This window comes from Sander vitreus, chromosome 3 (assembly GCF_031162955.1).
Source record: "Sander vitreus isolate 19-12246 chromosome 3, sanVit1, whole genome shotgun sequence".
Taxonomy (NCBI): Eukaryota; Metazoa; Chordata; class Actinopteri; order Perciformes; family Percidae; genus Sander; species Sander vitreus.
Genome location: NC_135857.1, coordinates 14352007 through 14412954, shown reverse-complemented (window position 1 = coordinate 14412954; position 60948 = coordinate 14352007). Strand labels below are relative to the sequence as shown.

General features: G+C 42.1%; 3 protein-coding genes across 4 annotated transcripts; 1 reads left to right on the top strand and 2 right to left on the bottom strand.

The window, feature by feature from the left end:
- Positions 1–2403: 2403 nt before the first annotated feature.
- strn4 (striatin, calmodulin binding protein 4) lies at positions 2404–22779 on the bottom strand. 2 transcript variants are annotated; one of them, XM_078246160.1, is made up of 19 exons: positions 22122–22779; positions 14453–14556; positions 14222–14298; positions 14018–14096; positions 13680–13865; positions 12751–12813; positions 12178–12355; positions 10864–11020; positions 10204–10299; positions 9734–9852; positions 9458–9633; positions 9224–9271; positions 9006–9127; positions 8732–8899; positions 8501–8641; positions 6619–6717; positions 6410–6496; positions 5339–5527; positions 2404–2703 (listed from the first exon to the last, which is right to left on the bottom strand). In XM_078246160.1, the coding sequence occupies exons 1-18, from the start codon at positions 22416–22418 to the stop codon at positions 5358–5360; spliced, it is 2367 nt and encodes a 788-aa protein (XP_078102286.1). In that variant the 5' UTR covers positions 22419–22779; the 3' UTR covers positions 2404–2703; positions 5339–5357. The 2 variants fall into 2 exon arrangements, with proteins under 2 accessions (XP_078102286.1, XP_078102287.1); XM_078246161.1 differs by lacking the exon at positions 12751–12813 and having other exon boundaries at positions 22122–22768.
- Positions 22780–23678: 899 nt separating this feature from the next.
- On the top strand, positions 23679–26857 carry fkrp (fukutin related protein). The gene is made up of 2 exons (XM_078246164.1): positions 23679–24086; positions 24304–26857. Exon 2 carries the CDS (start codon positions 24422–24424, stop codon positions 26018–26020), a length of 1599 nt encoding a protein of 532 aa, XP_078102290.1. The 5' UTR covers positions 23679–24086; positions 24304–24421; the 3' UTR covers positions 26021–26857.
- Positions 26858–28169: 1312 nt separating this feature from the next.
- slc1a5 (solute carrier family 1 member 5) lies at positions 28170–38265 on the bottom strand. Its single transcript, XM_078246163.1, has 8 exons — positions 37547–38265; positions 33308–33350; positions 33125–33193; positions 32677–32843; positions 32261–32494; positions 31914–32108; positions 31570–31704; positions 28170–31358 (listed from the first exon to the last, which is right to left on the bottom strand). Exons 1-8 carry the CDS (start codon positions 38074–38076, stop codon positions 31121–31123), a joined length of 1611 nt encoding a protein of 536 aa, XP_078102289.1. The 5' UTR covers positions 38077–38265; the 3' UTR covers positions 28170–31120.
- Positions 38266–60948: the final 22683 nt, after the last annotated feature.

The window sequence follows — 60948 nt, the reverse complement described above, 5'->3', positions numbered from 1 at the left end:
TTTTTTTTCTTTTACAAGTTATACATTGTCATTATCAGTCACAAGCAAGTTCTATGCCTAGCAAGGAAGAATGATTCACTTATGATACTACAGTATTCTTACATCTTAATAATCATAATCAAAGAAAAGAAATGCAAGAAAGAAAACATGGAATGATGGACATTTACAGCATCTCTAGTCATCATTTACAACCTCTGTTTTGATTTCTTCTTTTCTTTTTTGATGTGTCATACTGATTTGTCTTAAGTCTCAGAGAGGGGCCATCTCTTAGTCTCACTATCGCATTACTGAGCCACAGCAGGTTCCACCCTTGTAGTATTTACTCCAGATTGTAGAAGAAATACCTGCGAAAAACATTATTTCTGCACCCTGTCTGTAACCACTCCTCACCAGAAGCATCCACTATTAGATGTAGTGCAAAGTGGAGCCAAATAGTAGTTAAATGTGATAACAGGACATTATGTCCAGCAGCAGTACAATAATGTATTTGCACCCAGATCTTGTCTAATGTCAGACAACAGTCCACCACCCCGCTTCAGTAAACTATGACTGCTAGTGTCGCCAGTGTTTAGGAAAGGAGCATTTACCTCTAGGCTACTTTGAACCTTTAGATCTGACCTCTGACCCCGAGTGTGACCCTGTAATCTTGAAGAGGTGGAGGGTGCCCTTTAACCAACTGATTTAAAACCAGATTTTATCTTCTCAAGGCAATAAAATGAAATTACCGGTCAAGTCATTTGAAGTCAGGTCAGCTGTTAAGTGACCTAAAGCAAACAAACATGTCCTGCACATAACAGTAGAAATGCAGGACACAGACAGAGATAGATGTGAGGTGTCTCAGAGGAACAATGTTTCCACCTACGCCAAATTCACTGGGTTACGTTCAAAATAGCAGAACCATAACAAGACAGATTAGGTGCTGAGTCATGCTACGGCTATCAACCGACACCTACAGATCTTAAATCAGTCCTTTCTTTTTTCTTAAATGACAAAAGTGGCTGAATTTAAAATTACTTTCTTCTTTCTCCCTATGGGGCCATTTTCTCCCAGCATGCCTCTTGAAAAAGAGGAAACCAGCTTCACCCATCTTCTGCCCTATGGGTAATGTGCTACTGTGCAACTGATGCACGTCAAAAACAAGACGAGGGAACCTCGCCTCAACACACAAGTGAAGGTAATGTCAAGCTTCTTTTCTTTTTTTTTTTCTTCTTCTTCTTTTTTTTTTTTTTGAAAGCCTGAATAAATAACAAGCCAGAACTGAGCACCGCCTACAAACTGGCACCGACTTGAAAATGAAATGAAAAAGACGATCCGAACAGCTCTGATCTGAGGATGGGTTTTCAGTCCTTCCTTCAGTGGTCCTCACTGTAATATAATTATCATCAGCTCTGTACACTCCTCAAGCCTGAAACGATCAATGCTGACATTACAGTGACCGTTCATTCTGAAATGTGACCACAGTTAATAAAATGATTTTGACGGTGAAATGTCATTTAAAAATCAGATTCACTCTATAGCCCGATGATTGAGAAACACAGTCTCTCTTTCTCACACGTACACACACAAAACAGGTCCCTGATTCTGACTCAAGACTGACAAGGTCTTTCATAGCACCGTGATTTAACTAGTGCATACACAAACACACACACCTACCCATCTGTACAGTAAAAAGCACCAAATGACACAAACCGAGTGTCATTTGTTGAGAGCACACAGACTGTCCTCGCTACCAGACTTTGACTGCACTCTCATATCCATCTTTAGCTAATTCATTTGGGGTGAAAGCATCAGTGTCCAGAGTTTAAACTGTACATCTGTAGAAATAGACCATGATTGTGGAAATATGTGAATTTATCTTGTACAGCAGAGAGACATTTTATCTCACACACAACTAGAGGCAGAATCACAGGGACGCTATAATTCTCAGACATTCAATGAGACTTGGCCATAAAGTTGAAATTAAAGCTATTTGTTCAACACTGGTTAGCAACTGTCTAATGCCTCCTCACACACACACACACACACACACACACACACACAACTAAGTTCAACAACCTAGAATACGACACCACACACACGCTACCTGGAGTCTTTGGAATGTAATACATTGATTCCCAATGAAGAGGTTGGTCAGGTGTTTTCTGCAGACACTGGGAAAGATAACTGTTATTAGTCATGCCTACCATACTTATGTTAGCCACAAGCAATTTGTAAAAAAAAAAGAAAGAAAAAGGATCTCAAATGAAATGCGGTGGTGCATTATGTGTGCTGTGCAGTGAGAGAGTTTCCTCGTTGGTTTCCCTGGGAAATGTGAGTAGTGTGTCAGCAGTTCAAGCACACACACACACACACACACACACACACACACACACACGGTGGTTTGTAATAAGCACTGGTAGAATGAAGAAAAAAAAAGAAGCAAAACAGAATATTGTAGTGTAGAAAAGTGTTACTCCAAACATGATTAGTCGAAAAAGGAGCAGAAAGGGTTTTTTGTTTTTATAAAAAAGCAGTGTGATTAGTATTACAAGAAGTCACTGAGGCATCAGAGAACAGTGAGGAACTAAGGGGAGTTGACGTCCTGTGGCGATGACCCAGCCAGTGGGGTGCAGGACAAGTGTGTGTGTGTGTGTGTGTGTGTGTAAGCAGGTGAAATGTGTCCACTGTTGTCTTCAGTCTCTTTTTGCCCAGTTGTTTTTGACTCTAAAAAGGCAAAAAAGAAGGTAAACAAAGTTAGACCAACAGCCGCTCAGAACTGCTCATGAAACTGACATGAAAGGCAAAACATATTGGGTCCCATTTTAATTTGAAAAACCTACCCAATTTGGTAATTTAGAGTTGTAAAAAAATCATACGAGATAAAATAAGTCACACAACAAAACAAAAATTAAATTATATTTGAAGGAGAATGTAATGTTTTATAGTGGGGGGAGAAATAAATTGGACATTTCAGCCAGAGAGGATTCAACAAAGAACCATCCAAGGGATAACATGTAAAGTGTAAACACCTATTTCCAACATGGTACCTGATGTCATAGATAATCTGAAGCCATGGATTCAATAATCTAAAATTATTTTAAAAAGGGGCTATGTGTTGAGGTCCACTGTAGATTTACTTAGAAACGAAGGATATCCATATACAGTGGGGCAAAAAAGTATTTAGTCAGCCACCAATTGTGCAAGTTCTCCCACTTAAAAAGATGAGAGAGGCCTGTCATTTCCATCATTGGTACACTTCAACTATGAGAGACAAAATGAGAAAACAAAAATCCGGAAAATCACATTTTTAATGAATTTATTTGCAAATTCCTCGGGAAAATAAGTATTTGGTCACCTACAAACAAGCAAGATTTCTGGCTCTCACAGACCTGTAACTTCTTTTTTAAGAGGCTCCTCTGTCCTCCACTTGTTACCTGTATTAATGGCACCTGTTTGAACTTGTTATCAGTATAAAAGACACCTGTCCACAACCTCAAACAGTCACACTCCAAACTCCACTATGGCCAAGACCAAAGAGCTGTACCAAAGGACACTAGAAACAAAATTGTAGACCTGCACCAGGCTGGGAAGACTGAATCTGCAATAGGTAAGCAGCTTGGTGTGAAGAAATCAACTGTGGGAGAAATTATAAGAAAATGGAAGACATACAAGACCACTAATAATCTCCCTCGATCCGGGGCTCCACACAAGATCTCACCCTGTGGGGTCAAAATGATCACAAGAACGGTGAGCAAAAATCCCAGAACCACACGGGAGGACCTAGTGAATGACCTGCAGAGAGCTGGGACCAAAGTAACAAAGGCTACCATCAGTAACACACTACGCCGCCAGGGACTCAAATCCTGCAGTGCCAGACGTGTCCCCCTGCTTAAGCCAGTACATGTCCAGGCCCGTCTGGAGTTTGCTAGAGAGCATTTGGATGATCCAGAAGAGGATTGGGAGAATGTTATATGGTCAGATGAAACCAAAATAGAACTTTTTTGGTAAAAACTCGACTCGTCGTGTTTGGAGGGGAAAGAATGCTGAGCTGCATCCAAAGAACACCATACCTACTGTGAAGCATGGGGGTAGAAACATCATGCTTTGGTGCTGTTTTTCTGCAAAGGGACCAGGACGACTGATCCGTGTAAAGGAAAGAATGAATGGGGCCATGTATCGTGAGATGTTGAGTGAAAACCTCCTTGCATCAGCAAGGGCATTGAAGATGAAACGTGGCTGGGTCTTTCAGCATGACAATGATCCCAAACACACCGCCCGGGCAACGAAGGAGTGGCTTCGTAAGAAGCATTTCAAGGCCCTGGAGTGGCCTAGCCAGTCTCCAGATCTCAACCCCATAAAAAATCTTTGGAGGGAGTTGAAAGTCTGTGTTTCCCAGCGACAGCCCCAAAACATCACTGCTCTAGAGGAGATCTGCATGGAGGAATGGGCCAAAATACCAGCAACAGTGTGTGAAAACCTTGTGAAGACTTACAGAAAATGTTGTCATTGCCAACAAAGGGTATATAACAAAGTATTGAGATTAACTTTTGTTATTGACCAAATACTTATTTTCCACCATAATTTGCAAAATAAATTCATTAAAAATCCTACAATGTGATTTTCTGGATTTGTTTTCCTCATTTTGTCTCTCATAGTTGAAGTGTACCTATGATGAAAATTACAGGCCTCTCTCATCTTTTTAACTGGGAGAACTTGCACAATTGGTGGCTGACGAAATACTTTTTTGCCCCACTGTATGTTATGACATTCAAGAGACTTGACTTAAAGGATCAAAAAAAATTAAGATTAAACCTTTTTACCCATAGAATGATTAAAGGTGTACTCCAGCAACCAATTTAGTATTGCACTTATTACAAAGATTGGGTACTTGCAAGAGACAGATTTTAAAAATGAATGGACAAATCTTGACTGTGAAGGCCCATGCACACCTTCAATATCTTATAAACAGGTGCGGAGGAGGAAATGTTCATAGGTGAGAGAAAGGAAAATTCCTGCACACTGTCCTATTCACTTGCAATAAAACAGCTGTTTTACCTTATGAAGGTCTAAGGACCGAAATGTTGTAACAATTAAAGTTTATTGCAGTAAAGCAAATAGGACAGTCTGGGTAATTTTATTTTCTCTCAAAAGAAAATGGACAAAAAAGAAGCAGCAGAGGCCGAGATATCCCGACTTTAAGTTCCTAGTTTTAAAATTACCCAAATACAACTAAATAGTCTTTCATTAAAGCCCTCACTGCCTGTTAAATGTCCTGCTATCAAACTCCACACCCCTAGTTTGTAATACAGGCTTTCTGGCAATGATATGAACAAAAATACCCCCCCCACCCCAATCTCACCAGAATGGCAACAGTGCTTTCAGACAAAGATCTTGGCAAGTGCATCTGAGCCAGCGCTGGCGATGAAGGGCTGTGAAGAGTGGAAGGCCACGTCATGAATGGCTTCGTCGTGCTTCTTCCTGTGAGCCGTGATCTCCTGCACGCACGTCCTGTTGTCCAGCATCCACAGGCGCACCGAGCAGTCGTGGCCTGAAGGCGAGCAGAGGGCGTGTGGAAACAAAGACAATAATGTTATGATGGGCAAAGATCACTGTGGAGTGCAATGTGAATGAATCCTTTATATTGTTTTATAACTAACAGACTTAATGCACAGCTTCATCTGCAATGGATTATAGTGTCATTTTAGCCAAGACTGCAGACTGCAAAGAGGCTTTCTGATTGTTTTTATTTCATCTAAACATACATTTGATGCTGTATAGTAGATAGTATATATATAGTAAAAAAAAAAATGTGTGTACAGAATGGACGCAACATTAAAAGGAACTGGCATTAAAATCCCTCTCTGGCTACGATGATTACTGTTATATGAAGACGTGGAGTGGGAATAAGATCATAGTTTACAGTACTTTGAAAATGATATTAGAGATGAGCCGATACGGATACCAGTATCGGCTCCGATACTGCCTAAAGCGCTGGTATCGGTAAGTACTGGAGTTTATACATCGATCCGACACCACGTAATAAAGCCCTAAAGAAAATCTACGTTAAAGTAGTTTATTTATGTTCTTTTTCCGTTATAACTGACTGTCAAACTGCATAATAAAAGAAAGTTCTGTGGCATTCATGTTTCAGAAAGAGTTTAACCTGAGCCAGACCGACAACAAAGTCAAAATAATAGCACATCCATACAGGGATACTAGTATACAGTTGTTAAAACATAATAAAATATATGACACACTGATATCGGATCAGTACTCGGTATCGGCCGATACGCAAGTTCAGGTATTAGAATCGGAAAGCAAAAAATTATATCGGGCCATCTCTAAATGATATAGATTGTCTTTATTTCAGAGGAAGCCCGATTCTAAGACGTTCCCCTAATTAAGGACACACAAGCTGAGTGGTACTCACTGCCAGAGATGAGGTAAGTGCCTTTAGGGTCTGTAGTGAGACAGGTGACAGCGTCCAGGTGAGCCACCATCGAGTGGACAACTTTACCTGTACAAACACACAAAGCAAGCTTATAATGACGCATTTACATTCCAGGAAAAAAAAAAAGTCAGTCGACAGAGTAAAAATAAACAAATGACCAGTACATATAAAAGACTTCCTGCAGATACCTGTCTTGTTGTCTAGGAAGCGGATGGTGCGGTTCTCATGTGCAGTGATGGAGACGGGCTCAGATGGGTGACTGACCACACGGTTGATCAGCTCACTGCCTGCAAAGGAAGACAAACAACTACATTTGAAGCTCACTTTTTTTTCTCTACTCATCTAACCAAGTATTTTTAACTTATGTCAGGCGGGTAATATTACTTGTTACTTAATCTATATCGATGACGGTTTAATTACAGGATAGTACAGTGCCACCGGAAGTTCCGCCAGATGTCCCTCACTATCCGCTTTCTTTGTGTTAACTTTAAACTCCTGTCCGATGGAGCAACATTAACCAAACCTCTGAGCAACGTTACATGCTGAAAAAGGGCAAGCTTTGAGGAAAAATTGGATCGTGCAACAAGACAGGCCTGCTTGGTTCGTTCAGGAAAAAGATTGTAAAGATTGACAAAGAATGTTTACGGCATTTACTCTCTAACTGGGACGTTTTGGGAACTATTGGCGGGGATTTGCTATGGACAAAAATACACCTGGCGATACACTGGTAAGAGCAAATTACGTTAGCTCCAGCTAATTTATATAGCTCACTTTACTGTAATGTGTGAACAGTTAAAGGTCCCATGGCATGAAAATTTCACTTTATGAGGTTTTTTAACATTAATATGAGTTCCCCCAGCCTGCCTATGGTCTCCCAGTGGCTAGAAATGGCGATAGGTGTTAACCAAGCCCTGGGTATCCTGCTCTGCCTTTGAGAAAATGAAAACTCAGATGGGCCGATCTGGAATCTGCTCCTTATGATGTCATAAGGAGCAAGGTTACCTCCCCTTTCTCTGCTTTGCCCGCCCAAAGAATTTGGCCCGCCCATGAGAAAGAGAGAGACATCATGGCTTGCAAACAAGCAAAGTGGCAGTTGGTCAAGCCCCCCCCTCTCTCCTCAATAGCATTTACAGCTACAGACACAGAAATGGCACATACTAAGGAAAGCTCATTGTGGGACTGGCTCTAATGGCTGTAATTCTGCACCAAGGCTGAATTTCGGAGACTTCAGATACAGTATTAGGGGACCACTAAGGCCTATATAAAAGAGACTTCAGATACAGTATTAGGGGACCACTAAGGCCTATATAAAAGAGACTTCAGATACAGTATTAGGGGACCACTAAGGCCTATATAAAAGAGACTTCAGATACAGTATCAGGGGACCACTAAGGCCTATATAAAAGCATCCAAAAAGCAGCATGTCATAGGACCTTTAACTTCATTTAATATTGTGTGGGGTTTTCTTTTGCGGGGTGCAAATGTTCCACCTAAACAAACAAGTTACTGTACTTCCTGAGAACATTTTGAAGAGCCGGAGCTGCGTCCGGAGCGATTGTGATTGGTTTAAAGAAATGCAAACAACTCCTGACCATTTTTTTTCCTCCTATCCAGGAGTGTATGCTCCAGTTGCCAGACCTTCCTTGGCAGCGCTGTGGCGATAGGTCTGGCAATGCGTTATTTTTTTTCACATGGATGTTAGTTACCTTCCGCTTTCTTTGTGTTGTAATTTTAAACTCCTGTCAATTAATGAGGACTATGGTTAACTGCTCCTTATATCTGTCCAATCTCAGTTTTCTGTTGCACAACTAAAACAACTTTTGAACGTACGTATGTTCCACCAAAACAACTTCCTTCCCAAAGCTATTTTTCAGCGGCACCGTTGCTCTGTACGGCACTTAGCGCCGCCCATGGCGATTGTGATTGGTTTAAAGAAATGCCAATAAAGCAGAGCACGTTTTCCTCCCATCCCGGAATGCTGCGTGGACTAGCCAGACCCTCCTCGCGCTGTGGAGATAGGTCTGGCAATGCGAGACTACTCATTACTACAAACTATGGTCCAGAACATACCATCCTTGGTCTGTGTCTCTAGCGCAGTGATGCTCTGCTCTGTGTTGAGGTCGTAGAGCAGCGTCTCACCGGCGTCAAATGACACCACCACCTGGTTGGGGTCAGTGGCCACAAAGGCTACCGAGGTGGGTGTTCCGTGTTCTGGGAGAAGAAAGGAGATAGTGAAGTTGTGAGAAATGGACGCAATACAAAGCTCAAACGCACATCTACACGCTCAACACAGACGCCTACCTTTCTCCTTATTGAAGACTGACAGGCAGGGAGCGGAGTTCTGAGGGTCCCAGACGCGAATGGTGCCATCGGCTGAGCACGAGGCAAGACGATGGTGAACTGCAGAGTAAGTTAGACCCCATACGCTGTCATCGTGGCCGGCTAGTACACTGCTCTCGATGCCAGGATCTGGATGGACAAACGCACATATAAAAAAAAAAAAAATTAAAAAAAGGAACACGTTTGGAACACAAATTGGAATATTACTATTACTCTGCAGTTGAGAATGACTGACCATAGTTATCGTATGGATCCACATTTAGGTCTGGCATCTTCCAACATCTGACAGTTCCATCTAGACCCCCGCTGTAGCAGGATTCTCCGTCCTCGCCCATGGTCAGAGATAGAACAGCTCCACTGGAGAGAAAGACCGAGGCATCAGTGGTTGCACTGCATCTGTGCATGTCAGTGACATGTTTTGTGCACAAGGTGTGAATGTGCATCTCAACTCACCTGTGTGCTCTAAATGTGTAGATGGGCTCAACATCCAACGCTGCGTTCCTGTGGAGGGACACGCTCTTATTAATTTGCTTCTTAGTTTTATTTCTTTGCTGCGTTTGATTTTACATTTGTCCGTTATCCGTCCTCTTGCTGCCTTTGGAGTGAGTTATAAAGTATGAAAAGTGCTATATCAATACATTTCTTCTCAATTTCCTTTTACTCCCTGTGGATCTAAAAGGTTCTTACTTTTTAGAGTGCATGGCCTTGTTGAGGTTCCACAGTTTTAGTGTTCCGTCCTCAGAGGCTGTGAGCAGCACCGCTTGGCTGGGGTGAAAGGTCAAAGCGCGGATGGCATCGAAGTGGCTGCGTAGTGTGAAACGAGGGTTCCATGTCTTCTTGAACTCATCTCTGTTATCCTGCATCTGACGGGACAGACATTTAAAAAGGGTCAACGATCAAAGTGTGCACATTACGTGTACGCTGGATTACATGCCATGTATTGACCAGAACACGTGTAATTACATCCATGGAGAGATCGTTGTCATTGGCAACGGTGAGATCAGCCAGTTCACCCAGGTTCATGTCCCCTCCTCCAACGGCATCCATAATGAAGACGTCAGAGGAGAAACCCAGGGCGCCACCTGCAGGTTTGGAGGTAAAAAAATAAAAAAAAAATTACCGCAAAACATCATGGCACTATAAATAAAGGCTGAGATGAAGAGAATGATTTTTAGGTCTCTCTGGCAAGAGTCCTGCACTCCATGTATCTTGTTTCCTTACTCCCACACTGTGTACCAGAGGATATAATTATATGTGTAGGAGCAGTTTTGTAAGTTTACCCCTACGCAGGCTTTAAAATTGAACAAAACTGAGACAAGACCGCATCTACATTTGTGGGTCAATGTCTAAGCTACAATCATGCGTGTGGGATTGATAGTAGAGGATGGTACATATTTTTTTTCAACGGGGCGTATTCGGTGGGGGAGTCTTACCTTCCCCGGAGCGAGCCTGTCCCGATACAGAGGGGGGCGGGGTGGGTTTAGAGGGGAAGTCCGACATCATGCCTTGTAACTTGTTCCTGCGGTTCTCTGAACCCGGCATGAGGAGAGAGACACAAAACATCCAGTCATGCAGAGAGGCGAGGGAAGGATGGACAGGCCAGCAAACGGACAGATGAGAGACAGACGAATGTAAACAGAGGCAAAAATATATACTTGATTCTTTAAATACAAAACATACAATTTTAAAGATTCTTTTTGAGAGAGGATGCAATCAAGTAAGAGCACAGGGTAACAGTGTAAATATGACTCAACGAATGAAATGTGGACATATAAAAAGAGAAGGCAGCATGCGGGATAACCTTTAAAAATGACCCCGCGCCACATAAAATACATCTACAGACAGAGATGACAGCGACACAACTCTAAAGAGTCACAGACTGGCAGCTCGTGAAACAGGACAGAGAGACAGGTGGTTGGGAAAAGAGGTTGGTTTTATTGACAAGAAGAGATGCCAAGACACAATGAGAAGTAAAAGATAAAAAGGTGAGCGGGGAGGGGAGGAGGGGGGGGGGTGGCGAAAAAGACCGCTACACTGGTGGCAGTGATTCTGACAGTGCTGGTGCTGATGATGTTGCTATGGCAACAGCGTACCTAACTCCCGTCCGTCCCCCGAGATCCGGGCCTCTCCCGCCCCCTCCCCCTCCTCCCCCGAGCCCAGGAAGTCAAATTCACTGAGGGCATCTTCCGAGTCGTCTTCGTCCTCCTCGTCCTCCGGGTCCAGGTCTGTGGTCATGGGCTCCGCACCCATCTGGACATGAGGCCAGAAAAGAGAAGAGAAGGTCGATTATGGGATTAGTCAATGAATAAATAAAGTTGTTGCCGTTTATAGTTTGTGTTCTCACTTTTCCTCGTCTTCCTGATTTCATTTCTTTTTTTGTGATTAACAATTTTTATTTACTTTTTTAAAAACAACAACAAGACAACAACAAGAACACCCCCCCCCCCCCATCGTCATCACCACCAACCTAGACAAAAATCCAGAAAAGATGACACAGTAAACTACAATATTCAAGACCATACAACAAAGTAATGACAAAATAGACCATAAACTGAAAACCAAATAAACATATGTATAAATGGAAACAACATAAGCAACATATACACGTCTCTCGCCAGCACAAATGCTTCTTAGGAGCCTTCCAGAAAGCTTAAGTACTTTCCTCTTTTTTCCTGTGAAGACATCCAATCTGGCGAACCGTTTGTATGACATCTTTTCAAACGCTGCCACCCAAGCCATCTCACAAACCCACTCTTGGATTGACGGTACCCCTTCATTCTTGCATCCTCTTAGAATAGTCTGTCTGGCTATCATTAAACTAGTCTGGACCCAGCTTCTTATGTGCTTATCTATCCCGTTTTAGGATTGGCCCGTCTCCCAGAAAAAATAATCTTAGGCTAAATGGAACCTGGCTTCCTGAAATCCGACATAGGTTATCATGTATCACCGTCCAAAATTCCTGGACCATAGGACGTGAAGTAATTGGCCGTCCTCTGTCTTACATTTCCAACGATTTGGTGTGCCCTTCAGACAAATTCTAAACAATCTGAGGGAGTCCAATAGAAGTGATGCATAATCTTGAACTGAATGAGGCGCACCCTCACATCGCGTGACATGGTTTTAATATTCCTACAGATTCTATCCCACTCTTCATCATCCAGTGTAATACTCAGCGATCCCTTTCCCATGTTTCCTTGAGGGCCGTCCAGGCTCAATCCCCCGGTTCTGCATAAGCATAGAATATTACCCAGAAACCTCATGACCTTTCCCATATTTCATCAACACCTTATCTAAACATTCTGGTGCCTTCGGGGTTGAAGAACTGGATCCAAAAATCCCCACTAACAGATGGCGAAGTTGCAAATATCTGAAAAATCTTAATTTCACTTTCTAATCATTGATTATACCTTTACACGAGACTTCTTGCTCTTGCGCGGTCCATCGATGCAGTCAGTGGCCATGCCTTGGAAGTCATCGTCCTCGTCACTGTCGTCTTCGTCATCATCCTCACAGCCATGCAGGAAGGGGATCTTATCAAGCACCGAGCCGCCCAGACTTTCCTTAGAGCTTTCCTTGCCCGCGTTCCTACAAATGCACACATAATTATTCTCCATTCTGAGTTCAAAAAGATTTTTAGGACAATTCCTTGCAGAGGAAGGCAGGATGACCTCAATTATAATTATATAATACCATATTATAAAAGGTTTGGCCACAGCAGTCTACATTACAGCATCTTTTTTATGATATGTATTTTATAATTATAATAAAGTTTAATGAGTGCAACAACTATGAGTTTCATGTGGGTTTTTTTAAAGCTTTCCTATACCAACATTCAATTTTATTTCTATCCTAAAATATTCAAACTTTTTTATCTTTACATGGCAAAATATGTATCTGCCTGTACATATGTTTTTTTGTTTTTTTTCAATAACAGGTAAACAAACTTAATAGGTCTGTTTTTTTGTTTTTTATAATCTTACCATGTTCTCATGATGGAGGATGCCCTCCGTTTTAGACATCTTTTCTGCATCTTGTTCTGTTGGCTTTTGAGATTAGGATGTGCTATTGTTTCACTGTCTTCACATTTCTGCTACAGACAAATGCTACTCACAAAGCAGCTTTATGATACAATGATGAAGTGTCTAATGTTAACACTGCAGTAAGTAAGAACTCCTACTTATTATCTCAGCTACGCTTTAGTCACCTGCACATTTTTTCTCTGGTAAAGTTTTAGTTTCTAAGCATAGCACCGTTTAGAACGATATTGCACTCTGCAGACTCTGCTTTGTGTAAAGGTCGAGACACACCAAGCCGATAAACGGCCGTCGGACAGTCTGGCGAGGTCAGTGACTCGAGTCCGTTCGTCGTGTTCCGTGCCGTCGTCCGTCGGCCTTCATTTTGGCCGATTTGACTCGGATGTGGAATCGGAAGGCGGGCACTGCCGGCAGTCGGACTCAAATGACCAATCTGATTGGTGGAGTGCTAGCCCTTGACTATTACGTCTCGCGCACGCGCAGAACGTACGCTCAAGTCGGCATCGCTTCAGTGTGTTCCGAGGCACTTTTTGGACCTCGGGGAGCCGAATGATCAGTCCGACTGCCTTTTCTGCCGACGGGCGGCCGTCGGCTTGGTGTGTCTCGGGCTTAAGAGGTCTTTGTCAGATGATCTTAAGCGGAGAACCCACTCTGTACAGTGGGGTGTGCGCACTACCTTTAGCACTGAAATGCCCCATATCGGCATGGCATGTAAATAAGGCCATGTCTATAAAGGGGTGGTGCAAGACTGAAAGCCTATGGTGTCAATATATGCCAACAGAAGTTTGACAACAACTGACAAACTAAAACAAAGAAAATGTCAATCTTTGTTTCACTCATATGAAGTGCCATGATTTCGACCACCACCGTCTCACCTCTTGATTTGTTCCTCTATCTGTCTGACCAACAACGACTCTCCACCTGCCCGGGGCTCAGGCTCAGGACAGGTTTCACTGGGCGGAGGCCCGTTAGCCTCGGGGCTGCTCCGCCCGAGCAACGAGCGCACACGCTTAGACCGCATGTCCAGGATAGTGTCTGAATAACCCACTTCCTCAAGATATCTACATTCACAGGAAAAAGAACACAAACATTTACTCACACCCATATAAACCAATCTTTGTAGTGTAGATCTCACGTTAAAGTACCGATGGAACACATTTGTATGGTACTGAGATAAAAAAAAAAAAACGAGCTGATGACGAAGAGGCCTTACTTGCGTAGTAGCTGACGACCCTCCTTCCAGGACATCTGATTGGCTGGCTCAGAGTCTGACTCAGCCGGCCCATTGGGAACTACAGAAAATAGATTGGTCAATAGTGATGCAACAGCAGAAAAAGAGAAAAGCAGAAACTTTTGAGTTGCTCTGAAAATAAAGCAGCAGTAACATAGTAATATATAACGGCTTGGTTAAACATACGTTGGTCTGTCTCTGTCTCTGGTTTCTTGTCTCCTGGACTCTGGTCGTTTCCTGTCTTCAGCTTCTGGTGCTTAGTCCTGCAACCCCACAAAACACCACATGAGGGCAGCATTACAAGCAAATATAGGAAAATCTTTCACTATCAAATCACTATGCCTCGAGCATGCAAAATCTAATGACAGCAGGCTGAGTGGATAACAGACACAGTGAGTTTCCTGGCATTTGGATTACCTCTCTTGTTTGAGGGCGTACTCCAGCATTTTAATCCGCCTCACCAGGTCCTGTTTCATATTCTCCTGCCCTTTCCTCTCACCCTGTAGGAACGCCACCTGAGCCTAACACACACACACACACACACACACACACACACACACACACACACACACAGAACACAAAGAACCTTTAGAAAAGTCACACATACAGCAACCATTCTTAATATATGATCATTCATATTGACACCATAACCGCAGTGAATTGGCTAAAAAGCATGTGCGGTCTCAATTAAAGCTAGCAAAGCATTTAATATCAACAGAGATCACAAGAAAAGACCGTGAACCGTGAAGGCAAAAGTTTGATGTGACAAGCATAGCAAACATGACCTCTGAGAACCCAAAGGAATAAGTAGAGGGTTGTGGAACAGGGCTCTTATTTTTAACTTCTCCTAACCAAAGCCTCAGTGCGCATCTGCAGAAGAAAAACAAGACACACACCGGCCAAATTCAAATACCCTCTTTTAAGACACATCCTTCCTTTGTGTGCTTCCCCTATCATTTTCCGTCCGTTTCCTGCCTCTCTGAGCTGATAAAATTCTTACCTTGAGGAAAGAGAAGTTGCCCATTCTTGTCATATAGCAAACAATTTTTGTGAGAAAAAAAAATAATGTGATAATGAGAGAATGCAGAGTAACGACACTGTCAAGATTTGACGAGGACTATCTTTAGACAGGTTCTTCCCTTGGGTAAGGCATCATATGGCAACACTTGACAAAGATGTAAAAGGGCTGCTGGATTGGATGAAGATGTATACAAGTTTCAAGCATGCTGTGTTTTTGCACATTGCTTCACAGTGGTCAGTTTTTGAGCAAAACTGTGGTTCACAACAAACATCCTGCACTCTGTTGGTTAGAGGAGAAAAATACTCCAGTGGAAAAGAAAACAACAATGATCCCAGTTAGAAAAAAGAAGGCCTACCTCTGTTTCTACTCTCAGGATTTGCACGCAGGTGATTGTACAATAATTTTGCATGGTCACCCTCTCCCTCTCTTTTCTCTCTCTGTGCCAAGCAGTTCTGGAGCATTAATAGGCCTACCGATTTTTTTATAGTCTATTTCTCCTCTGCATGTCCCTGTCTGTGTTCATGAGTCTGCTCCCACATGCAGTTCTGTAAAACTAGAACAGTCTAAAAACACTATCTCATGGGGCAGGGACTCGGTCTACTTGAGAGGGTAGTCATTCACCCGGGAAAGTGCACACGCACAATACAGATAACTTAAAGGTCCAATATGTAATATATTTACTGTAATAAATCCAAAAATGACCCCAATGCGTCATCAGATATTAAGGAAACATGCTAAGTTGAAATACTATCTTTTCTGACAACAATGCTAATGCCAGTATTTTCTCCTTTTGAAATTTCCATTCCGTGACGCCACCATGCTAACCCTGCTAACTGCTACCTAACATTACCGGAGCACCAGGCAAGCGGGCCACGGCTGTTTACAAAGTGTAGCTTGTTCAGCGGCCGTTGCCGACAACGGTGAGTTATTTTAAGCCAAGAGAGGGGGGCTGTAAATCGGGAAGAGAGGACTGTGAGTTTGCAGTGTGTTTAGCGATTGATGCCATAATTCTAAGCCAATAAAGTGTGTTCAGTCGGATGAAGAGGACAGCTAGGTATTGCTATTTTTAGCGGTTCCTACCATAGCTAATTCTAAGCCGAGGAAGCGTGCCTGTCCGTCGGATGGAGAGGACGGCGAGGTTGTTGTGTTTTTAGCGGATCCTACCGTAATTCTAAACAGAAAAAGTGTGTCTGTCAGTTGGGTACAGAGCTCCGCGTGAGCATGGGCTTCTATGACTGTCATTATAGCTAGCATCTAACGTTAGCTACTCCACTGTGCTGTGAAGTAATGTCTGGCTATGTGAGACTAGCAACATTGTTGTGGATGCTGTGGTCTCAGCCTGGCAATCTCCGTGAACTTCGAGTCTGGGGAGGAGGGGGCAGGGGAGACAACTCTCTCCAGTATTTTGAATTTGTACTGTAGTAACTATTTTAAACAATAGCTGTCAGTATTACATATTGCACCTTTAATGTAGTTTATACTTGGCCAAACCGATGAGGAGCACATCAGTTCCTAAAATATGTCAAACATAACACATGAATCAACTGTGTTTATGTATACGGTGCACAGAAAGGATAGATAAAAAAGCACAGCATTCATTTAACAAGCCAGGAAGGACTAGTAAAACACAAAAATCAGCTTAGCCTTGTAAACAGCTTTGCATTAGCATGTAATTTGGTGTGGTTATGTAGTTGATAAAAGCAGCTAGCATATAGTTAGCTGCACATTTCCAGCTGTACACAAGTAGTAATTGTGCAGTTGTGTTTTTTTTAAATGGTACATGCAATACTGTATTTGTACATTTTACACTGCGACATAAATCAGATGTAAATGCTAACATGAAGACCTTAACTGTTTTGCTAGCTGGGCAGTGTCAGAGTGTGGGACATTTAGATATCACAAAAACAGCATGTACATTATATACTGAGTACTAATGGTTGAAAACCGACGGGACATGTTAGTTCACAATAAAATGGCATCTTCAAAGTGAAAGATATGCTTCTTTCAATAAGGGTGTCATTCAAGCTTGACCTAGCATCCACAATAATGACAAAGAACTGTTCTAATACTGTGGCCTGCTGTGGGTCGAATAGAGCCAACTTGGGTAAAATCAGTCAAATTCAAGAAGGTGCAGGGTGGAACATGAGGTCCTCTGTACACAAATAAACTAATCTTGAAGACAGAATCCTCAGTGTACTGACTTGGACGCCCATGAGCAGGGCACCGAACCCCCAACTGCTTGGAGCACCGACTATGTGGCAGCCCCTTTGCTCTGACACCTCTCCATTAATGCATGTATGTGTCCTGTGTGTGCATGTGTGTAATGTACAGTAATAACAACAGAGTGTTAACATTTTTACTTCCAATTGAGGGATTTATAAAGAGTTTCTTCATCATTGTCAGCTCAGCATTGATACACAGTCCTGGTTAAAAACTTAGAGAAAGACAGTGACCAAAACTCGTGGTGTGACAACTAGCTGCAGATAAGTGACTTCTAAGCTTGTCACTTGATAAACAGCTATTATATAGGCCTATTTCACACTGAACGAAGCAAAGAGCTTGAAGCAACAGCAGCTTACTTAGGACAGTCACAGTAATGTCACCCTAGTATGAACAGGCATTTGATCATTTACTGATGTACATTTGAACAATCGCTCTGCTCAATTAAACAAACAAAGTCAATAGTCGGTGATTTAAAATCTTAACACTAAATTATACGAATCAAGCAAAGCGCTTTGTAATTTCCACCCTCTAAAAAGGAATGTGTCTACTTCATCATTAGGGGCAGGGCACACGTTTCTACTCCTACTCACACACACACAGACGAGCTACAACCTGCTCACACGCAGAGATAACCATCACGCCCCTGTGCGCCAGTGTCACACTGTGTTCCTAGAAGGAGAGGTTCCCGGGATTGTCCACAACCTTAAATCCCTGACACTGCTTTGTCGGCCCAAGATAGAGCCAAGGCTGCATGTGTACAGACAAACAAACGCACATTTAAATACTAACATGACAATGAATGCACACTGTAAGAGCTGCCTTTGCCTGATACATACATACATACATACAGGTAGCCAAAACAGAGGGATAGGTGTGTCAAAGGGTTTATTGCTGTATGTCATTCTTTATCTATTACTTAACTACACATTCTTTGGCTCTGACCTGGTTTTCCTTGCTCTTCCTTTATACAGTATTTCTCTTTGAAAGTGGTTTGGCAGCACACAATAGCTATTATATGGACAAGAACAAATACAGCTTTCAATAGATTAGCTTGTGGGTAAAATAAGGTCCCAAAACTAAACGCTCCCATCAAGGTGTGTGAATTAACAAAGAACTATCTACCAGTTTTAATACACATTTGTATTGTTTTTTAGCTTTCACTGGTATGTATCATTGTGCTCTGTGTCTGGTTCAGACAGACAAGGTGTTCTTATCAAGTGACTGACACCTTAATTAAATACAGTAAGAGCCAAAATGGAGCAGCAGGTCAAAAGACATCGCAGTATTTATAAAGAAAGTTGAATTCATTTAAAATATTGTTTCATGTGTAAAAAAATCAACCAATATCGAGGAGTAACAAAATTATTCGTTAGTCTTTTTGGTGTCATTTGATATAGCCCTGTTAACATCGACACTGCGGTTATTTTCACTGTATTATGTTGGTAAACTAACAAAACTAACAAAGTACAAAGGAACGTCGTGCCATCTGATCTCTCTTTCCTGTGGGTGGGTTTTCCTCTGTGTGGCCAACTGCTGCGGACCTTTCCAGAGTTTGTTGTAGCGTGGAGAGCTGACACATTTAGCCTTTTCTGTCAGGTCCCCCCTCCCCTACTAGCTGCAGAACAGGGTCAAGGGCAGCTTTCCTCCTCCACTGGCCACCCTCCATCTTCTCATCCCTTCATCCCCATGAGAGAATCCATGAGCCAACAAGTAGAGCACTGAACAATTCTGTGACAGTATGATTTGATGGAGCGTGTCAGAGTGTGTGTGGTATTTAGCTCAAGTATGACATCCTAAAAAGTTGGGCTTGCTGCCTATGTTTGATTAAAAGATGCTAAATAAGCATTGGGAAGCAAATATACTGCATGTCATGAATGTGTTTGAATAAGAGAGAAAATAAATTATGAGATTCTCAAGATTTCAGGGGAAGAGCTTGGAAATAAACTGAGAAGTACAATACAAAAGGAGAGAATTACAGACCGATAAAAAGAAAGGTAACATCCTAAAAGCACATCAGTACGTATAAAACAGGAGCATCGCAAGTGTGTGGGGGTGGGAGGCACACACTGTAATAATGCAGTGGTATATGAATGTCATGTGTCATGGCTGAGGGCGCAGAGCTATTAATTAGAAATGTGTACCCAGGGGCCCCTAGGGCCTCACTCAACAGGAAGTGATGTAATCTGGGTCACCAGTAATCTGTTCCACACAACTACTGCCACGGTTTATAAACTTAAATAGCTGAAAATGAAAATAATACATGGAGGAACAGGTAAAGGTCTGCCCTTTTCCCTGTAAAAGAAGAGTAGTGACTTGATTCGATGTCTGCTGCACAGTCTGTTTGACTATTAAATTATAATGAGGATCTGGCAACAACAAGCTTGTTCAGACACAGTGCAGGAGTAGTGTAATTTGATAGAATACACTGGAAAACGCTTCTGGTGTGTCTGAAGGACAGCGAGACAAAGCCGCTGCCACCTGTCCCATGTGCTGCTGTCCCATAGTCGTGCTGGGACGTCCCACCTTGCCCAGCATGGGGAGGGCCTTCATTGCTGGCATGTCACCGGAGACACGACACCACAGGTGGCCTTTCACACCAGAAACACACTTACAGAGACAGCACATATGTTACAATCTCACACGCTATGCTACTAACAGACATCCACGCGGTCGCACAAAGAGTCCTATAGTCGTAAGATGATAGAATTGTGCCATCTTAAAGATTGGGGATGGTTTTGCTGTTGCTGGTATCTGTGATTTTGAGTCCTTGCTAGCCTTACGAATGCCATAACAGTTAAAAATGTCATGTGTAGTCGACATGTGAGCAGACTATGAACACATGTACAGTATGGTGCTAACTGCATAGGACATGGCCGGGGGGGCGTGATAAATGGCATTTACAGAGCCCTGCCAGCATGCTGGCAACAAAAGCCAGAGGCCTGTGGCCTGTGGGTGTTAAAATGTAAGCTAGGTCAATTTTTCAGCCTGGCACTCCAGCTACCCTCATTTTCTCTCTCAGCACAGGACGTGGTGCTAATTGTACCCGTGAAACCGGACCATGTGCAGCAAATACGCACACGCAAACAAAGTTCCATAACAAGCACTAATGGCGTGTTGGACATAGCGATGGCCCGCTTCTGCCTTTCATTCCCACTCTTCTCCACACAAAACTATAAAAGCAGCGGACACAACCAGTTTGTTATTGTTCATCCATTTTTTATCGAAAGACTCCTATCTATAGCTACATAGGTTTGAGTTGGGGGCAAAGTGAGAAGCAGAGTGACAGGAGAGAGGCAATGATATTATTATTTTTGTGGTTTTGTCAAGCTCATGAACTCCAGAAGATACTTAATCCTAATTACAAGCAAACTGTGGTTAGAGGAGGAATACCACATACTGTATGGGTTTATGAGTGAAAAGGTGAATTGTTTATCCTTTCAATCCAAACGCAGAGCGAAAATGTCTTTGAATGTGTGCATGTTTTCCTAACCTGCCTTAATCCTGGAACAATTTGATGAGTGAGCACAATCTTGCCCAGCAATGCTCTGCCTCACACAGTTACACGCATGCATGTAGGAATGTTGCATAGTACAACCTCTGTCTTCTGCTGTCAGTCTCTGAATAACTGGGACCATTAGGAGACTCATGCCTTGCTCAAGGGCAATTCTATGGTATTGGCTCACACATTCACATATATTTTTCTTGCCATTTTCAGAGACTCAAATTGATGACCTTTAAGGACACACGCTCACTTCTCCAACCTAAAAGGCAAACGGCACATATATGTGTTTGTAAGTGGCAGGTCATATTTTTTACGTTCAGTCAGGACTTACAAGTGTACTTGTAGATAGCAGAGTAGAATGAAAAAGTATAAATGATACTGACAAATACAACTGCATGCCATTATCCATCTACCACACCACTGACTCACCCATCTGTGTGACAGGCTTGAATTCAAAATGTGGATTTTCTTACAATGCCACCAGCTACATAGATATACACTTTTACTACAAAATATTATGCCTCAAGGAACTTCATCTAAGGAGATTTTGCAGTAAAATGTGATTTAATACATAAACTGCTGGCAGTCTAAAAGGTCACCCAGATCCCTTTCTCTCACTTTGCCAATGTTTTGTGAATAAAATAAAATGCAACATCAAATTATTCCTTATTTTAAAGGGGAATTTCCTTAAGTAAGGACCCCTTTGTGAACTGATGCTTAAATTACTAGGATTATCAAATGCTGTGATTTCAAAAGGGAACTCACGGCTGTGTGACTATTTGTAAGATATGAAAACCTGAGACTTGTCAACTTACAAACCAGGTTTCCACATAAATGCTAAAATGCGGTCCATCTTAAAATGAGTCTGGTACAAGGATGTTTTTGATGTATGCACCTGCAGTAATATCAAAGAGACACTGTATGGTAGCCACACCTAAACTCTGTTTACATCCCTTTTTTTATTTGCTGGATAACTTGCTTGCGTTTGTAGGCTTTTGTGAGTGGAATATAACTGGTTATATTGTCATTTAAAAGCCATTATTGTATGCTTAAAACCTACTGGTGGCTGTTTGACTTTGGCTTTACAGTGGGTAATCATCAGCTGGAGGTTATAGAGTCCCATCTTTGTCATTTAACGTTACTCTCTAGATACATCCTGGTCAATACAATATTATAGGGTGTAATGCTAGCTCGTTAGCATTCTGGCATCCTGCAACTGATTGATTGTAGGGCATGCATGTGTAACGTTACTGTCACAAAGCTCCTGCAGTAACAGTTCTGGCCTTTATTCGGCGTTAACGTTGCAAACCCAGGCTGAATGATTACACATTTAACGTTACCCTGAGTTCGTCTCTCTCAGCCTCCCAGCGGTATTTTTCGGCCTGGAAGCGTCCCCACTCGTACTGGATGAAGTGAAGGATCCCAGGAAGCGTCATACCCGAGTCCCCGTCCTGTAGCTCACGAGCCTGCGACGATCCGGCCATGGCCACGGCTGCTGCCAACGCTCCGGTCGCCGAGGCTGATGTCGGCTGGCCCGGTGCTGCTTTGGGCCCGTTTGGGTTGCGCCCCGATCCGCTGCTGCTGCCGCCGCCTCCGGAGTTCGGGTTTGGTCCTCCGCCGGATCTATCCGCCTCCATTTTAACCGTTCAACCTTTCGCCAGGATAAAGAGGTGGACACGGGCAGAGTGTACGAACAATAATAATAATAAAAAGTACCTCGTACCCTTCTTCCAACCCAGCAGCACTTCGCTATACACTACCCCTTTTCTTCCCTTTCTCTCACGCACAGAACAAAATTACTATTCAGTTAGCAAAATACTACACTTCCGCTTCCGAACCTTCAAAATATAACACGATAATCAAGCTACTATGTGTAACCTCGTGGTCTATTTATTCACCAATATGCCGTGTTTAACATGAATTCTTACTTGAAAATGTTTGCTAAAGTAACATCAGTATATGGCTATCAAATGCCTATCACTCAAAACAAGTCTTAAAATTTTGTTTCCTGCTCTTATTTTGTATATCCCGGATTTGTTTCCTCCTCTTTGCGTTTGCTGTTGAAAATGTCCAATGTCGGCGACAAATAAAGGGCCATGTTTGCAGTAATACACAATGAACATGTCGCTAGGGGAGTTCATTTCCTGCCATTTTGTGAGCATGGATGTTTCAGGTCGGTAAAGGTAGCCAACGTTTGATCCACAACTCTGTTTCCGGTTTGAAGTCGCCACGACACATGGACACAGGTCGACAGATTTTTTTTTCTGCCACATATAGGTCCCTCCGGGTGGGCATATACATCACAGTTTTATTGCAGATCTATAATCATATGGACTTGAATAGGCTACAACAATCTTGAATTTAATTATCCATAAGCATTTTGTGGATACATTATACTCATTTAACCAGATGGGAATATAAATGCATATAATAATTACATAATACGCAATACCTTAAATATTGCAATGGTGCGAGGTAGAAAACCAGCAGTTCAGATGCTGGTTGAAGATTTAAGCTTTGAGTTCCTGGAGAGGTGAGTCCCTTGGCCTGTGCTTTAAGTAAAGACATTAATATGTAGATTGTCCAAGATAACAAACCAAATCAGCCACATACAGCCACTTTTAGTTTTATTTATCTACATATATATCTATATTTTATCACACATTTCTGATATTGTTGTTGTTTTGATGTTTTTTTTAACAAATGTTTTTCTCACATTTTGTGCAATGCCAGCTGCACAGAGGGATGTTCATCGGATAGATCACAAAATGGCAATATGGTAGCCCTACTTTTTTCTTTTAAAATAGTAGAGATTAAATAATAGTTCAACAATACTACATTTTTGAATATGGTGCTTTTATTTCGAAGGATTCAAGTCGGAAGTCTTTATGTTGTTGCTGCGGGCTATACAGACGGCAAGCGTGATAGCTTAATGGTAAATTCGCGTAGTTGGTTTCAGGGATGAGCTCGAGCAAAGTAATGAAATACTCTGATGCGATTTGTGCGCACACAGTTGTAGATTTCTTTTTAAAATGTTGGAGACTCGATTTCAACCACAACCGCACAAACATTAGGTAACAATGCAGATTAATCTCTGTGTTTGTTGCTACGGATTCAGCCAGGTTTTTTACTGCTATGCTACGAGAGCTGGCTGAGATTGACCACCATGAAAACCAAATATAGTACAAGGTTACTGGACATTACGTTGCTAATGCTTCTGATAATAACACGGCTAATAATGCATGATGTGATGGGCTGCAAATGATTTCCTTGTAAAGAATAAAATCGATCCATCCAAATTAAAGGTGAGTTTGTTTTTGTTGATGGGTAATGCAGCTAGATACATTTTATTTATAAAAGGAAATGGCTAGGATAATTCAGTGCACTGCCAGTTTTTTTCAAAACGAAGTAGTCCCTTTTAAAGTAGCATGAGAATGTATTATACAGTCAAGGTATCTTCCTACAGCTGTTATGTACTGTAAAGCCTGTGGGATTAAAAGCAAGTTTTTCTGTCTTTCACAGGTTGTCTTTAACTCTCATTCCTCTACTATTACACGAATTGGGACTTAAGACCCACTGTTGGATTTCTTAATTGAAACTTCTTCTCCTGAGAGAAACTGGAAAGTAAACATCAGTTGCCATGCGTATCAGTCTCTGCCAGGGCCTGTTAACTGGTGCCATCATCCTCAACCTCCTCATTCTCTACTATGTGTCTCGGGCCCAGCAGCAAATGATGGATAAAAGGAAGGAGCTTGGCAGGGGCACGAGGAGAGCTGCCCTACCAGCCTCTGGCCTGGGGGGAGGCCTAGGGCTACTTGTAGGAGCTGGAGGTGAGCCTGGAGGGATTGGAGGTGAGGGACACAGTCGTGGCCCACGTGTGACTGTTCTTCTTCGGGAGTTTGAAAACTTTGAGAATTATGTCGGGGATGTGGCCAATTCCTTCCTCCGCCAGAGATCTGAGCTTCCCTTCCTGGCTGTGGCTGACACGTCTCCGTACCCTCCCCTGGTGCTTCCAGACGGGGCGCGTCTTCTAGTGCTCTCCCCCAGCCCGGACCAGCCACCACAAGCTCACAGGCCAGAGTTCCACGTCCAGACAGAGTTTGTGCTGCTGGTGCCCGATGGGGTGGAGTTGGAACAACCTCGGGCTATCGAGAGGCTGATCAGGGAGTTGGAAGGCGAGGGTGGGGGGCCTGTGAGGCTGGTAGCTGCACCCGTGCTGGCTCGATCTGCTGTGCAGTGTCTCCACCTGCGGGTGAACCTCAGAGAGTGGACAGCCACCTACTCGCCAGCTGCATCTGGGAGCAGCGGGAGTGTGTGTACGGCTTTACAAGGAGATGCGGTTGTCCTCATTCGCACTGAGGATCTTTTTAACCTCTCTGTCCCTCTGGGGCGGCCCCTCTTCTCCTCGCTCTTCGTCCAGACTGCTTTGAGAGGCTGGAAGGTCAAGCTGCTGGAGAGCCCCTGTTTCGCCGCAAACCACCGGCCCCTCTTCAGCTCCGCTCACAACCAGTGGAAGTCCGAAACTCGACTGAAGGAGGCCACAGGGAAGCTAATGAGGAGCTTTGGTCTGAAGCGTCTCCTGCTGCCTGATGGGAAGGAACAGTGGTATGGCTGCAGTAAAGAGACGCCTCGCTGCTTTGGCACTGTGCAGGACGACACTCCAGACTACCTTTATCTGGATCGCTGGACTCCTCCCTGCTGTCTGCGAGCTCTCAGGGAAACCACCAAGTATGTAATCAATATCCTGGAGAGCTCTGGTGTGCGCTACTGGCTAGAGGGGGGGACTCTGCTGGGCGCTGTCCGCCATCAGGACATCATTCCATGGGATTATGACGTGGACCTGGGCATCTACCTGGAGGATGTACCCAACTGTGATCACTTGAAGAACCTGGACTCAGGCTCTCTCGTGGATGCTAACGGCTACGTCTGGGAACGCGCAGTGGAAGGAGACTTCTACAGAGTCCAGTACAGCGAGGCCAACCACCTGCATGTTGACCTGTGGCCGTTCTATGCACGTAATGGCGTCATGACCAAAGACACGTGGACAGAGCACAAACAAGACGTGGAGTTCCCAGAGCACTTCCTGCAGCCGCTGGTACCCATGTCCTTTGCCGGCATCACTGCCTACAGCCCCAACAACCACCGATCCTTCTTGGAGCTGAAGTTTGGAGAGGGGGTTATTGAGAACCCCCAGTATCCCAACCCCACAAGAAAGAGGCTGGACAGAAGCAAATTATGAGATGATAGTTCTTTGTTTACACAGAACTTTTTGCCTTTTAAAACAGCCTAAAAGATGTTGCCTGGAAACTAATATGGTGCTAAAATGACTGCATTTTCTGTTAATTTAACCACATCTATATCACCAGTATAATCTGATGCTTGGTCAAATCTCCTCTATTATCAGTATTTGGATGTAGAGTCTAACCTTGGATTGCGTTTTAGTCTTTGTCAAAGTGGTAAGATTTTGTTTGCAACTGGCATGAACGCTTGAAAGATTTAAATCCGTACATTAGTGTGTTTACATCGGGCATATCTAAGAGTCAAAGACTGGTTTTACTACATGGTGTACTAAATTTGTATGTGTTGTACAGTAAAGTGCAGTACAAAATATGACGAAGATGATACATACTTTTAAATATAGTTTTTTTTTTAAAGCTACAGTGTACATTATCTTAAGCAGGATTTAAGGTGTAGTACAGATTTATTTGTGTTCAATGAAGTGTTTTTTTTTTTCTCAAACAGGTGTTTTATGAATTTTTCGACTGTGTTGCATCGATTTGCACTGGTTCTTTCAGTTTTGCACAGTTTTGAAATGAATGTTAATGCATATCGATGCCATTTGGTACCTGGCAGCTGTAGCGCGGTGAGTAAATTTCCATGTGGTAAAATGAGAACCACAGTGTCATTCATCCTCATCAATTAATTACATATGGCATATGGAGAGGATGAAATGTTGCTCCATCAGGCCTTACTTTTCATAAAAAACATATAACTTTGACTGAATGTGTTATTAAATATTAACCCTTAGCTCAAGCATGCGTGTTACTACTGAGCACCCATTATGTATTAACTGAAATTGCATTTTAATTCAGTAAATTATTCAAAGAAAATAATTTTAAAGAGATGTTGCACATAAAAACGCACCAGCTTCTCTCGGTACGACATGCTTCCTGTAGTGTTACTTGTGTGTGATGAATCATGGTGTAACTCCAGTTCATGAACTGGTAAAATAAAAGAGTTGTAACAGATTATTAATTTCTTTTGAGGATTGTTGACAAATCCATTGTAAATACAGTAAATGTGTAGTATTTGTTTGTATTTCTTGGGCTTTTTGGGCCTATTTGATAGACTAACTGAAGACGGGAAAGGGTGGCGAGAGAGGGGGGACGACATGCAGCAAAGGGCAGCAAGTCGGTCTTAAACCCAGGCCGCTGCGGTAAGGACTGAACCTTAGTATAGTTGCAATTCTTTTTGAACACTAGGTGGCAGAATACACCCAATTATTCTATGGCCTTTGTAACTCCTCTAAGCTTCTGCACTAAGTTGTGTTCACCGAACAGCATTATGGGAGTTCTTTAGCCATATGGCAGATGCCGGAGTGTTTTATGACAGGACAAACAGGAAGGCAGTTTGCTTGTTTGTCTGACTGGTCCAGTGACGTAAACTAGCTTCCTTATCCTACTCAAGAACAAATGACCGTATTTAACAATACCCGTCTTTAGCCTGTTGAGTCTGCACATATTCTATTCCCCAAGATATGTTTGCATTCATCTTATTGCATAACCAACATCATTCATGTATGGCCTTGTAATTAGATCAGCATCTATACCGCTGAGAGGCTGTGTAGTTATTTTTGGATGCAAAAACAAAAGGATTTTCATTTTAAATAGGGTTCGCCTCTTGCATGCTGCTACAGTATGGCATCTGGAATTGACATAATGTAGCTATGGAGTAGGGCTGCACTATATATATATATATATATATATATATAATTATCCTCATCGCAATATTAACTGGCACAATTAACATATCGCAAAAGGCTGTGACATATCGCGAAAGACACAATTGAAAGAATATCAGTAGAAAAAACTCATTCCTTTTTTGTGATGCCCTTTATATTCAACTCAAGGATCGATTTGTTGAAGTGTTGCATTTTAGCAGAATACTGAAAGCATCAGAAATGCAGAACTAAATACACATCTATCACAAGTAGTATTGTTATCGCGATATTCAACAATGTTATGGCATATTTTCCTCATATGGTGCAGCCCTACTATGGAGTTCTCGCAGTGTTTTTTGATTTCCTGAGGCAGTACTCCCAGCTAGTGCAGGAAGTAGGGCTTAAACAAAACAAAGGTTCCAACAAACAGCCAAAAGACACAGCCAAATAATAAAAAAGGCCTTTATCGTTTAAACCTTTAAGACAGTAAATTCAGACTGTAACCGGGAAAGTTTTTTGAAACATAGCCCCCATATCACTGTAATAAAATCATAACTACCATGTGCATACACACAATAAATGCTATGCTCAGACCAGACATTCATATAGTGAAAGATCTCAGAAAGGAATGTTCCACCATAAAACATCAAATAGAAACTAAAGCACAATAGTTGTTTGAGGCAATGGTTAACATTTTAGAACTCTGAGGACATTAAACTAAAAATGATGAGGCCTCAGGCCTGCAATGATTTTGTAGATGACCATCATGGAAAACACTGCATAACTAGTACTATAAAAAGCCCATAAAGAATACAGACTGGAGACATTTTGTATATGACATAAGTACCATATTCCCCTGTCATTTGGTAGATCTTTAAAGCTATAGTGCGTAGTTTCTGCTGCCCCCATGAGGAATTCTAAGTAATGACAACAAAACTGTCAGCGTGTCCACATGATACAAGCCTTCCGTGACCACGCACCACTAGTAGCCAAGAAGGACACGGCTGATTAAAAACATATGATGGCCTCTTCAGAAGAGGTAATTATCTTCACTCGAGTTTCTGCATAGGAAAGTCCCTGGATGCCACAATCTTATGGACATAGCCATACTGAGAAATACAGAGAGTGTTGTGTGGAGCTGATAATATTAATTAGCTTTGTAGCAACACATTTGGCAATGGCTTGATTGTAACAGATGTTCATTAATATCAAAAAGTTACGCACTAAAGCTTTAAACGGTTAGAAATGATATGGATGGAAGAGCTAAACATTAAATAGTGCAACTGTACAGTTAATCACACATACAATATGTATACATACATAGCACATGGTATATGGTGCACATATATATATATATATATATATATATTGCATACATGTTGCATTTGAAAATAGTGTGCAGCCAATACAACTCCCCCCTGCTATGACAAATTCTCCAGTATCAACGTTTCCTATATGTTCACTGCCAAACTGAAAAAAGAAAATTCCAAAAGACAAAAACAGAGGCACCTTGTACACACAGCTGAGACTCTGAGTTTAAAATAAAACCAAGAAAAAAATTAAATAAAAACAACAACCAGTTATCAAAAGACTTGGCTGGCAAAAACATTTAGAGTCAAAACATTGGCTAAAAATATCTTTAGATTTTGATTAGGGAAATAAATATTAACAAAATATTCTGATGCATCAACAATGACATACAGGGAGGTCTAAATAACTAGTGTTTCATGTTTATGGCCATCACAGCCAAAACATGAATGGGTTTAAGTGGAGACATTCAGTGTTCAGGCCTCAACAGTCATAACGAACTAGCATTCCACTGCTGCTATTCTGTCAACGTAAAGACATCCTTGTAGTGGAAGAATGTGTTACTTTCACATCACTTCGAGTCAAACCACACTTTATACAAAGCAAACAAATTGTCCATACAGACTGCTTTAAAATCCATTTGTGCCTTGCGTGGATGCTGGAAGCAACAGCATGAGTAAAACGTAGGTTAAAAAAAAACCGAATGTCCTTGGAAATGTCATTCAACGTTATCCAGAGTTCATCAGGCTCCTTCCTGTTTTGCTAAGTCGGAGTGTGTTTTTTGGTCTCATGAATATTAAGAAGCATTTAAAAAGAGACTTCAAGCCATAGTTAAACCTGAGGTTAGGTTGCCTGCCATTGCACTGATGTCCATTAGAAGAGGCAGAAATGCTCGTAGGTCATCCTGTATCCATGCATGTTGACATCATGAGTCCTTGAGAAAAAGTTACTTAATTTAGATTTGGGACGTTACTGAGAGTATCATTTCCTATTTTGTGCTATTGGTTTTTCTCACAATGAGAAAAGCTTCATACATAAGAACCATTGGCATGGAATAACCTCAGATACAATAAAGCCACGTTTCCCCCAACAGTCCGGGTTGAGTTCAGTTTGATAACATTAGAACAGACTACTAAAAGCCCCCCCCCCCAAGAAAAAAACCAAAACAAGTGCCTTGTCATACAGACATTATCAGCCAGTTTCACACAGAGTATATGGAATATAGTTAAACTAGAACCATATGCTTTACATATGACAAATCAACTACAAGATACATGAAAGTGGCCATAACTATGTACAACAAAAATACAAACAATGTATGTTCATATCCAAAGCATATGATGATTAATTTCATATGATTCTTTTCCTATACAAGAAGATTGAATTCTGACAAAGTTGAACAAAAAACAAAAAAGATTGACCTAACAAAAAAAACAAAAAAAAAAAAAGGTATTGAATTCCAGATGAAGAGCATGAAAAACTTTGTCTGCTAAATGTAGACCAGGTGCAGGAAGCCGTGTGGTGGTCCTCGTCAAATTTTAGGGTCGGACATTTTCATGTTTTCCACCATAAAGTTCCTGACAAAGTAGTAAATACCAGTAATGTACAAATTGGTAACAGGGGGCCAATAGGTAAATACATCCTTGAAAACTTCCATTTATCCCTCATTGATGAATGTAACATTTCTTGTATTTATTAACATTCACCGACATCTGGCAGAGGGTCACTGGTCCAGCCTCTTGACATACCAGCGGATGTACAGAATATGGCGAACAGCTGGTTTATACAACTTGGTGACATTGTAAAATTCTGACTTTAAAATTGACGAGGACCAAATGCACCATTAGTAGCCAGCCTAATGTACAATACTGTCCCTCAACAAGAAAACAAAAATCATAATATGCATTTTTTAAATCCCCCTCGATTTGTTTCTCCAATTGCCTAGAATAGCATTGAGGAAAGAGGGCTTTTCATTGAATCAGTGTGTATGACCATCCTCTTTTCTTCAGGGCAGGAAAAAAGAAAAAGAAAAGGGGGTTTGAACTTTAGGTTTGCAGGAGTGTCAACTAAGCGAGTTTGTCAGCAGCTGGATTACATGGCAGACTCTTTTTCGGACAGAGCCGGCTTAGCACCTTCTGCACCATCCCACCCACCTCGCTTCTTAATAAGCGGCGAGTGCTCGGGGGCAGGAGCTGATGAGTCTCCCCCCAGCCTGACCTCGCTCAGCTCTGCTCCCTCCTCTTGTTTGGCCGTGCGGTCCACGAAGTACTGCAAGAGCCCGGCTCCAAAGGCATCGCCCTCTACATTCAGCACTGTGCAGGTACGGTCACTAAAAAAAAAAAAAAAAAAAATTTTTAAAAAAAAAGACAGAATGGATGGCATGTCATTTTAATATTATGATATTTAAATAATTGCCTCGGACGCCAATTTTGTCAGGGAGCATAGTTAAATTGGGATCACATTATGCAGAGTATGTCAGAACTGTTGCTTGGCTGTCGTGCTCTATGTCCACATACAATACAAATAGGTTTAGTACTCACACAAGCCAGTCAACAGCCAGGATGAGAGAGATGTCATTGGTGGGCAGTCCTACTGCCTCCAGGATGATGGCTAGGGTCAACACACCACCAGCAGGTATACCAGCTGCTCCAACACTGGATGCTGTAGCTGTCACACTAACACATTTGGAGGGAAGATGACAGTTAGATCAGAGTACATTTTCACACAGCATTTTTACAAACATTCAAGTGTGTGTGTGTGTGTGTGTGTGTGTATATATATATATAAAAAAATTGAATGACCTGATAAGTGAGGTGATTGTACAATCAGACATAGTATTTAATGCAGTTGCATAACTGTTTGTGTCATGTGTTTCAGGACTTACAGGATGGTAATGACTTGGATGAAGTTAAGGGACGTGTTGTTCAGCTGAGCGATGAAAACGGCAGCAACACACTGGAAGAGAGCAGCTCCGTCCATGTTGACCGTCGCTCCGATGGGCAGGATGAAGCGGCTGATGTGCTTGGATACGCCATTATTTTCCTCCACACACTTCATCATCAGGGGCAGAGTGGCAGAGCTAAGGCACAAGGAATGTGTGAGTTTGTAGAGAGAGAAAAGTGTGTGTTTTAGAACAGAAGATCCTCAGTATTAAATATTTAACAACCAGAGCAGACAGACAAGTGTGTGTGCGGGAAAGTCAGAGAAGTGAGCAGCAGAGAGTTTATTTACCTGGAGCTTGTTCCGAAGGCGGTTGCCAGAGCTGTAAATATCCCCCAGAGGAAGGTGTATGGGTTCTTCCTTGTAATGACAAAGTAAATGGCAGGCAGCACGAGAAGGCCATGGATGGCATGTCCGATGATACAGCAGGCTATATATTTTCCCAGACTGGCAAATAGTTCGCCAACATTCTCCATCTCAACAATCTTGCCGGCTACAAGGAACATGATACCAAGAGGGGCATACCTGTAGAGAGACAGGAAGTGCAGAAAAAGTTGAAGACAGATCATTAGATAATTATGGGTCTCGAAAACATAGCGCCAAGAAAAAGTCTCTCATATTCAAGGATAAAAAAATATTTAACATGGAGCTTCATACTGATTTTATTCAAATTCCTCATAACCCAGAAACATGCAGGTCTTTCTTACCACATGATCCAGGAGACCAGAACCATGGTAGCCTCGTTGAAGGAGTTGAAGAATTTGATGAGGATCTCTCCTTCCTCTCCCAGCTTCCTCAAAGCCACACCAAAAACGATGGCAAACACTACCAGACCAAGAATATTCATGCCATCCTGGTCCATTCCAAATGGCACCTAGAGACACACATGAAGAACACAGTCAGAACACACAGATCCACGCTAGAGTCTGGATCGGGCCAAATTTTTCTGTACGAGCCTGGCCCGCGTCCGACAGAACCGTGACCGAACCCGGCCCGAGCCCGACAGGCATTAAAAAATTTGTGTCCGAGCCCGACAGTTAAAATCTCGGGGTTTTTTTCCTCCTCCTAATGACACATGTAGGCTATGTTTTTGTGTGGAAAGGCCGCTTTCATTAAGCAACTACACACACTTTATGTGCCATTCACTTTGCTCACCTTCTCCACTGTGACATTAAGGTTTCCATCTGTGCCATTCTTGGTAACCAGCTTGTAGCTGGTTGCATACTAGATAGGAAAGAAATTGTTGCCCAGTTAGTTAAGTACACTCAGTCATCTTATCTAAAGATGTAATATATACAATTTCCAATCATAATCATAGAATCGAGATGCAGTACTTACTGATTGAAAGGCAGCAGACACCAGGTTGGAGGGAAAGATGTTTCTGTGAAGAGCGAAAACAAACATACAATTCAACAATACTTTCAATTATTTTCCTCAGTGTGTACCAGATGCCTTGGGGAAATCCAATGAAAAATGTGGCAATGAAAAACGTGGCTGTAATTGAAGGGAGAGAAATTACATGTTTGGGAATTGAAGAGCACAATCCAATACAAGTGCTTGGGCCTAGTTTGATTTTCTCTCCATCAGCACACACACAAGAGCATAAACAACTATGACCACTCGTGTGAATGGACAGTTAAAGTCTGAAATGTTTGACCACCACAAAGAGTTTAAATCAACTACAAAGTATAGTCCTATTTTATAGCCTCACTTTTCATCTTTCTGTTGCAGAGACAGGGGCTATACCCTCTGGGCGTCAGCGATGGTTCAGATGCAATCACAAGATTGATCATGTGGAAATAGCTGAGAGAATTTAACTATTAATCTCATTTTTTTTCACTCTGCCCCCACTTCTAATTGCGGTTTTATTAATTCTCCACTAACAAGTAGGCTGCACACACCCACGTTAGTACATAGGTCCAACTGCATATTAAATCTCTAAAGAAGTTTAGAGTAATAAGGCATTAACTTCACAAGCTCTTTCCAACTATTCATTCCCTTTCATTGCAACCATAATGCTTCAGAATCAAACATCATGTGACTGTGTGACAGGGCAACATGAAAAATGCAACTGAATCACAGGCTGAATTCTGGTTGTGCAGCAAAGACAAAAAGGCTGCCAGGCTTGAAATTACACTTTATTTGGATAGGCAAATTAATTCGTAAGTCAGCGTGTTCCTTTAAGATCATTTCAGTGTCTATAAGGCCTGTATGTTTGGAACAGGCAGCACATTGTGCATTTTCATTCACTATAACCTTGCATAGAGTTTGCAGAGCTGAAACCTGAATGGATCCACTTTTACTTCCTTGTTCTTTGTTGTGGCTACTTCATTTCTGAATTCAATTTCTCCAATTCTAATTAAAGAAACTACGTAAATGTGTACACTTTTTGGGGGCACTCCCAGACAGCCACAAAGAATTCACTTCCTCCGGTGCAGCCGTTTTAGTTTTCACAAGAAGGACCCACACATCACTTCCTAACTCCTCTTGGTAGTCGGATACCAACGCACATGGCAACCTTTAAATATGCATGCTATGCTAAATTTATGGTATGTTCAGTAATCCATATAAAGGTTATGTTCATTCTAGTTTTGTGGAGTTTTTCCCTTTACTCATCAATAGTGTAGGAGAGGCTCGCATACTCTGTACATATTGTAAAATCCTCTAAGACAAACGTGATTTTTTTTTTGGCTACGTAAATAAACTTGACTTGATTATTGTACAACCGAAGATAAGAGAGTGGTAACACAACAATACACACACTGTCAAACACCATTAGGTGGGTGTGCGTTTATTTAATGACAGGCTGCTGGTTGTTTGAGGCAAATTGCTTTCCCAGCATCTTGTTACACCAGGATCTAGCAACAAGCACTGAACACCTCACGCAGGTCTAAGTGAAATAGGCGTACATGTTTAGTTTCCTACCAAAAGAACAATGATTCTAGTTCTTGATGGGGCAGATTGACTTAAAACATGCTCCCACTCTGTTCACATTGAGCCAGTCTTTAATGGAATCCAAAGAGTAATATGATAAAGACACGAGTATAATGAAATGGGAAAGTTCATTAGTGATATTGCTTTTTTTTTTAAATTGAAAAACGTAACATTTTCTCGAGGAAAGACCCCTAAACCCTCTGCCAAATATACGCACCTACGTCTTTCACAAACATACAGAAAACACTGACTGTATGTGGTCAATAAATCCGCAGGTGACCCTAGCACTGACTGATAGCAGTGTCATCTGTGATTGTAAGAGGCAATATGGTTTAAAGTAGGAAAACAAACAAATGGCGGGAGATTATTTCAACAAGGATGTGTAGGAGTGGCTCCAGTCAGAGTTTAACCCAATACATCTCTAGGCTGACATGTCTTTTACTTTACTGTGTGGACAACATAGCTCAGATGCATTTAATAGAGTGTGTGTCTGTGAACAATGACTAGGCCTGTTTACGCTTTGATGAGCAGCTCTCCAGTCAAAGTCCCACGCTGTCTTTGTTGGCAAAACTAACTAGGGCACCAACTGAGAGGGATCGCTCTAATGAGAGGCACGGATTTTGCCTGCTGTCCTATTAGGATAACGTGGAAGTGTGTGTGCGCATTTGCGGGGGTGGCTTGTGTCCTGCACGAGATGAACATTACTTTAAAGAAAAATACATTAAACAGCAGCCGACTGCAGTAAATAAATCTGGACAAAGGATGCATTCAAAATGTTGCATTCAGGTACATCAGTTAACAATTAACTGGACCGCTGTAATGATTCTAGAAGTAACAACATTGCTTTTCATCCTAAATGTTAAAACATGAACAAAGTCAGTCAAAAATCCTAAATAGCCCATCTGAGTTTTGTAAACCAAATTATTGGGTTGCAACGTAGACACTGTTGTGCAAGGGCCTTTATTCTGTGAGTTGTTATGTTTTGCCCCATTACGCTTGCATATCTAATCTGGCTGTGAGCAGCGTGATGTGTTTTTAGGACATGTCGCCAGGTCACACTGCTGGAAGTGGAAAGAGGGTGAAAGAGTCTGGCTTTTATAGTACACGATTCCATAATTAATGTAAAACAGCACTGAACGCTGTAAAGAATGCTTAAACTAACAGACAAAAATATGCAAAAGAGTCCCAAGTGTATAAAGATTGAATTGTTAACAGGGACTGTTAATGTGAAACATCCAGACCTATCTCTGGGGGGGGGGAAGCTGCATTTGTCTGAATAAATACAGTCCAGTTTCTTATCTTTATAAGTGATAACATCACAGGTATCTTCTGCTCACACTATGACATTGTATCGTAGTGTGTGACCATGTGTTTTCAAAAGGTTAAGGTTCAATACCCTTTAACCCTATAGAACACTAATCTACTGAATAACTGTTGGCTCACATAAGCAATGCCATCTGGGAATCCATATGTTTTTGGGTAAAAAATAGGAACACCAACTACTTCATGTAACAGATTGTGTATGACGCGTTAGTTCAAATTTAAAACGTGATAAAGTGTCAGAAGGTGTTGACAGCTCACTATTTCAGTCTCTTGAGTCTATTGTTTGCTCACATTGAGCACCGTTGCTTCCCTTTAATCCTCAGTAATTTAGATGAGGTGGCAAATGTCTCATGAGTGCCCCATGAATGTGACACATTGATAAAATAAATACATCTAAAAAAAAAGAAAGAAAAAGACACACATTTAGAAATAGGCAAGTTTAAAGTGCCTGGTGTAGAATGGAAACACTCCGACCATGAACTTTAATTAAGGTTACCAAATTAAAGACTGCAGTGCAAAATGCACTGAGCCAGCCTTCTGACATCAGTGAGATGTGAGACCACGTTTCTCTTTACCACGTGTCTGTACTGTAAATTCTATGAAAACTACATCCAGTAACTAACTAAAAAACTACACTGGAAATTAAAATCCCACGACATCATCTTAAAACGCCCCTCGGAGTAAAATTAGAAGAGCAGAGCTGGGTTTTTAATTTTTACAAACGGTGCCGACAGAAGAGTTTCACCACACAGCTCAACGCATGTTGGAAACGTTTCACGCACGTGTAGTTAAGACTCCACATGGCAATATTCTAAAGACAAAATGTGAAATGAAATAAAATAAGTAAGTTACGTTTTGTTCTTTCGAAAAGAACATCGTAAAAAAAGAACCGCGGACCTAGTAACTGGCCCCCTGCCGCTCTGCGCCGGGAGGAAACCCTCTGGGGACACAACTGAGCTGATGCAACGGCCTGCTGTCATTACAGCACACCTCCCTAAGAGTAAATTAAACTAAACGTCTAATTTGGCTACTGTCCAGTCCAGTGGTTAGAACATAGACTACTTTTCTCTCTGGGTGTATCAAAACCAACCTGACTGGAAAGAAGGTCAGTAGTATCCTGTAGCCTACCTTTTAAGCCAAGTTTCCGTGTGTAACTAGTAACCGGTTTGACACCTTGTCAGCGTGTGTCCCCGGGGAGGCCAACCATTACATTCATAGATACTTACACATCATAATTGGACTGATTTTCCAGAGAGTGCGTGTGTGTGTGTGTGTGTATGGCCTCAGAAGCTGAGACAGTGTTGACGGGGATTCATTTACCTGATCAAATCTAAGAAGGAGTCGATCACTTCTTTGGCGACAGGCACGTCGTTGTCCAAACCTTGCACTTTGGGCTTGGCCATTGACGCCGACCCCGGGGTTAAGATGAAAGCCATCACAACCCCGATGGACGACGCAATTAAGGTGGTGACCAGAAAGAAGAGCATAGCCCAGCCGCCGAGTTTGCCCAGGGCTTTAGGGTCGATGCTGGCCGCCCCGGACACTAGACTGCACACCACCAGGGGAATGATGATCATCTTCAGCAGCCGGATGAGAATCTCACCGGGGAAGCCGATGTAGATGATCTGGGTCCTGGTCAACGTCGCGTTGCGCACACCGAGTCCAATAAAAACACCGATGATGACCCCGGCCACGGTGAGAATCACCAGCAAGTTGGCCATCACTATCCTCTTCACCCGCTGGGACTGGCTGCCCTTCTTCGGGCTGTCCATTCCGTTGACCGGCGTCTCATCGAGGTGCGCCTCGCCGTTGGATGCCTTTACTTCCTCCATGTCCATTTTATCAGCCATTGTGCGCGTTTAGAGTTGCCCTGAACTGTATCCTAAGAGCACAAATATTTGTCTAAAAAAAACTATTGTTACTGTGGTGGGAATATATATTTAATATTCCTAGCACTAAACTGCCAGCTTCACTCACACTAACGCACGTCACTCTTGCTTTGTTCCACAGCTTACGCTACTTATCTAACCGGCCGGCCCTGAAGGCAACTCCCCACCCCTGTGACGTAAGCTGGGCGTGTTTAAATAGAGAAAATTCCAATTAGCCTACTATTCAAATGTTCCATTACGTTCGTTAAAAACAAAATGCAAAATACTATAGGCGTGTTTCTTTTAAGTCGTTGTATTCATATGGAATTTTTTAACTATTAACACTCACTGTTGAAGTTTGGGCAATGTGGACAGGGACATTACCATTACAGGAAGGCTTTGATTAAAGCTCGACTGAATTGCTCATTATATGAAGAATTAAGGGCTGTTCTTTTTTTAGTATAATGTCTTTTAATCTGTGATGACTTGTTCTGGTTGGATTTTGTTATTGATTCAAGTTCTTGTTTGCAATACTGTTACACCATGTTATTTTCTAACAAACGTTACTATGGTGTCTTGAAATCCAGGTGGGCTGGGCACTTTTATGTGCATGACACAAAAAAACAACTATTGCTGTACATTATTTAAAAAAAAAAAAAAAAACATTTTGCCAAAATCAAATATAGTTTTAGAAATTCATATTCAGTTTATTTAGGGCTACATTTTGGCACACAACATTTTTATTCTCTTAGACTACAAAGTAATGCTACACTGCCTCACCTATCTCAATAATCATGTTTATTTTGTCCCTTTATGGTGCAGGAGTTCTAGATGAGGAGATCTTACAATCTGTAGAGGAGATCTAGATAAGCAGATGTTCTGGGCAAATTACTGATAGAACATAATACATATATATACTGCCTCCCAGCAAACCTATGGATGTTAGTAGCATTTTCATATTTAAATGTAGTAGGGCTATATACATTGAACCACAAGCACATATGCTATTTAATACAAACAGCAGCTATCGCCACATGTTCCCATGTGTTTGATTCGGCAGCAATTCATTTTTTGCTTGATGTAAACTAACCAGAAACTAACTACCTGCAACTAGAAACTAAGTTTAGCACCATGCAGTGAAAAACATGACTGCATGCAACTTGATAATGACCTTGGTCATAAATATAATGAATAAATCATGAAGCTGAATGAGAATTTTAAAGTGAGGAAAATTATTGAAAAAAAATAAATAATCTAAGCTACAGCTAAGAATTTTAAAAATGAACTCAGTTAACGCTAATCTACTACTCCCTTTTATTAGAGTAGCAGTTAAACTGGGTTGTGTTAGCTGAGGAGCAGAGGCTTTGCCTAAACAGCTGTGGAGACTGCCACTGGACTTTAATGATACCTCCCTCCTCTGTGTGTGTTTATTTGCTCCCCTCCCAAGTAGGCCTACCAATTCAACAAAGAATGCCATTATTGTTGTAGTTATAACATCAAAGGGTATTGCATGTGGAACTACAAGCATAAATACAATTAATCTAACATCTGGTATGTTTGAATGACAAAGAATAACTGAGAAGCAGGGCTCTGCATACTTTCAACTACAATGGGTCTTACCCAATCATTAGAGAGCCAAAGAAACAGGAAATACACCACAACATTTTCATTATGATCATTTTCAGGGAAGAGTGGTGGCAATAATAAGAATAAAAGTGAGTGGGAGTGAAATTTTGGGATGGAAACCGTCAAAGAGATGTTTCAAATCTTCTAGAAACCATGGTTTCTTGGCTACCACTCTGCAGTTTTGGGCTAGCTAAGTATCAAATTGTAACACGAGACAGACTCTCATTGTCTGAAATACTAAGGACTACAGTCTGTTAGCTTCAAATGTGTGTGTAGGGGTCCAAGAAAGCCTGGGGTTAGCTTACACTCAAACAACAATCTAAACCCATTTTAACCATGGCCCTGCTGGTAGAACTTTGTGGGAAAAGCACATTTAACACCAAAGAATGCCCACAGGACCAGAACTCAGGCTGATAGGAAGCTGTCCTCTCAGTGCTCAGTTTGTTATCTCAAGCTTATTCCTTGTTCCCTCGGACTGCATGAATGATCGGAGGAATCGCTGTGATTCTGTGAAATAGTGCATTACTCTGTGAGAAAGGATAACTTCAATAGCCAAACCCGCAGGCACATGAGAGCCGAGAGAGTTTTTCTAAAGTGGGCCCCATCTATAAAAACACACGCTGCACACACGCAAGCTGCACATGTTGACAAGATGAGTTGTTGCTGCAACATCTTAAAATGTAACTGGTCTTCTAAATGCAGATCTTTTACAACAAGAACGACAAAACAATTCAATCAATGCTATTGACAACCTAGAGCATGCTGTGGACATGAGCACACATTCCCAAGGCAACATGTTTGATTATTGGTTTAAATATTCTCTACATGTATATTTATCGTGAAGCCTTAGCCTCAGTCTAACTGACCTCTTAATTTCTATTTCACTGTATATGTGAAAGGCACTTATACTGCTTTTGCCGCTTCATATTTTTGGTTTTAAGTGATGTGTAACAATTATTAAATCATTAGTCATAAAATTGTCCCCCTCAAGATTAATTGGACTAACTTTGTTGATTCCCTGACTTTTCATTTAGCGTCTTCATCACAGCTAAAGTTGAATTTGTCCAATAGTTTGGCTAATGACCAAATATTTTATATATCAACCTCAGCTGCACTTTGTGTTTAGTGCTAATGCAAATGTTAGCATCCTACCAAGCTAAGATGGTGAACATGATAAACATCAGCATGTTAGCGTTGTTTTTGTGAGTGTTTTAGCATCACTCAAAACACTGCACACTACTGTACACTGCTGTACAAAGAGCTGCTAGCAAGACTGTAGACTCTTGTTATGATATAATTCATATAAGGTATTCACAGGTTTTTTTCAATGCACCATCATAGAAACTCATGAAATAAAAATACAGATTGTTCTGCAAAGCAAAATAGGATATATATGAAAGCTTATAACAATGCAAAGGTACCATGGTTAAATCTGAAAAGCTCAAATTTCCCCCGGTTTGTTCCTTTTTTTTTAATCCTACAGTTGATCACAAAATCCAAAAGGTGCTCAATCTTAATCTACAGTGAAGTATTTAAATTGGTAAGGTCACTGCTTGGTGAAGTACCTGAACACAGGCACGCAGCACAAGCATCATGTGATCTTTGTGGGACACGGGGAAAAAAGAACCTGGCGGACAACAAAACAGCTGTCTCAGGTAGCGTGAGAACAACAAGACTGACAATAAAGAAATTAGAAAGGTGGAGACTAAGAAAATGTAATACCACATCTGACTGTACCATCCAGTAACTAAATTCTACTGTTGTCATGTAGCAGGGCCAAAGTGCAGTACAAAAAAAGACTTTCACTGACTGCAAGCTCCCATCAAGGACATTTTGTAAGAATTCAACAACAAAAAAAAGCTTCCACAGAAAATAAAATCCTAAGAATGTGTGTCCATAAACTACATGATAGACAAGGAATGTGCTGAGTCATGACAACACAGCATGTCTAGATTCAGCACCACTGTTATCCCTATAGTCCAGAGGTGACAGGAAGGCCCCTAAACCCTGTCTGATCTCGTAGAGCCTTATGTGATCAGGAGGGGCCTCCCTGAAATTATTTACAGATTTACACAGTGTAATCAGACTCACATGCCCTGCCTACAAACATCCTTCTGTGTCTGTTACAGCTTGTCTTTCAGAACCCAACCGACTTCAAGTATAGATGAACTACGATTTCAATGTAAATAATCTCATCTAAATGACTTACTGTCTTTATCATTTATTATCATTTAGTGTTGTTTGCCCTCACAAAACATGCTTGCTATTATTACAAAATACCAATATCAACCATATGCAAAGAAACAGAACTCAAACAACCTTTAGTAAAGGATTAGATAAAACATTAGCCATTAGTGTCTTTAACCCCTGCTTACCAAAGGGACAAATAATGCCTAAATATGTTGGCTTTTAATGATTAATTTATTGATAATTGAGAAGTGCAATGCCTGAAGTTTGCCAAAACTTCATTAAAGTACAGCAATTAAATTGATCTGTTGTCCGCCCTGTATAAGACAAGTTATGTCCAAAGCTTCATATAGCTGTGCATCTTGTTTTATTTTTTTTATTTTTTTCTATCGCCCCCACGCCTAACACTAGCCTGACAAGCCAGACCCACATCAAGATGTTGGGTCTGGGAACTCACCATTGGCAGGGCTCAATCCAAGGGGCGGGATAAACAATTGTCGAGAAAACGAGAAACCCGTTTAAACCGCACCATGTGTTAGAAATCTGTTTTTGTTCACCACACACTAGCTTTAAATGTTTAACCCTGCACTGCTCCCCCCCTTCTCCCCTTCCACCACAACACAATTTTCCTTTGGCTTGTTTTTGCTCTAAGGCACAGTTACTGTGAAATGTCAACAGTGTGTTTTCTACCCATAGGTAATATATTTTAAGTCTGTCTGGCAGTTGCTAGTTAATCTCTGAATGTTGTAGATTTTGGAAGCTGACAATGTATGCTCTCAAGCACACACACACACACACACACACACACACACACACACACACACAGGTCCGCGTGTTTTGCCTTTGTTGTAGTTTGTAATGAGTTTGTAACAAGTGATGAGATCTAGAGTACAGTTTACTGTAATTTTGCATTCTTGTTAACCATTGAATTAATTATCATATCTACAGGAAATCCTCCTCCTCTTCTTAAGTCTTCAATGCTTCTGATAAAAATAAAGGACCAGGGCAAATGGAAATGATTCTTCCTTTCTCCTGCCTCTCCTCACAGTAAGTAATTTGATATTTCCGCATGCTCCCGCTCTCTTTATCTGCAATAGGTGGAGTGAGTTATCTAGTGGAGGTCAAATCTGTCTGTTTAGCCAAGGCTGGTCAAAACACACCCTGCCACTGCACCAGGACACAGATGGCCATCAACATTCCCTCTCTGCCACTGTAAAAGGACATTAAACAATACAAGCAGTACATATGCACGCATGTCACTACCACACTGGGTAAATGTGTACATGTTTGTGTCACTGTGTGCATCTGAATAAATAACCTGCAGTAGGCTGAGGTCAATCAATAACACACAGAGAGGAGAGCAATCTGCTGGGTCTTGTTTTCATCCATGCAGGCTTAGTGCTACACTGCACAGTCATGTACACAGCTAAATCTTATAATAAGACTTAACTGCTTTTTGTTTTCATTCTTTCCATATTTCAGCCGAATCAGGGGTGGCAGTTTAGATGCATTTGGAAAATGGAAAATCATGCGATTCACTCGTCCCATCCCCGTGAGTCAAGGGGAGGAACTTACATATGGCCACACTAAAGTTCAGACCCAGGGGTGAGATGCAACGGTCGTTTAACATTCCTCATATGTATCCAACTCTAGGACACAAACAGTGCATCGATCCAAGCTCGGGTATTGTTATCTGTCCAACGGCAGGCCGCAAGGGAAAAAAAGCTCTGGAGAAACATTGTTCTGAAACAGTTAAATGCAGAAGAAACAACAGAAGCCATTCACACTTGTTACTGTGATGAAACAATTCACATACTGCATTTATCCATCAAGTCAGGATAGTTAGTAGCATTGGTACTGTTACACCCTGGAACACCTCTCCACTCATTTGGTTCAGTTAAGCAGGTCTTGTCAGCCAGATGTATGTTTTACTTCTGCTGTGTAACATGCAGATCTAAGTTTAGTTTGTATAACATATAAATAGATGGTTTACTTCTGCATCAACAGATTAAGGTGTCAGCAGTTGGGGGGGAGGGGGGGGTGGTTGCACCCAACCTGTGGACTAAAAACACACGCAGAACAAAATCTTCCCATAGGACATTTGCATGGAACAATCAGGCCTGGGAAGGACACGCCAGACTGAGTGAGCGAGTGCTCTGATTTGCTGAGATCAACACGCCCTTCTCACCACGCCTCCCCCTTTCCCTGCTCCTTTACCCACAGTCCTGCTTTGGAAGTCATACGATACTGTATGGCACGAAGGAGCTCAGAGTTTCTTCTTTTCACCAGCCCACCCTCTCTGTCTCTCGTTTTCTACCTCCCACTCTGTTCTCGTTCACTGGCTTTCTTTGTATAGATAAGGACTGGGCCGAAGAACAAAAAGAACTGAGGGAAAAGGCGCGATTGTTCGGTTTCTCATGCCACTTTTTCTGGCTTCTTTTAAGTCCGAAATTCAAGAAAGTCTCATAAAACACATTTGTTCTGAGAAAGTCCCAACTTTTAAGGGTTTAATATTTAATGCTATGGACTGTGCCCTTGATGGGGGAGTATTTGTTCTTTGTGATAAAACATGCAGCAGTGCCAACCTATATTGCTGACTCATTGTTAGAGTTGCAAACAGCATTAAAATAGAGAACTGTATTTCTCTGCCCTCTTCCCATGCAGACTGCACATGCTCTAGCTAGTCATGAATAGTTTTGTGTGTATACAGGTTGCAGAACACATAAGGTATGTGTTCTCTGTAGATCCTGCTTCAATTTGCCCATAAAATTGGATGCTACTGGAGGGCACCTAAAATATTTGGTACATGTCGGGGAAGGACGAGGCTCTGCCCTATCAAGTAGTATCCAAACGGTCCATCTATTTAACACAAGACAACTGAAACTACTTCCATTGGTGAAGATTATTGCAAATGGACTGAAGCTGGCTTGAGGATATCATGGTTTTAGATGTTGTATTAACCATTTTGTATTAAACTATGACAATACAGCAAAGCCTAAAGGGAAATAACGCATTATTGATATGACAATGTAACGCAATTTACAATTTAATAGGTTTACCCATGAGAAGACGATGAGAAGTTATTCAGTTGCCCTGTAGCTTGCAAACTGTCATTTCCTGATATGATATGTGATATGGCTTCTAGAAAAAAACACCACAGGAGTGAGGTGAAGCCAGCTGCACTCTAGTATGAAGTCAGGTTCACTGAGTGCAGTTTAGTCAAAAGGCTGAGGCTTCTCTCCCCCCCCTCCTCATTTTATTGAACACTCTTATGAACCAACCCGGTCTCACGGCAGTTCGTGTAAATGTCACATTATTTTTAATCTATTGATACGTGTTCACGGCAGAGATGTTCACAAGTCATTTTTTGGAAGTCCAAGTCGAGTCTCAAGTCTTTGAGCTCGAGTCCAAGTCAAGTCTCAAGTCTTTGAGGGGCAAGTTCAAGTCAAGTCTCAAGTCTTTTGCCACGAGTCCAAGTCAAGTCTCAAGTCTCTGGCCATCTGATCTGTCCCTAACACTGTATTGTTAAATCTTATGAATTCAAAGCATGTCCTGTAGCTACCATCCAGACAGTACAGTATCAAAATCAGTTGTGGGATAACTTTATGGGGTCTACTTAACACATCCCTCTAGCCCTCTGACCTGGTGAAATATTAACCTAAGTCTGTCACATCATATGGATACAACTATAAAGATACAATGTGCCTGTTCCCAGCATTAGTACAACACTTTGCGATGGTTAGCTTGTTACCTGTGGTGATATATGCAAAATGTAACGTCTCTTTCACTCAAAAAAATAATGTTGAAGTGGAAATCAAGAGAATAGTGGCAGCGCCACACCAGTTACAGAACAACATGCATCTCAGTGTCAGTCCAAATTATGCACAATAAGCAGTTTGAACTCACTGATGTAATGCCATTTATTTTCTAAGTGTTAGTACGCTCAGTGAAGCTGAGTCCAGTGCGAGGGAGATCTGACTCAGAGGAGGAGAGGTTAGTGAGGCCAGCGTCTCCACGGCAGGTGACGCACGGATCCGCTGCGTCCACGCATGGATGAAATAATGAAATAGTAAATAGGACTACAGTAACAGAAATATGTGCAGAATTAAGACAGTTAAGACGGCCCAGTGTTTGGTGGACCGGGTACACCTTGATCACTTAATAGCCTACAAACCATCCACGGGATCAATTACGCATCACATGAGTTTGCCCACCCGACACTGCGTTTGTTCCTGGGGAGATGGATCCGTGCGTCCCGCCTCCTGTGCGCCATGGATGTCTGAGCCTCAGCAACTACTAACCATAAAGATACAATGTGCCTGTTCCCAGCATTAGCACAACACTTTGCGATGGTTAGCTTGTTACGTGTGACGATATATGCTAAATGCAACGTCTCTTTCACATTAGTGTGTGAGTGACTGACCTATTTGGGTGCGTTTTGAGATGCCTGATGAAGTTCAACGTTGTTGATCCGGTGCCACACACCTTGCATTTAGCTGTTAGCTTACTGCCACTGTTTACCAAGTTATTGAAAGCAAAACTAATGACAAAAGGCACAACTCCGGGAGGACTTGGTGTCGCCATGTCAATGTATTTTGTTTTATGTGAGTGCGTTGCACATTATAGCGGGCAGGGGACATGAGGCTCGTCATACTTTTCCCCGTATATGCGCCAATAAAAGAAAATATAAATACATGAATGAATTTAGATTTAAAAAGCAATAATTGCATGAAAACATGTTGTTGACGAGTCTCGAAGCTCGAGTCTGAAGTCTTTTGGGTCGAGTCGCAAGTCAAGTCTGAAATCTTTTGGGTCGAGTCCGAGTCAAGTCTGAAGTCAGCTGTTTGTGCGACTTAAGTGCGACTCGAGTCCGAGTCTCAGACTCAAGTCCCCATCTCTGGTTCACGGAGATGTTTTTCTCGTTTTTTTTCTAAATACCCTACGGGGAAAGGACGCCTCACACGCCGGGAGACAGCCGAAAAGGAGGCCTCATATGCTGGGAGGCAACCGCGGGGAGGCCGCTGGGGACGCGACAACGGGGAAAGGACGCCCTTACACGTCGGGAGACGGCGGAAAAGGACACCTCATACACGCCGGGAGACGGCCGAAAAGGACGCCTCATATGTGAAAAGTAGTTAGTTAACTACTCATCATGTGTACTAGTAGTTAAGTTACGACTTAACTCAATCTAAAGTACATTTTAGCAATATGAAAATGAGGTAACTACCACCACAGAGTTGTGTTTGCAGCTGTTGACATTATATGAACTTATATGAACTGTATTTATTTATTATTATATAATATTATATATATGTTATTTATTTGTATTCTATGATTGTTGTTTGTGTAATAATCTATGTTTTTTGTATCTGTCCCCATTCAAATAAACAGAAAATAAAATAAATAAATTTACATGTACTGCATATCTATGTTGTACGAACACTATGTGTACTATGCCTGTTTGCATGAGACTGTAATGTGTACAGCTGTTTACATGAGAAGTAGCTGGCTGTAACTGGCCCTGTCCAGAGTAGAGGTCACTCAGAGGAAAGTTTACACAAGATTTGAAAGAGAGTTGGAGGTGTGACCACCTTGTTTACTCTTCCTCTCAGGAAAGATTACTGCTGCTGGGTTTGGTGGGGCTGTTGTCCTTCACCTGGCCTTCACAAAAGTATTGGCCCAACACTCCACAAATGGAGGCATGTAGAGCTGGGCGATATGGAGAAAATTAAATATCATGATATTTTTTACCAAATATGTCAATATCAATCTTGTAGGGTTGACAATTGGTGCTTTCACAAAATATTTACATAATGAAATGTTTGATACATAATCATCGGTAATGTGGAAAAAAAGACTAAGTAGTTTAAGGCAAAGAATAGAACAGCTAGAAACCATCTGGTAAGTTCAGAAAATGACATAATTTTACTGTAATGTAGCATTTAAAACCAGGAAAAGACAACACTTATATCATATTACGATATCCAAAATTTAACACGATATCTAGCCTAATATTTTGATGTCGATATAATATCGATATATTGCCCAGCCCTAGAGGCACGTTAATACCTACATGCATAAGTGCTAAAGTGAACTACCTTACAATCAATGCTGTAGTAAGCTAAATGAAATTGGTGGAATGGAGGTATGACGATTTTAAAACTGGTTGATCATACAGTATATGCTTAGGATATATATATATACACACACACACACCACATTGGCTGCTGCTGTTCATTGGAGCAATACGTCGACACGGCCGCCATTTTGGGACGGACATGCTGCGCCTCCTAATGCATGTATGTCGATTAAGGCAGAAGGTCTAGCCACAATTAAAATCATCACTTCTCGTTGAATTTCCAACTGATTTTCAAGCGGTTTGCTTTGCTACAAATGCCAGACATGTATGATACAGGATAAATACAACTTAAATAAAAAATGCGTGTTTTCATAACAAATTACCTTATCTTGTGTAGATAGTAACAGTACGCAGCTTTTAGCCTTAATATTATTTAGACGGGTGAGTTATATAAAAATCCCCCCCCCCCCGTACAGTTGTAATGTAAGGTTAAATTACCTATAGAGACCGTAACCGTTTTTGGTACCAGGCTGTAAACATGTTTAAAACATTAAAACAAACATTAAAATATTGTAAAACACTTTCATCTGTAAAATGTTATTCCATGTTGCTTAGTTTGGCATTTCTTACGCATGAACATCCAAAAGCAGCACAAAAGTCACACAAAAGTCTGTCTTTTTCTATGAGTCTTTATGGTCAAGCGGGTCAGATGTCAGTCCCAAAATGGCGGCAGCACAGATGCATCTCACAAGCCAGGAGGCGGTATCTACATATGGATCCTGAGATGAAAATGTCAGTGCTTCCATGGCGATGATAATGACATCAGCACCTCAGGGGAGAGCTGGCAGTTGCAGGGAAGAGGTTCTATGTTTTATATATATATATATATATATATATATATATATATATATATATATATATGTTATATATTATATATGCAATAACAACCAAGGACTCTCCAAGTGTATCTATTTCATTACCTTAAAAGTCTATTCTATTGCATTGCATAGGTTAAGCCAGGGTCGGGGGTCAGTCATGTTTTATATTTGATTATCTCCTCTTCTCCTGCCCCTGGATCCCTAATAATTGGAATATTTTCTCATTCTTGCTTATACTCTTCATAAGACTAGCATCTTAGTCCTTCAATATTGAGGATGGAAGGCTGTAAACCAAAACCCTGATGGCAATTGCTGAGTCAGTTTCATATAGTTTCAGTAGTCAGCGCTATTAAAGGATTCTGCTCTAAATGAAAACACAGTTGGAGATCTTCATGCTAACATGCTGCACAAACACTAGCTATCATTTCCCCAGTAATAAACTGAAAGCTAGATTCACCTTGTGCTTGTTTTCACTGGGATTGTCCTGTTATGGAAAATGCAGTGAGCATGCAAAAGGAATAAAATCTCTTAATCTGTACTTCCGTAATCTCCAGATTCACCGCTGCTCCTCCCCCATACGTTTCACTACCTCTCACTGCCTCTCCTCTCCTCCCCTCTCCTCTCCCTCTCTGTGCGTGAACCCATATGGCAGCCTAATCCCCTTACTGTAGCCGATAATGCCTGTTGGCTCTGGCTGTTAGCTGCAATAGTAGATTGAATGAAGCACAGCGCTGTCATGTCGGTTAGATAAATATCCTGCTGTCACCCGACAAATCTGATCTGAAGAGCTGGCATGAAAATGCTTCTTCCAACTCTACTAGCCTTCATATTTAATAGCCACTGTGCATGTAGTCACTGTGTCTGCATTATCTTCTTCCTCTGTCCCAGTTTCTTACTGCCCTAATCCTCCTATTTTGCATGCCTTACATAGCATTACATACTTACATACCTGGCCTAAGAGGAACCAGCTGATGCAATAGGAACTTAATGCAGCAGTATGTCATGAACTCGGATAATTTTTTCTGCAGTACAGCTATGCTCATGGCTCTTTGAAACTGTAGGCAGAGAGGTGCTTTGAGCTACATGCTAATGTCAGCTTGCCAACATGCCATGCTCAAAGTGACAATGCTAATATGCTGCTGCAAAGCAGGTATAATGTTTACCATGTTCACTATCTTAGTTTAGCTTGTTAGCATGCAACGATTTGTTCTTAGTAGGGTCACACTATAATCAATTTAATGTTAATATGTTTCAATGGAATTGAGAATAATGATACAAAAATGATCATTCCCTCCAATATCGTGATTCATATCACAATATCAGTCAAAGTAATCGCAATTAGATATTGTTCTCATATCGTGCAGCCCTAGTTCTTAGCCCTAAACACAAAGTACAGCTGAGACTGATGGTAATTAAACCAAACTTTTGAACAATTGAAATTTAAAAGACTAAGGGATCACCAAGTTTTTACAATCCATTAGGGGTACAAGAATGTGTGTACCAAATTTCATGGCAATCTATCCGATAGTTGTTGAGATATGCAAGACAGCAACAAATCCCTTCATCCAAGAACCTGAAACAATCAAATGACTCAAATAAGTTCAAAGAATAACTGATTATTAAAATAGTTTACAAGTAATTGTATGTCAGTTAATTGACTAAGAGCTGCAGCTCTAGTTGAGACATTTCAGCCTGAACCAAAGTGGTCTGACTAACCAAAAGACCGACATTGCCATCCCTAGAGCCATGCTGCTAGCATGGCTTAATAGTGATGCATTTGGCTTTGATTGTGGCAGTGGAAGCAAAACGGCAAACCATCCATCCATCCATCCATCTTCATCCGCTTATCCGGGGTCGGGTCGCGGGGGTAGCAGCTCCAGCAGGGGACCCCAAACTTCCCTTTCCCGGGGCCACATTAACCAGCTCCGACTGGGGGGATCCCGAGGCGTTCCCAGGCCAGGTTAGAGATATAATCCCTCCACCTAGTCCTGGGTCTCCCCGAGGCCTCCTCCCAGCTGGACGTGCCTGGAACACCTCCCTAGGGAGGCGCCCAGGGGGCATCCTTACCAGATGCCCGAACCACCTCAACTGGCTCCTTTCGACGCAAAGGAGCAGCGGCTCTACTCCGAGCTCCTCACGGATAACTGAGCTTCTCACCCTATCTCTAAGGGAGACGCCAGCTACCCTCCTGAGGAAACCCATTTCGGCCGCTTGTACCCTGGATCTTGTTCTTTCGGTCATGACCCAGCCTTCATGACCATAGGTGAGGGTAGGAACAAAAACTGACCGGTAGATCGAGAGCTTTGCCTTCTGGCTCAGCTCTCTTTTCGTCACAACAGTGCGATAAATTGAATGTAATACCGCACCTGCTGTGCCGATTCTCCGACCAATCTCCCGCTCCATTGTCCCCTCACTCGCGAACAAGACCCCCAAGGTACTTGAACTCCTTCACTTGGGGTAAGGACTCATTCCCTACCTGGAGAAGGCACTCCATCGGTTTCCTGCTGAGAACCATGGCCTCCGATTTAGAGGTGCTGATCCTCATCCCAGCCGCTTCACACTCGGCTGCGAACCGATCCAGTGAGTGCTGAAGGTCACAGGCCGATGATGCCATCAGGACCACATCATCTGCAAAAAGCAGCGATGAGATCCCCAGCCCACCGAACTGCAACCCCTCTCCACCCCCGACTACGCCTCGATATCCTGTCCATAAATACTACAAACAGGATTGGTGACAAAGCGCAGCCCTGGCGGAGGCCAACTCTCACCTGAAACGAGTCCGACTTACTGCCGAGAACCCGGACACAGCTCTCGCTTTGGTCGTACAGAGATTGGATGGCCCTGAGAAGGGACCCCTCACCCCGTACTCCCGCAGCACCTCCCACAGTATCTCCCGGGGCACCCGGTCATACGCCTTCTCCAGATCCACAAAACACATGTAGACTGGTTGGGCATACTCCCAGGCTCCCTCCAGGATCCTTGCAAGAGTAAAGATCTGGTCCGTTGTTCCACGACCAGGACGGAATCCGCATTGTTCCTCTTCAACCTGAGATTCGACTATCGACCGAACCCTCCTTTCCAGCACCTTCGAGTAGACTTTACCGGGAGGCTGAGAAGTGTGATACCCCTGTAATTGGCACACACCCTCTGGTCCCCCCTTTTTTAAAAAGGGGGAACCACCACCCCGGTCTGCCACTCCTTAGGCACTGTCCCAGACTTCCACGCAATGTTGAAGAGGCGTGTCAACCAAGACAACCCCTCCACACCCAGAGCTTTAAGCATTTCTGGACGGATCTCATCAATTCCTGGGGCTTTGCCACTGTGGAGTTGTTTAACTACCTCAGCAACCTCCACCAGGGAAATTGATGCCAATCCCCCCTCATCCTCCAGCTCTGCCTCTACCATAGAGGGCGTATTAGTCGGATTTAGGAGTTCCTCAAAGTGCTCCTTCCACCGCCCCTATTACCTCCTCAGTTGAGGTCAACAGCGTCCCCATCCTTACTGTACACAGCTTGGATGGTTCCCCGCTTCCCCCTCCTTAGGTGGCGAACGGTTTTCCAGAAGCACCTTGGTGCCGACCGAAAGTCCTTCTCCATGTCTTCTCCGAACTTCTCCCACACACGCTGCTTTGCCTCTTTCACGGCAGAGGCTGCAGCCCTTCGGGCCCTTCGGTACCTTGCAACTGCCTCCGGAGTCATCTGGGATAACATATCCCGGAAAGACTCCTTCTTCAGTCGGACGGCTTCCCTGACCACCGGTGTCCACCACGGTGTTCGTGGGTTACCGCCCCTTGAGGCACCTAAGACCCTAAGACCACAGCTCCTCACCGCAGCTTCAGCAATGGAAACTTTGAACATTGTCCACTCGGGTTCAATGCCCCCAGCCTCCACAGGGATGCACGAAAAGCTCCGCCGGAGGTGTGAGTTGAAAGTCTGTCGGACAGGGGCCTCCTCCAGACGTTCCCAATTTACCCGCACTACCCGCTTTGGGCTTACCAGGTCTGTCCAGAGTCTTCCCCCCACCCCCTGACCCAACTCACCACCAGATGGTGATCGGTTGACAGCTCCGCCCCTCTCTTCACCCGAGTGTCCAAAACATATGGCCTCAGATCAGATGAAACGATTATAAAATCGATCATTGACCTTTGGCCTAGGGTGCTCTGGTACCAAGTACACTTATAAGCATCCCTATGTTCGAACATGGTGTTCGTTATAGACAATCCATGACTAGCACAGAAGTCCAACAACAAACAACCACTCTGGTTTAGATCAGGGAGGCCGTTCCTCCCAATCACGCCTCTCCATGTGTCTCCATCATTACCCACGTGCGCGTTGAAGTCCCCCCCAGCAGAACTATGGAGTCCCCAACTGGAGCCCCCATGCAGGACTCCACTCAAGGTCTCCAAGAAGGCCGAATACTCTGAACTCTTGTTTGGTGCATATGCACAAACAACAGTCAGAGTTTTCCCCCCCACAACCCGCAGGCGTAGGGAGGCGACCCTCTCGTCCCACCGGGTTAAACTCCAACGTAGCGGCGCTCAGCCGGGGGCTTGTGAGTATCCCCACACCCGCCCGGCGCCTCACACCCTGGGCAACTCCGGAGAAGAAAAGAGTCCAACCCCTATCCAGGAGTATGGTTCCAGAACCAAGACTGTGCGTAGAGGTAAGCCCCACCAGATCTAACCGGTAGCGCTCCACCTCCCGCACAAGTTCCGGCTCCTTCCCCCCACAGAGAGGTGACATTCCACGTCCCCCAGAGCCAGCCTCTGCTGCCCGGGTCTGGTCCGTCGAGGCCCCTGACCTTCACTGCCACCCATGTGGCAGCGCACCCGACCCCCAGCGGTTCCTCCCACAGGTGGTGGGCCCATGGGATGGAGGGATGTCCGCCACGTAGCTTTTTCGGGCTGTGCCCGACCGGGCTCCGTGGCAAACCCGGCCACCAGACGCCGCTGACGAGCCCCTCCATCTGGGCCTGGCTCCAGACGGGGGCCCCCGGGCTTCCTCCGGGCAGGGTCACTTCATCCCTTCCTCGATTTTTCATAGGATTTTTGAACCATTCTTTGTCTGGCCCCTCACCTGAGACCACTTTGCCTTGGGAGACCCTACCAGGAGCACAAAGCTCCAGACAACACAGCCCTCAGATTCATAGGGACACACAAACCTCTCCACCACGATAAGGTGATGGTTCCCGGAGAAGAACGGCAAACCAAACTTGTCAAAACAATGTCCTGTGACTGATGATTGTCCGGCTGATACCGCAATCTTTCAGAAATTGGTGCACACAAGACAAAACTATCTCCTACTGTTTTTGTTTTTTTTTATAAACCAGACCTGAAAGAATCTTGCTGAGGGGGCTTGCAAAGACAGACGCCAGCAGAGGCAGGGCTCGGGGGGGCCTGGTGGAGGACTGGGCAGAGGTCAGACAGAGGGGTCAGACGGTCTAAGCCTTCCCCTGTGTTGGAGATGGCCTTGGGATAGCTGCTCAGTCACACCCCATCCTGTGAGAACAGTCACATTGCGTGGCTCCACTGGACACAAAGACATATCCACATCCATGTAGAAAGTCTGTCTAGCCAACCATCCTTAACTATGTCTGTCATTCCACACACCCACACCCCCACACAACCAACCACCTACCCACCCACCCACACCCACACCCACACACACACACACACACACACACAATGTATCTAAAAAAACAAAAACAACTACCTAGTCAGATCTTAAATGTGTGTCACTTCACACATACAAAATACAATCTTAGTAGATGCAGCCATATTGTGTGTGTGTTCCACATATGAGGATATGTGAATCAATTTAACTATAACAGATATACAGCCCAGGAGAGATGGTAAAAAAACATCAGAAATCACCAAATTTTCTGAGGCATGCTGGGTACGAGATCCATCACCATGGCAACTACAGATGTGACCTTAGGGGAGTAGAGGAATTGTAAAAGGCAGTGCTGTATTCTGAGCACGAAAGATATAATCTTGCCATTTCAGCTTGGACATGGGAGGAATAACATTTAAACATTGTTGTATATTAACAATATTTAATATAACACATTGGTGTTTTCATGCCTTGATTTACAGCTGATTTGTTTGTCTCTCTACAGGAGGACATGATTACAATATTGTTTGTTTAAGAGTGATGAGAGTCAGCCATAATTACATGTTTTTGTTTAAAGGCCAGAAGGACAGTGTTCTTTTGGCACAAAAGGCAGAGCAAAGAAAAACATGTTTTGTGTGTGTCTGTTGCCACTGATCTCTCAAACTGAAACCAGAAATACTTAAAATAAAATGATTTAATGGAAATCGGTGAAATAACCGTTAGACGCACCCACCACATCGTTTGACTAAAAGTGAAAGTCTGCTCAGCAGTTACCCTTACATGTGTGTCATTCTCCAAACATAGACACCAACATAACCAATACACAACATAGCAAATGTGCCCTAAATATACATATAAAGACATTGATTTGACTGCAACAGACACACACTTCATTGAAGATGGTAATATTTGTCCATAATACTACTCAAATGATGCCCGCGCTGTCAATTATGCATAACTGCCATGGAAAACACAAATGCCAATTTATGCTATAATATAGTACGGAAACCACCAGCCATAAAGTGGCAGAATACTCATGGAAGCTTCATTCCTTAAGTATTTCTAAATGAGTGATCACAAAATTGTAACTGATTTTGAACAGATTTGAGGCCTTGGAGTGATTCTCATCATTCCTGTCAAAAAAGCAGTTCTGTCTCTGTTGGTAACGGCATCATACTGGCTACTCTCAGTTACCTGCGGTGTCCCCTACGTGTGGATGCTTGCTATGCCCTATTGTAATTTTCAATTTGTATGCTTCCCTTTTGGCCACTTTACAGTATACTGTACACAGACAAAGACCTCTGCTTTGCTACTACGGTATATCAGTTTGAAAAACGGTTGAAAAAGGGTCTACTCCAGAATAAGCATGGCAAAAAAACTCCTGAAGAGTCCGGGATACACATTACTGGATGGACAAATATAAATGCAGAAGGAAGCTATTGAGGTATAATGAGAGTTAAATTGCTAGGAAACAGGCAGTGGTTATTAGCCTGGGTCCGCCCTCCTACGTACTTCCGCTCAATTTTCATTTTTCTTCAGTACTCCATCTGGGTTTGCGGTATATTCTTGGGTTTTCTCCAGCATGAAAAAATATCCAGAAGTTAAAGCCCGAGCAAGAACAGTCTTTGCTGATTTTTGTTGGTGGCCATGATTTTGTGGCCCTCCTCCTCACAGGGTTCGGGAAAAGTTAGATTTTCCAGCTTGCTCCGTTAGTGGTGAAGGACTTGACTAAGGCTAACGCTAGCGATGCTAATGCTAAATATAAGCCGATAGTTGTTGTCGGTCTCCCCTCTTGTTGCACATGCGCATGACATACGTCATGACCAAACGTTAGCGATTGGCTATGGCAGATCCAGAGTGGCTCTGGGCAGATCCAATAGTTTTAAACTTCAACAGAGTACCCGCCTTCAAAGAAGTTAACACTTGTCAATGGAGAGTGGCCAGACTCCAAGGGGGTAAGCCTCGCTTCAGAACTTGAACCTCCTATACCGCCAACGATCACCCGCCGTTAGCATTCCATTGACTTTGCCATTCATTTTGACGTCACTTTGACAGTGAATAACTTTACATCCGAAGCGTTTAAAGACTTTATTTGTCCACTGTTTATTTCTAAAGAAACACAACAATGTATAAAATGCTCCATTACCTTGTATCTCATGTTATGGCTCCGTAGCAGACGTTTTTGTAAAAATAGGCTAATGATTGTGTCATAACCACGCGACTTACTGTCACATACTAGAGGAATTACCGTACAGTACAGGAGAAGCTCGCAGGCAGTTTCGACTTACATTAGCTGTTTAAGTTTAATTACTACTGTTAACTAGCATGTTAGTTAGAAATAATTAGCCTGTGCCAGTGTGCCTATGTTATCTCCTTACATATACCTACGCTCTCCGTCTCTGCAATATTCGGAATGATTGAGATTTCTCTTGGCACAGCTACCAGAAGACTTCCAACTTTCAGACAGGTTGCTCACGTCACATCTACGTCGTCTCTCTCAGTTGGAGGCTGCGCAGTAACGCTCAGTGCTCACCGGAAAAGTGCTTCTAATATCCTTCACTGGTCTCCGTCCAGAGCAACGGCATCTGTTGGTCCAGTCTATATACTGTCTATGCCAGATTCTCTGTACAAATGAAATGTACGAGAGTCTGGTAGGACCAGGCTAAGTGGTTATAGCAGGGCTACAAATAATTACTAAAATAATGATTCCATTTTCATAATAGTTGCAGATTAATTTTTTTGTTGATCAACTAATCAATTAATATAGTAATTATTGCAGATATATTGCTGAGCAGTTGTTTTGTAGAAAGATCTTATAAGACATTCAAACTTAAAACAACTTCTATGCCTGTCTGAACTGCTTCAAAGCAACCAGGCGCCTTCCTTTAAAGGAAAAAACATTGTTGACTGGTAAAGTGGAATGAAAGTGTCATATTTATATTGGATTACCAAGAAAATCCAGTTTTCCTTGGCACAAAGGTCAGGGAACATGAAATTGAGGGGAACAAAAGACAAATGTATTACATCAACTGCCACTGATATCTCAATGTGAAACTTAAAGTGACTATATGTAACTTTATAATGTTTCTGAAGCTCTGTCATTTGTCATACAATGGTCTTAAATGACCTGTAACAGCAAATGAGACTAACAGTGAAAAGAACGCCATTTTTATAGTTTTTAGTAAGGCCTCTGCCCGGGTTCGAATTTTCCCGTCACAGAATTATTTACGGCAGGTTGACGGCGCTACAGTAACACATTCTGAAGGGTCACAGATTTCTTTGTTACACCGAAAAAGCCTGTGTTAGTATCTAGCCTTTTGAACCAGGTAAAAGGAAGCAGGAGATTTCTTTACGTAGGCCTAATTGTATTTTAATGTTATTTTAGAAGTTATCTGTTGTAGTTGTGGCTGATACTGGGGCAGGACCATCAAGAAGGAAATTAAACGAGAAGAACAACTTCTTTAGCTTTTAGAACAACTAAAAGCTAAAAGGGAAAGTGAAAGACAACGGCAATAATGTGAGTCAACTTCGGTTGGGCTATCAACAGATGGAGACAATTACAGGATTTTAAATTATTCAAAAACGTTGATATGACTCATAACTCTAGCTGCATTATGATGTTCCTCTCAATATGGGTTCCTCTCATCAAATCACATCAAACAGGTGTGCATATTCTACTACAGTCAAATTTCTCATAGGTTTGGTAGTAAAATTTGGTGCCTTAAACTGACTTAAAAGTCAGATGCAACTCCCATAAGTCAAAGTGCCTTAAACCCTGAGACTGTTCTTTGATCAACAATGAGCAATATCATAGGACTTATAAATGTTTTAAAGTGTATTTCTCTCTTCTAGCAAAATATATCCCACAGTTCACATTCTATCCCATCAAAGTTTGCATTTGATGTTTTTGATGTGAATCCACCTGAGCGAGGGGAAACAAAACAATGCTATTCATTTATTGCTTTATTGCTTGGATGTCTGCTTGACATCCCGTGTGCACACACACAGATGGTGTTTTAGGAAGAGCATTCCAAAGCAAAGTTTTTGCTTTGATATTTGTTTTGATATATGGATGCTTCATTTCCTCAATGAAAACAAGAATGCCCACTCATCATTCAGAATCAATCATATACACACACAAAAAAGCACACACACATGCCTAAAAAATATTCAGGTCTAAGACCTGGAGAAAAAGACAACTAGACAGACATAAAAACAGTAACACTGATCACAGCTGGGAGTGTCGATGTGGAGATAAGGCTCACTATGTCCTGCGTTGTCACCAATTATTTTTCTGTAAAAGCAAATAAAGCCTTACAAATTTACTTGATAAACCATAATAGGTCAACCCTGGTGTGAACCATTTGTTGAAACGGTTCAAAATGTACAGGTCATAATGTGTTATTTTGGCTGATTGTGGTGCTAGAGGATTGTTATATTCAACTTCAACTTCTAATGTACCTTCATTTCCTAAAACAAACTCTTTCAACTATCCAATTTTTTATATTACAAGAATTGTGATGCCAACATCTGTGTTTCGTTTACTGCCATTACAACAACGGCAACACTATATTGAGACCAGGGAAACAATTATAAAGAAATTTGAATAAAATGACATTTTATGAACATTTCCCCTTAAAACTGCAAATATAAAAAATAATCTACTGTTGAAGCTACCTACAATAGCCCCTTGATGATGATGATGATGATGATGATGATGATGATGTTAACTCTAAAATCTGCACTGGAAAATGACTGGACCCAAATGCAGAATGCATTTTACATGAAAAAGTGTATGAAATGGACAAATAATGAGAAAATATGGACAAAGACAGCCAAAACAGGACATAATGAAACTTAAGGAAACAGAAGTTTTGTTTTTTGAAAATAGCGTGTGAGAGTACTGGAACATGTCTAAATAAAAGACAAAAAACACTATGATGAAACTAAACCTGACACTTCAGCAGTAATAAACGACCAATTTGACACAATGTTCTTACAGTCACCAATTTTAGTTGCTTACGTTTCAATTTGGGTTCTAATCTGCGCCATGAAATGACCAACTTCTTCTTTGGGGACTATCAACGTTAAACTTCACAACCGCACTCTTGCTCTCCTTCTGATAGATGAGATAGAGATAGAGACTCAGCCTGGTACAACCACATCCGATTGGCCAACACTACGTTTCTGTTAACCCTTTCCTTGAAACTCTAACTTGAAGCACCAAAATTGATTAAAATAAAAAGTTTTTTATTATCATAATCTTTGGGTCTCAAATCGCCCATGATGTACATAGTCAACTATTTATAGCAAGAGTAATAGTTTGGAAGGATTGCATCATTGTGACTTCAGTGCAAAAATAAAATCTCAGACCCCAGTGAAGACCCCAATAAAGAAAAACATTTACTTCCATGTGATGTCGTGCTTGTTGAGAGAAAAGGCAGGACGCCATAAATATAATATACTGTAGAGTTATAGGGCACCAAGCATGTGCAGAATGTGTTTCCATTACGTGAGTGCACATGCTTTTGACTGCACCTGCTAACATCTCACTTGCTGTGTGTGTGTGTGTGTGTGTGTGTGTGTGTGTGTGTGTGTGTGTGTGTGTGTGTGTGTGTGTGTGTGTGTGTGTGTTCCATCACAATCCATAGAGTCCAGATAAAAATGGAGGCAGAGAGAGGGACACATTCCTTGCAAAGCTTACATGAAGTCAAACTCCACAAAGAGTACCATTCAAAACTCAGAAACACTATTTAACACATGAAGACTTTTCGTGTTACGCTCTGACCTCTGGTGGTCACACACGACACTACAGGTACAATTAGACCTAAACTACTATGAAGGAAAAAAGAAATGACAGCAACAAACAGACATTTTGCCATGTAGCTGTCTAAAAAAAAACACCCCCTCCAGTCAGATACATATCCCTTAAAAAAAAAAAAAAAATGAATTGTGTGACAATACTGTTGATTAACCCTCCTGGTACTAAACTAGCCTGGGGTCATTTAAATATTTAGCCAATACAATATACTCTTTCAGCAGAGATCTTCAAGAGGGGGTCCGGGACCCATAGGGGGTCCTCAGAGTTACTGCAGAGGGGCCACCAAATTATTCATTTTTTGAAAGTCTTTTTCAAAATTTAAAATGTCTTAACATCATTTCCAAGAAATTATCAGCATATTAATCAGCCTATTTGTGAAAAAAAAACTTGATAGGCTTACTGGCCTATAGGTAAGAAGATAGTCACCATGGTAGCCATCCACAGATCCAGTCAATCCTAAAGATTCACTGTGCTACATGAAAACATGATCATGCCAACAATTATTATTTTAACAGCGTAGTATTCTATGCACTAAAAAGGTGCATAGAAACATAAAAACTTAATTTTATACAATACATGTAGTAAGGGGTCCCGGCTCCGTCTCTCTTTCAGTTAAGGGGTCCTTTGCTTAAAAAACGTTGAAGACCCCGG

Coding starts and splice junctions, on each gene's coding strand:
- fkrp (XM_078246164.1), top strand. CDS start 24,422: ATGCGTATCAGTCTCTGCCAGGGCCTGTTAACTGGTGCCATCATCCTC.
- slc1a5 (XM_078246163.1), bottom strand. CDS start 38,076: ATGGCTGATAAAATGGACATGGAGGAAGTAAAGGCATCCAACGGCGAG. Junction 32,844..33,124: donor TTAATGTCACAGTGGAGAAG/GTGAGCAAAGTG, acceptor GTGTGTCTCTAG/GTGCCATTTGGAATGGACCA. Junction 32,109..32,260: donor GCCTTCGGAACAAGCTCCAG/GTAAATAAACTC, acceptor CTTGTGCCTTAG/CTCTGCCACTCTGCCCCTGA.
- strn4 (XM_078246160.1), bottom strand. CDS start 22,418: ATGGAGGCGGATAGATCCGGCGGAGGACCAAACCCGAACTCCGGAGGC. Junction 12,356..12,750: donor TCCTCCATCATGAGAACATG/GTAAGATTATAA, acceptor GTGCATTTGTAG/GAACGCGGGCAAGGAAAGCT. Junction 8,900..9,005: donor GGATCCATACGATAACTATG/GTCAGTCATTCT, acceptor TTGTCCATCCAG/ATCCTGGCATCGAGAGCAGT.